Source organism: Macaca thibetana, chromosome 8 (assembly GCF_024542745.1).
Source record: "Macaca thibetana thibetana isolate TM-01 chromosome 8, ASM2454274v1, whole genome shotgun sequence".
Taxonomy (NCBI): domain Eukaryota; kingdom Metazoa; phylum Chordata; class Mammalia; order Primates; family Cercopithecidae; genus Macaca; species Macaca thibetana.
In genome coordinates, this window is record NC_065585.1 from 130,831,222 (window position 1) to 130,903,310 (window position 72,089).

Here is a 72,089-nt window from a genome sequence, read left to right on the forward strand (position 1 = left end):
TTCTGAAAGGAAAAAAAAAAAAGAAAAGTCCAAAATGTCAATAGTGCTGAGGGTGAGAAATCTTCCCCCAGAAGCACGATCAAAAATGTTCATCACAGCACTATTTGTCATAATAATAATAAAACAGAAACAGACATAATTCTTAAGATGGAGTATCATGCAAGATTCAGTTGAACAAATTACAAATTAAGTATCAACATAATACACCTCAAAATAAGATAGGATGGAGAAAAGACAAATTGCTAATGGATATGTACAAACATAATTTTTATAAATTTATAAGCCAATCAATGCCATAGGCAATTCTCACAACAACTTGGCCCATGATCGAATACAATCGGCCATAGACACCTGTCCTTCTCAACAGGCCCTCTTGGTTTCACTAACGTTATGGCAATAAGGCCTCATGTTTTATCCAGATTCATTTTGTTTTTGAGAAATAAAACATGACAAATAGAGTCAGAGAACAATCCATGTTTTTCCATTCCATCCCTCCCAGAAATAACCACACTACTGATGTTGAAGCATATCATTTCCATGTATTTTTCTTTTTTACTCTTATCATATATGTATGTAACAAAAACCAAACCTTGTTTTTTCTTATATTTTTTCATATATTTCTCTGTACTTTAAATTTTTCTCCCACAGTCTTATTTATAGCATTACTCTTTATAATGATAATTTTTTTTCAATTATAAGAAAATGAACGTAGCTTGAAAGATTTTGTTGAATAGTGACTTTTGGGTATTCCAGAGGTGAGAGATAAGATGCCCTGACCTTCTCACTCCATCCCTTCCCTAGCTTCTGGCCCCTGAGTGATCATTCTTTGGCAGCAAAAGCTTTGAGTGAGCTGACAGATAAATAAGCAGTGTCACACACGATGATTCCATCTGTAAATCAAAGAACCATTTTTCAATCCTAACTACTAGGGAGGCTGAGGCAGGAGACTGTCTTGAGTCCAGGAACTGGAAATCAGTCTGGGCAACACAGTGAAAACTCCATCTCAAAAAACATTTCTTTAAAAAATTCTTATTAGTTTTTAAAAGAATCATCTTCCCACTGAACACAAATTTCAAAAAAGAAGTAGTTAAATAGAGGCCATGTCAGCCACATCCACAGAAATAAGTACAAAAGGCCTAACACTAGCAGGACAGCCTGGAGCCCAGGTTACAGGATGGCTGTCCTGCCTTGAGCCACTTACTGTAGGATGAGGTCCTTTTGCTCATGGTCTTCCTTGGATGGGCTCCAACCTAGAGCCCTGTTGGACTAAAGTTTTCACTTTGGGCCTAGTGTGTCTTCAGAGAGGCAGTCATGAGAGAGATCATTTAAAATCCCAGGCACAAGTCTGCATTTTAAAGAATGACAAGGAATTTAATCTAAAATCATCTCTTTCTCTTTAAAGAGGGAAACACCCCTTTAAAAGTTTGGTAGGAAGAGGGGGTTGAGAACTGGAGAATGTCTAAAGGCTAAATCATCCAGTTACCCCTGTTCATCGACAAAAAGAATAAATGAAGAGTCAGCACCACCACGTAGCAGCACAGCTCAATCAAAAACTGTTTTAAGAGTTTATGACGTATAAGATATCATACTAGGAGCTTTGAGACATATACAGAAGAACTAGCTGTGGCACCTGATCTCACAGAGTTTACTCTGTTAGAGAGAAAGACATGTGAAGGTAAAATACCAGTAGCATGCACTAGAGAGAATCAGAAATCGATTTCAACACTTTAAGAGACATCATAGAACAGCTACATACATGATCCATTCTTGACTAACTGGCAGTGATAATAGCTCGATAGTGACCTACTTATTATTTTGATCACTCTTCAATGCTTACTTTGTCCTAGGCATCATATGAAGTGTTTTTCTTCTTCTTTTTTTTTTTTTTTTTTTTTTCCTTCTTGAGATAGAGTCTCACTCTGTTGCCCAGGCTGGAGTGCAATGGCGTAGTCTCAGCCCACTGCAACCTCCACCTCCTGGATTCAAGCAATTCTCCTGCCTCAGCCTCCCGAGTAGCTGGGATTACAGGTACACATCACCACACCAGACTAACTTTTGTATTTTTAGTAGAGACAGGGTTTCACCATGTTGGCCAGGCTGGTCTCGAACTCCTGACCTCAGGTGATCCACCTGCCTCGGCCTCCCAAAGTGCTGGGATTACAAGCATGAGCCACTACACCTGGCTTGAAGCACTTTTCTAATGTAACCCAGGGGTGTCCAAGTCCTTCAGCTTGCTGTAGGTCTGTTTCCTTTAATATTGACATAAAATATCATGAGCCTCTATTCCTCATGACGTGCAAAGGCCAACATGTCCTACAGTATTTGGGGAGTTTTCTGTGTATGTGCATGAAGGGTTAAACATGGGAGGTGGGTGTTACACTCTCCCCATCTCCTCTCTCCTCTTAAAAAAATTAGTGTACCAAATTCATCTAGTTGGTAAATGACAAAGCTGGAATCCAGACCTATATATACTGACTCTAAAGTCTTATCCACTTGACCACCCTAATTATCTCTGGTACAGAAAGCAAGGGCTATAGGCATTCAAGAAAGGGAAGATGCTGAAAGGGTGGAGAGAAAAGATTTCAGTTGGAAGGAAATACACTTAAATGAAAACTAGTCCAGACAGGAAGAGATAAAGATTCATAATGAGGAGGTAGAGAACTGTGGCTATTTGGTGAGGTGTAAAGAGAATATTAAAAATGACTTCAAGGCTTCTTGTTTGGGTAGCAAGCCTTGTTCATTCAACCAACTGATAGTTATTGATATGTCAGGGACTGTATATGTCAGGTGTTGTGCCAAGTGCTTGCAATAGTAGCAGGAATAGAAAAGTCGGGGATGAGAAGATGGGGAGTCTACAGTCAGACTTAAAGGAGTTGCAGTTCGGAGATGCTTTCCAATGCAATGTCCAACAGGCAGCAGGAAATACCAAACTCATTTGCCTGAAAGAGGGAGGCACTCAGAGAACACCAGGGGGCAGCACGTGCCCAGCAACAAAAGTGAAGCAGGCCTAGCTAGTATCAATTAATATTTTGCATCTGAAACATATTAAAACAAAACATCATTTTCTTAGGCCAGTACTTTTAAAAATTGAGAAGTAATGTTAACTCACTAAATGCTTTTTTAAGCACAAACTTTCCCTTTTCTTGGTTTGTTTTGGTAGAAGATTAAATGTATTAATATTGCTTAGCTTTTACATAACATAATTTATTAAAATAGTGCAAAAATACGCATATGAGTTGGGCAACAGTCTTCCAACTGGACACATATTTCTAACATTATTAAATTTTACCAGCTGGGTGCGATGGCTCACGCCTGTAATCCCAACATTTTGGGAAGCCAAGTCCGGTGTATCACCTGAGGTCAGGAGTTCGAGACCAGCCTGGCCAACATAAAGAAACCCCATCTCTACTAAAAATACAAAAGTTAGCTGGGCGTGGTGGTGTATGCCTGTAGTCCCAGCTACTTGGGAGGCTGAAGCAAGAGAATACTTGAATTTGGGAGGCAGAGGCTGCAGTGAGCCAAGATCATGCCACTGAACTCCAGTCTGGGTGACAGATCAAGACTCCGTCTCAAAAAAAAAAAAAAAAAAAAAAAGGAAGGAGGAAGGAAGGAAGGGAAAAAAGAAGAAAGAGAAAGAAAGAAGAAAGAGAACGAGAGAGAGAGAGAGAAAGAAAGAAAGAGAAAGAAAGAAGAGAAAGAGAAAGAAAGAAGAAAGAAAAAGAAAGAAAGAAAGAAAGAAAGAAAGAAAGAAAGAAAGAAAGAAAGAAAGAAAGAAAGAAAGAAAGAAAGAAAGAAAGAAAGAAAGAAAGAAAGAAAGAAAAGGAAGGAAGGAAGGAAGAAAGAAGAAAAGAAAGAAAAATTGTACATTACCATGTTCAGTTTATAAGCTAACAGTTACCCATATGGGCAGGGACAAAAATAATGTAACTGAAAATCTTCAGGTTAGATTATTGTTCCATGAGGTGAATATTTTGTTACATAATTAGCACTTTATGTTCCTATGTGTTTCATTTAGATTTATTTCTATATTTAGCATAGCCCATATTTCTCTGCCATCTCACCCCACCTTCCCTGACACTAAGTGCTCTTAATAATCCCTTGCTTTCAGGTTGTTACATCTTTCTCTCACAATTAGTTCTCTACCTTCTCACTTCATGTACTCACAAGTCTCATTATAACACCACAGTGCTCTATTATTAGGGAAGGAATCAGTGAGAAAGCTCAACTTTGAACCAACACAATGAAAGAAGACCCACTTAGAACAGAAACAACACCCCCACGCCTCCAAGCTAAGAGTTTTATAGATGCTTTAGGAAGATGCAATTGGTAATTATTGTGAGACTCATACTATGTATATGAGTTTATATGTCTGTGATTTGTGTTTTGATGTATAGATTTGTCAGTGATAGTTAATTTCAAACTGTGAATTAGTTCTTCTCAATAAGTTGATTTATCTTTATATAATTCCAAATTATTGAAATTCTTCAGCTATTGATCCATAGGACATCCATCAAAGTTAATAAAAACAAAAATATTTAGAAGAAACTTATAAACAATCCATCCATCAAAACAGGTGTCTCTTTCTGGAATTTGGTTGAACTCAAGAAGGTAGAAAAAGAAGAGGTTTCTATAATATAAAGGAAAATTGGCAAATAAAAGGGGAAGAGATGAAAGAAAATAATTAGGGAAAACATGATCCTCGAGTGGAAGGACATTTTGTAAAACAACTGTCAATATCAGGAAAGACAAAGAAAGTCTGAGGAACAGTTTCTGTACCAGATTAAGGAGATATGACAAGGAAATGTGAGGTATGGTCCTGGATTGGATCCTGAAGTGGGAAAAAATTGCCATAAAAATTATTGTGATAATTGTGAAAATGTAAATATGGACTGTATATCAGATAAAGTATTATATCAATGTTACATTTCCCAGATTTGATACTTGTACTGTGGTTGTAGAAAAGAATATTCTTATTCTTTGGAGACAGAGATAGAGTATTTAAATGGAAAGGGGCATGATGTCTGCAATTTATTATCAAATAGTGTCAGAAAAAATATATACAGAAAGGGATAGGGTGAAAAATCAAACATAAAATGTTAATGAATGTTGAATCTAGGTGAAGTTTCGAGGTATATGGAAGTTCTTTGGACTATTCGTATGACTTTTCCATGTATTTATTGTTTTTCCATATATTTATATAGAATAAATATATATAGCATATATATTTATATGACTTATAAACCATCATATACATAGTGTGAGTCTCACAGTAATTACCAATTGCATCTTTTGAAAGCATCTGTAAAACTCTTAGCTTGGAGGCATTTATAGGTACTTTAAATTTAAAAGTAATAATGATAATAATAGCAGTAATAATTCAGAGCCACTTGACCAAGAGCTTCACACTAGCTACATTTTTCTGCTTCAAATTAGTCTCCTATGGTTGGACACCCTTGTCTCATCATCTATGATGCCTGTAGACATAAGCATGCCAGTGTCTGTGTACAGAGTTTACGTTAAATATCTTTCATTTTAATTGATTTACATATTTATGTATGTAATATATTATTAAATATTGTTTGCACAGAAAAGTTATCAGTACAGTATGAAGAACTTCTTTTTTGGAATCGTGGAATGTTAAGTTTCCAACCTTGATATCCCAGAACTAATGCAAGGCAGGTGAGCCCCACAGTGAGGCTCAGCCCACAAGGGTTCTTGGCTTTGCCTAGGAAAGAATTCACGGGCAAACCGGAAGTAGAAGGAAACAGCTTAGTTGAAGTGGCAGTGTCCCAGCTCTGGTGGTGTTACAGCTCCGTGACTGCTCCTGCAGAGCAGGGTAACCCCCTAGGAGAGAACAGCAGCTCAGGGCAGTTTTGCAGTCATATTTATACTCACTTGTAATTGCACGCCAATTAAGGGATTATGCAGAGATTATGGTTTATGCAGAAATTTTTAGGGAAAGAGTAATAACTTTTGGGTCATTGGGCCATTGCCGTGGAAAGGAGTGGTAACGCTGGGGTATTGCCATGGCAATGGTAAATTGACATGGCACACTGGTGGGTGTGTCTGATTGGAAAGCTTCTCCCCGCCCGCATCCTGTTTTAGCGAGTCCTCAATCTGGTCTGGCTTCTGAGCCCCACCTTTGAAGTTGAGTCATGCGTCCTACCTCAGAACCTCAGAATACTTTAGTGTGCATTTCCTACAAAACCACAATTCAACCACCAAAAATCAGAGAATTAACGTGGATAAATAATTGCCATCTAATCCTCAGATCCTGTCTCATGAGTTGTCCCAGTAATGCCCTTTACAGCAAATGGATCCACTTTGGAACCATAAGATGGATTTAATTGTAGGTCTGCTCATTCTACTTCGCTCTAGAACTGTCTCTTTGACTTTCTTGATTTTTATGACGTTGGCACTTGCGAAGATTACAAGAGGGTTATTTGGTAGAGTGTGTGCCTCAATTTGAGATTGTCTGTGGTTTCCTCATGATTGGATTTAGGCTGGTGTCTTTGGCAGGAGCGTTACAGATGTGAAACTGTGGTCTTCTTATCACCCACTATTGGTAGGACACTATTTTAACATGTCCTTTTACTGGGAATATTCGCCCTGGTCATTTGACTAAATCTAGTGTCTGCCAGACTTCTCCAAGATAAAGTTATTCTTTTATAATAAGTTTTTTGTGGAGGGGTACTTTGAAAAGAAATATCCCCTTCCTTATCACACTTACAATTTATTAATAACAGTATGGATTCATAGTTATTCAGTAGGTTATAATTCACTAATATTATTATTTATTTTGAAATGCAAATCTTTCCAGATCTGGCCAGTAGGAGCCCCCCTCAAGCTGGTCCTGAGTTCCTTTGACACGTCTTCATCATTCCGAGTACTTTCCTTTTTTTGTTTTGTCTTGTTTTGTTTTCTGAGACAGAGTCTCACTGTTGCCCAGGCTGGAGTACAGTGGTGCAATCTCAGCTCACTGCAACCTCTGCCTCCCGAATTGGAGTGATTCTCCTGCCTCAGCCTCCTGAGTAGCTGGGATTACAGGGACCTCCCCCACCACGCTTGGCTAATTTTTGTATTTTTAGTAGAGATGGTTTCGCCATGTTGGCCAGGCTGGTCTCGAACTCCTGACCTCCGGTGACCCACCCACCTCAGCCTCCCAAATAGCTGGGATTATAGGCATAAGCCACCATGCCTGGCACCCCTGAGCACTTTCTTAGTTTCTGACACACACAAGAAGTTTCTCTCTCATCTTATACTTTCTCCACCCAAGCCCTGAAATAAACCAGTTTTATCAGGAAACTGGTTCTTTTTTGGTGGACAATGGTATTGAGATGACCAGATCTGGGTGCTAGTGATATAGGAGGCGGAAGGAAGCTATTTAGGCAGATAGTGAGGGAAAAGAGTCTTTGGCAGAACTTCCATTTTAACAAAAAGCAGCCCAAGAAATCACTTATTTTCTAACAAAGAGCAGCCTAGAAGATCAGGCTGCAAACATAAATAAGGAAGCTGGAAGCTTGCACTGGGAGGACGCCAGCAGCTGTACAGATAGAAAGGGCTACCTGGGGCCAGGCACGTCCACCATGGGGGCTCCTCCTCCTCTTTTTTAGCACATGCACAGTAAGAAAGAAACAAGCAACATGGAGTAGCTCAACCTGGGTACCCACCTGCATAATAAAAGGTTGGGGTGGGGGCTGTCAGAGATTCATGCCCTAGGCAGATGGCACACCTGGTCCTAACAGGTTTCTGTGCCCTGTTTAGATTAGATACCACCTCCCCACTAACTCATCTATAAACACCCCTGCATTTCACTTCAGGCCAGCAGCCCTGCTTCCGGGACCACTCTCTGTAGCAGAAGGCTGCTCTCTTTATTTCTCCTGTTAAATTTCTGCTCTAAGCCTCACCCTTGGCCTGTCCCTGTCCTTGGTTTCCTTGGCTGTAAGAGCAAGAACTCGGGTGTCACCCCAGACAATGAGGCCGCTTCACTAGCAGTCTTGTCCACTGTCTTTGGAGCATCACTTCACCCAGACCCTGTCAGTGGACAGAGCCAGGAATATATGTAGATCTATTTATATGTCTTTATCTACCTCTATGTATATTAAAAATTCATGTGTGGCACACGCCTGTAATCCCGGCACTTTGGGAGACTGAGGTGGGCAGATCACAAGGTCAGGAGTTTGAGACCAGCCTGACCAACATGGTGAAACCCCATCTCTACTAAAAATACAAAAATTAACCAGGCGTGGTGGCGGACTCCTGTAATCCCAGCTACTCGGGAGGCTGAGGCAGGAGAATCACTTGAAACTGGAAGATGGAGGTTGCATAAGCCAAGATCACACCACTGCTCTCCAGCCTGGGTGAAAGAGCGAAATTCCATCTAAAAAATTTAAAAAAAAAATTAAAAATTAAAAAAAAAATTTCCATGTGTTCACACTTATACTGCCCATTCCAATCCAAGAGCACTGGGTTCATTTAGTTTTCTCCCCCTCCCTAACAGTAAGAAATCTGTCTCCTGTTACCCTCAGTCTATTTACTTATTTGATCAATTCCCTAGTATGTCAACGCTCTGACTGCTGCCACCACCCACTCCCCCGTAAGAATGTGTCGTTCCTCGCCATACTCGGGCTCCCATGCTCCAGGATTTGGCTGCCATCTCTGCCTCCCTCCATAGACTCCCCTGGATTTTCTTAGGGCTCTGACTCCCCAGGTGGCTAACCTCCTGCACAGATGCCTTCTCACCCAGCCTGGGTTCCAACACTCCCACATCAGGCCACCTGTCTCTGGAGACATTCTTCCCACACTCCTGAAGTTCTAACACCAGTCGGGACATGATCCATGAATGCACTTCCTCCTCCCACTGCCCAAGGGTGAGAGTTCATTCATCTTCCAGCAGGCTTGTTTATTTGTCACCGTTATAAAATCAGGTTAAAATAACAGGGAAACTGAAATGTACATGGAGGGAATTCTGCAACTGAAAACACATCAAGGTATTTACTTCAATGCAGCAGTCTTGACTTACTGAGTTATCAATATGATAACCCATGAAGCTTTCAATTCTCTGAGCTCTAATCCTATGACATTTGTTCAAGTAGCGGAGGTTTGGTAGACAGCATGGGATTCTGACGCCAAAAAGACAGAAGCTGCTCTTCCTCCCTTCCCAAGATTGTGGAATGATTTATCAGCGTCCCAGATGATATCAAGAATTCAGAATGTACCTCAAAGCCTCCTCCATGTTAGCAAAGTCATTTGCTGATTCTGTTTTTATTCTTAAACAAGTCTTCAGATGTGCCAGATCTTCTCTTATCACTGAGTGGCTCATGTATTGAGCAGTTCTTTGCCCAGTATTTACTTGAACGATTCGGATCACCCTGGCACAGCGATGATGGCACACTGCATTTGTCTCTGCTGTTTTCTCTGACTTTCAAGAATCTGTAGGCAATTTAAATGGTGTGGAGGATGCCATTGACATGGTGCCTTTCTGGCTTCCACTCTCAGCTCTTGATCCCCATCTCAACTTTCAGCTTTTCACCAAAGGCAGGATTGTATGCAGGGAAGAACGTGGGTTTTGGAGGCAGTCAGATATAGTTTGAAATCTGTTGAAGTGCAGCTTCATTAACTTATCTGTAGAATAGTGTCAAAAGTTATACGCATTTTGCTAAATTTCTGTGAGGATTTGGGACAACATCAATATAATGGGGAACATAATTTCACCATTTTGTATGTGCTTTTTTTTTTTTTTTTTTACTTCCCGCTTTCCAAGTTAATGGCCTTGATTCTAGTACATTCAAGGCATACATCAGCCTGAGAAAGGGGGATGATTTCTATAAAAGGAACACAAAACAAAATTAACAAAAAACAGTGCAACAGTTAATATTGAATTTCTGTCATTAAAACTATGATTTATGTTCTATCAAAAAGATACAGGCACTACCATGTTCATCACAGCACTATTCACAATAGCAAAGACATGGAATCAACCCAGGTGCCCATCAACGGTGGACTGGACAAAGAAAATGTGGTACATATACACCATGGAATACTATGCAGCCTTTAAAAAGAATGAAATCACGTCCTCTGCAGCAGCATGGATGCAGGTGGAAGCCATTATCCTAAGGGAATGAATCAACCCAGAAACAGAAAACCAAATACTGCATGTTCTCACTTATAAGTGGGAGCTCACGCCTGTAATCCCAGCACTTTGGGGGGCTGAGGCACGCAGATCACCTGAGGTCAGGACTTCGAGACAAGCCTGGCCAACATGGTGAAACCCCGTCTCTTCTAAAAGTACAAAAAACAAATTAGCCAAGTGTGGTGGCACTTGCCTGTAGTCCCAGCTACTCAGGAGGCTGAGACATGAGAATCACTTGAACCCAGGAGGTGGAGGTTGCAGTGAGCAGAGATCACGACACTGTACTTCCTCCTGGACAAGAGGCAACAGAGTGATACTCGGCCTCAAAAACTAAATAAATAAAGTAAGTGCAAGCTAAACATTGGGTCCTCATGGACATAAAGATGGCAACAATAGACATTGGGGATGATTAAAGGAGGCAGGGTTAAAAAAACTACCAGTTGGGTACTATACTCAGTACCTCACACCACAAACCTCAGCATCATACAATATACTCAGGTAACAAACCTGCACATGTACCCCATGAATCTTAAATAGCAATTGAAAAATTAAAAAAAAAACCTTAGTTGAAAAAGACAAAACATTTAGAAGTTTAAAAACAGAAGAAGTGTACTTTTAAATGGAGCAAAACAAAGGCCTATTGGGTGAGGATTTTGCCCTCAAAAAAGATTAGCTGAATTCATTTTTTTTTTTTTTTCGTTAGCATTGTGTGTTAAACTGTAGAGTTTTATGTAAGGCACAAACAGCAGAAAGAAGAGGAAAGCAACTTGCCCTTTTCCAGCCCTGAAACAGAAACGTAAAGGAATAGGGAGTAAGAAGGGAGAATTAGATGGAAGGAGAACCACGCCCGATTCTTCCCTGCAAAGTGTGTTGTGCATGCTGAGTTCATGGACTCTTGTCTTGTGGCTTATTGAGTCCCAGGAGGGAGGATACCTCCCAAGCAGCCTCATACCAAACAGAACATCGTCCACCACAGTCAGGCAGAGAAATGCCTGGGAGTTGAGCTCCTCAGCTTCTCTTCCTTTCTACTAGGTAAGGACACTGAGTCCAGGGCCAGTGGGGCTGCTGCAGGGCTGCTCGGATAAGGCAAAGTGATCCACAGCAGAGGCTGAGGATACATCATCTGGCCAGGTGACCACATGGAAGAGAAGGCAGGTTCAGGAGTCAGCAGGCAGTGAGACAGGAGGAGACCCCTGTTCAGCTTGTGGAGGTGACTGGTGCAGCCCAGAAGCATTGCCCAGAAAAATGGCCCACGTGTTCATGAGCCCAAAACAGCAGGGTTGGAAGCAGTTGATCAAGGGACATCACCCTGGTGGCCAGCAGATGTTGCCAGATCACACCCCAAATCCAGCACGAGATCAGGGTCCTCCTTTACCCCAAATCCAAGAGGCTATGTGGTCTCTCCTCAGCGCCTTCTCTGCCAACTGCACCATCTTAGAGAGGAGAGAGGAAGAGGGGGGTATTTGGAGAGATCCCTTTGCTCTCAGCTTATTTCTTCATTCTCTTACAATTTTTATCTAAATTAGATTTTTTTAGTCCAAAAAGTATTGTTTAATTTTCTTAGGTTGGGTTGTTTAAACCATGATAAAGATTTAACTTTTGCTTCATCCCCCAGAGAGTAGAGGAAAGGTACATCTGTGAAAGGTCTTCCAGTCTATGAAGACTAAAGTTGTTCATACCTGACTTGTTCCCATGACGCTTTTAGGTACAACTCAGTCCCAGTGACTTCCACCAAAATAAACAGCCAAGAAACTGAAAACAGGGCCTGAACACAGCCAAGTCATAGTCCAAGAATGGTTATTAACATCCCATCTGTCCCTGCATCTTTCAGCCAACCATGAGTATGCTACTAGTGGCCAAGGATAGGAGTCCGGGGAGGGCCAGTGAGTTCCATTTCCTTCTTTGTTGATCATACCCAGTGAATACACCTGTTTTCCATTTTTAAGGACGTGATGTTAACAGCCTTGAATTTCATTAAAACAAGAGAAAGTATTAGGGAAGTTTTGCATGTGCTAATCTAAGACTTTCTGCTACTCTGGTCATGGTAGGACAGCAATACCAGCCATTTCTCATTCCCATGTGTCCCAGGAGATGACAACAGGGAAAAGCCTATTATATACCATATCTGAGTAGACACTTAGCTTTTGATTTTTTTTATTTATGCATTTATTTTTATTTTATTTATTTTTTTTTTTTGTGGTGGGGGGAGCGGTATTACCCTGTTGCCCAGGCTGGAGTGAAGTGGTAGGTCTGGCTCATTGCAACCTCTGCCTCCCGGGCTCAAACCATCCTCCCACCTTAGCCTCCTGAGTATCTGGGACTGCCAGCACATGCTACCACACCCAGCTTATTTTAAAATTTTTTATAAAGATGGGTTTCACCACGTGGCCAGGCTGGTCTCAAACTCCTGGGCTCAAGCAATCCACCTGCCTCGGGCTCCCGAAGTATGGGGATTACAGGCATGATGAGGCACTGCACCCAGTCTACACTTACTTTTTTAAAAGAGCCTTGAGCTCAAGTTTGGATTAAAGGAAGAAAACAAATCATAAGGCAAAACAGGAGAGGAAAGTGCACCACCTGGAACTGTATGATAAAACATCAGTGATTCAGCCTGGGAAGGTGCCCTGCCAAAATAGCGTTTCCAATGTGCTTGGAACATAATTTGTGTTTAATTTTAAATGAAACTGATTAGAAGTGTATCTATATTTTATTTACCAACAAGGCCAAATGACTCACTAGTGTGAGCTGTGTGTCTGCCCAAGCTTTGCAGGTGCCAAAGTCTATATAAAAAGATTCCTAATTCGGAAGAGACAATGGGAATTTTCTGACTGGCAGCTCTCATCTTGGTTAATTAGATGGCATTAAGAAGAAAAAGGTTGGCCACGTTATCTTGAAGAAAGTATTATTAGAGATGGCAGTAGATCCTAAAACATTTAATACCCTGTGTTCTGGTCTCCAACGTGCCATCTGGAGTAGTTACTTAGGGAAAATTACAACAAATTGATAGAAATATTTTAAAAAACTGCCTCAACTAACAAAAATAAAAGCTCTCTTGATGAAAAATAGCATTTTAAGTGTAATTTGTGAATCATGATTTGACAGATGATGAATATAGGTTTTAAAGTGTCACAAGACTTGTGTCTCTCTTTAGAATCACCACCACATATGTACTATTAAAACACAAGGACCGGAAGTGTTGGCTCACGTCTGTAATCCCAACACTTGGGGAGGCTGAGACAGGTGGATCATCTGAGGTCAGGAGTTCGAGACCAGCCTGGCCAACATGGTGAAACCTCATCTCTACTAAAAGTGCAAAAATTAACTGGATATGGTGGCGCATACCTGTAATCCCAGCTACTTGGGAGGCTGAGTCAGGAGAATTGCTTGAACCCAGGAGGCGGAGGTTGTGGTGAGCCAAGATTGCTCCATTGCACTCCAGCCTGGGAGACAAGAGCAAGACTTTGTCTACAAAAAAAAAAAAAAAAAAAAAAAAGTCAAGTAACTTCTCCAAGACCCATTTAAAACACACACAACGTATTCGAATGGCCCACATCAAGAACATTGACAACACCAAGTGCTGGTGACAAAGTGGAGCACCAAGAACTCTCTTTGCTGGTGGGAATGCAACATGGTACAGACCCTCTGGAAGACAGTTTGGAGATTTCTTACAAAACTAACCATACTCATCATATGATCCAGCAATCATGTGCCTTGGTATTTACCCTAAGGAGTTGAAGAGTTGTGTTCACACAAAACCTGCACGCAGATATTTATAGCAGCTTTATTCCTAATTACCAAAATGAGGCAGCAAGCAAGATGTCCTTCAGTGGGTGAATGGATACATAAACTGGGTTACATCCAGACAATCGAATATTATTCAGTGCTAAAAAGAAATGAGCAATCAAGCCATGAAAAGAGATGGAGGAAACTTGCATGCCTATTACTAAATGAAAGCAATCAATCTGTAAAGGCTATATACTGTATAATTCCAACTATATGACATTCTGGACAAGGCAAAACTAGAGACAGGAAAAAGATCGGCAGTGTGGTTGCCAGGGTAAGGCAGGAAGGGAGGAATGAACAGGCTGAGCACATTTTTAGGACAGTGAAACTATTCTGTAGGATACTATAATGACAGATACATGTCACAGTCCACAGAATGAACAATACCAAGGGTGAACCATAATGTGAACTACGGACTTTGAGTGATAATGTTGGGTCAATGTGGATTCATCACTTACAAGAATTGTACTACTCTTGTGGGGGATGCAGATGCTAGGAGAGGTTATGTGGGTCCTAGGGCTGGGAGTCTACAGTTTATCTCTGTACATTTCCCTCTGTTTTACTGTAAGCCTAAAACTGCCCCAAAAAAGTTGTCTTTAAAAAAAAAAAACAGCTATCAACTCACAAATCTCGTACATATTTTTCTTTATTTTCTGGCTTAAACAAGGAAGGAATATTCTGATGATTACTTACTTTGGTTTTAAAGTCCCAGATAAAGAAAATTATATTATGACAACCTTGTTTCAGAAAGCTTCTCATGCTCTCTACCAATTAGATTAGGATAAGCAGAAAGACTGAAAGGCGTAAGACATGTTTCTCAGAAATAATAAACAACAGTGAACACACCTGCTATTTACTTACTTCTTGCCGGGTGCTACAAAACACCTGATGGAAAATGAGGGAAAAGTGCTGGTCTCACAAAGGTCATTTCAGCTTCATCTGGGCCCACTGGCAAGTAAATACCAGCAGAATCCTTTTGGACCAAGGACAGAAATATGGTAACTTTATAGTGAAAGCTTTCCATTTTTCCCTTCAGAAATGTCTCTTTTTTTTTTTTAATAAGTGGGGCAAAATAGAGGTTAGGAGATAAAACTTTCTTGTAACATGATTCATTTCTGGTTTTGCTAACAGAATTGCTCATCATTTTCTGTTTCAGAAAAAGCATTTTATCATTCTGAAGTCTAGAGCGTGCTTGGAAAAGAGGAATAGTTCTAACCTCAGACTCATAATTTTAAGCATAGATTCTTAGTCGTATCTAGTTATGTTTTGAAATTCAGTTCTCTTAGGAGTAAATAAATAGGGTTTGGAATGTTTTGTTGACAAAAAGAAATGGTAATACAGGATCACAGTGTCTTTTAAAGTTAATGATCATGTGACAGCACACTGCAAAGGAAAAAACCCAGATAAAACACAAGAAATAAAGACAATGGAATATATTTTGGCATAGCCAAATTATCTGCTACAAAGAAGAGTTGCTATGCTTTAGGTGGAAAATAAATGAGGAACATTCTGTCCAAAACAAAACTTTTTGAAGAGAATATATTTCATTGAAAAGTTTTTCAAGGGTGGTTGAAGGTATTACCTAACTTTATGGATCCATTTAAAAATGCCTGCGAGAGAACCCTGTGGACTCCCTTGCCTTTTCTGTACCATATTTAGGATCATAGATCATTCATTCTGAAGGGGGGAAAAACCCATACCTAGCTGGTGCAGGATAATCCTTTGATCAGGAAGGTAATTAAGCAGCTTCGAGCTGGATTCCATAGTGCCAGTGACGTAGCCCCTAGTGTTTACCCTAACACACCTCCTGGCTCCATTACAGTAGTCATATGCAGAGTCCCCAGGCCTCCGTACTCCCACCTTTGGGCAACTCAGGCACTGTGACACAAATGTTACTCCATAGCCAAAAGCACTCCATAGTTAGTGAGGGTTCTTTTTAGGGCATGGGATGCCATTTAATGCAAAATGTACTTTGATATCTTCAAAGATTAAATGCTCTTTTATCACTGATGTCAAAGTTTGAAGACATTTAAGAGCGCTTATGATCTGGTCTTATCATCTCTTTCCAGCTTTTCTACAACTCCCTCTCCCATTATCCCACACTGTTACACAGCTGGAATACTAGGGTGTGTTTTTGTTTTTTGTTTTTTGTTTTTTCTTGTTTGTGTGTTTGCTTAATGCTTCCACATAATTTGTTTCATTTGCAAAAATCTGCTTCTCCTCTAATTCTGACTACTTATGTCTCATCCACCCTTCCTCCAAACAGCATTTAAATGGCATTTCCTCTGTGAAGTCTTCCCTGGATCTCTGTCAGCTCCTGGCTACACATAATCTCTTCTTTCCTTTTGCATTCTTATAGCAGTTAGCTAGTACTTCTCTTATAGACAGATGATCATATTCTAGTTCACATTTGTTATCTGAATGCAACTCTTATTTTCTCTAATAATAATAACAACAATAATAGCATCTACCATTGTTTTGAGGGCTCACTATTGGGCCAGCACTACCTAACTGGTGCTTTATTCCTCACAGTAACTCTATCAAGCAAGTATTACAATATCTGTTTTACAGATGCACAAACTGAGGCTTAGAGAGCTTAAAGCAGTGTCCAAGGCCACAGAGCCACCATGTGCTGGGATTCAATAAGTCCCCAGTCTAACTCTAGAGCCTATTATCTCAGCCACTGCTATATTGCTAGATCCTGAAGTTCTTTAAAGGAAAAGGGAGGAAACTCACATTTACTGAACACCTAATTTCTGCCTGGCACTGCAGCAGGAACTTTCATGCATATTATCTGATTTATCTGTGAGTGAGGTGGTATACTCCACATTTCGCAACTGAGAAAACCAAGCTTCACCATAAATACATATGTTTTAAAGGGAGCTGACTGGATTAAGATATTTGTGGTGCATATAACTGGTGAAAGATTGATAATCAGAATATATAAACATGTCCTACAAGTTAATGAGGAAAATAATAGCTACCCTGTAGGGAAGTGAGCAAAAGAGATGAACGGGCAATTCATCAAAGAAGGAGGCAGAATGAGCCAAAATCTATGAAATGGTGCTTAGCTTTACTAGAATTAAGGAGAATACAAATTTAAACAATGAGATATAATTTCTTTTTCTTTTTTTTTTTGAGACGGAGTCTTGCTCTGTCGCCCAGGCTGGAGGCAGTGGCGCGATCTCGGCTCACTGCAAGCTCCCCCTCCCGGGTTCACACCATTCTCCTGCCTCAGCCTCCCAAGTAGCTGGGACTTCAGGCGCCCACCACCACACTCGGCTAATATTTTGTATTTTTAGTAGAGATGGGGTTTCACTGTGTTAGCCAAGATGGTCTCGATCTCCTGACCTCGTGTTCCACCCGCCTTGGCCTCCCAAAGTGCTGGGATCACAGGCGTGAGCCACTGCGCCTGGCCAAAATACAATTTTATACTCATCAAAATGACAAAAATTTAAGTATCTAACGGTCCCCAAATGTTAAGGTAATGAGAATTTTCACACACTGGAAGTGGGAATACAAATTGATAAAGCCATTTTTGAGACCAATTTCACTTCCACATACGGAAGAAGTGAAACTGGAGGTTTGAATTGTCCCAGGATAAGTACAAGTGTGTTCGCTCCAGTATTGTTTAGAAAATGGAAAACTATGATATTATAGTATAATGGAATGTTACTAAGACAAAAGAATAACCCATATGCATCAAAAATAGAGAAATCTTGATAGCATAATGTGATGACCCAACTAGAAGGCACTTTCTGTGAACCAGAAAGTGGACTGTCACCAGAAATCAAATCTGCTGGTGGTGTGACCCTGGACTTTCCAGGCTCCAGAACTATGAGAAATAAATTTCTGTTGTTGTTTTTTTTTTAAGTTGCGAAAGTGTTAACCAACCTGGCCAACATGGCAAAACCCTGCGAAAAATACAAAAGAATAGCCAGACATGGTGGCGCATGCCTGTAATCTCAGTCACTCCAGAGGCTGAGGCATGAGAATTGCTTGAACCCAAGAGTCAGAGGTTGCAGTGAACCAAGATGGCGCCACTGCACTCCAGCCTGGGCAACAGAGGGCCACTTTGTCTCAAAAAAAAAAAAAAAGAAAGAAAAAATCCACCACAACCCACAACAAAAACCCACTTATGGAAGCAGAAGAGGAGAAAGCAGGGAGAAGCCAGTCCTGAAGACATCATCGCTCTGTATTTACACCTGGTTCTCAGAGTCCCAGAGAAACATCCTGATTATTTGGGGGCCTATTTTTAAAACAAATGAACTCATGGATTCAATGTCTGTTCTTCATGCCCACTTAACAAAATGCATCTGTGTTATGTTTTCATTTGATGAAACAGGAGATGAGTTCCCTTGGCTCCCAACTGTTGATGTTTGTAACTGGATGGCATCTGGCTTAGTCTCACCATTGCCATCTAAGAGCTACTGCAAATCCAAGAACCTGGTGCCCAGAATTGTGAAGCAAATTTTCAGTCCACATTCCTTTAAAAAGAAAATTTGCCCCACCTCCCATCACTTGACTAAGTGACAGAAATTGATGGTATCAGGCAAACATCTAGTGAAATGCAGTTTAAGTCTATGGCCTAAACTACAAAACTGCACTGACTTTGTATTAGGAGTTAGCAAAGCACAACAAGTTTTAACAAGATCTGAACAGACTGGAGGTTTGAATTGTATAAACATATTTTGGTGCCAAAAGAAAACACTGTCAAGTGGTTTGAGCACCTCAAAGAATAGACGGTTTGAGTATATATTTAAGCGGGAAAAGAGAACCTAGTACCTCTCCTGAGGGGTAGGGTTGGGGAAGGTAGTAATACCTGGTTTAACATTTTCAAACTCTTTTAAATTCGTTTGCCATTTTATTTGTATTTGATTTAAATTTATGTTTGTTTGTTCTACCTCTTTCAGTACAATTCAGTACAAATAAACATAGAGAAAAATTGGAAGGTCCTTCTGGAAAGTACTTATTTCAACCCTCTCTCAGCCCATCCCTGTGAAGGTTCAGGGGATTAAAGTCTTCCATCTCTAGCCAAGAAGAGGACCCATCAAAAATTATACTATGTAAGCCTCTCTACTGATTTCTGTATGATATAGACTTAATTTGAACAAGGACTGGATTAATTGAAAAAAAAAGTTGCATTCTGGTGGCAGGGAAAAGACTATATATGGAAGCTGCAATCTGATCTGATCTGCTCAAAGTTAGTAAGAGTTAAATGGATTTTACATTAACTGTGTATCTATGAGCCTCAGTGCTTTACCCAAAATGGCAGAGATACTTTCTCTTCTCATATTCCTATCTTTGCTGAATTATTACCCTAATACCACTGTATGTTGTCTATTACTCTGAAAAAAAAAAAAAAAAAAAAAAAAAAAAAAAAAAAAAAAAAACCTCAAAATTTAGCAGTATAAAACCACAGACCTTTATTACACATAGTTTCAAAGGGTCAGGAATCCATGAGTAGCTTAATTGAGTGGCTCTGGCTCAAAGACTCTCATGAGGCTGTCATCAAGGTATAGTCCATGGCTGCAGTCTCATCTGAAGACTTGACTGGGGATGTAGGTTCTGCTTTCAAGATGGCACACTCACATGGCTATTGGAAGAAAGCTTTAGCTCCTTGCTGACAGGTGGCAGAAAGCCTCAGTTCCTTGCTCCATTAGGCACTCTATGGGCTGCTTGAGTATCTTCATGATATGATAGCTGGCTTCCCATAGAGGGAGTGAACTGAGGGAGAAAGCAAGGCTGAACCACAATATCTTTTACAATCTAGCCTAAGGAGTCACATGGCATCACTTCTGCAGTGTTCCACTGATCATTCAGACCAATCCTGATATCGTCTGGGAGGGGATTACACGGAGTGTGACAGACAGGAGGCAGAGATCATTGCAAGCCATCTTAAAGGCAGGCTACCACAACTATACCTCCAGGTAATGAACTATTAATATTTGCTTTAAAACTCTGAATCCCTGTTTCAAGTAACCTCTTTTCCCTAATGCATTCAAGTTTATATTACCCTTGGGAATTACAAAAATTAAAAATGTATAAATATTAGTGCTGGACTTTGTGTTGCCCCTCCAGAAGTATGTTCAAAAGGATAGTTTCTTTTGGAGGGCAGGGGAGATACTCTGGAATCAGACTGTGATGATACTTGCATAACATTGTGAATATATAATACTAAAACCATTGAACTGTGTGCCTTAAAATGCTTAAAATATGTTATGTGAATTTTATATCAAAAAAATGACTTAAAAGAGAGGGCATGAATAGTATTATTAATAAATTGGCTGGTTTAGAAAGACTTAGGGTTGCTTTTAGCTCTTTCTGTCCTGTTTGTTCTGTTAGCTCAAAATTTTAAGTATGATTAACCGACACTATTAGGTCCTGGGAAAATGGATTCATGGAAATAAAGCTCATGGTAGGTTGGAATGTGCTGGTGCAGCGTAATGACAAGGGTTTTCAGAGCACATTGGCCTACATTCTTGTGATCTGACTCCCATGATCCTTCCACTAAAACAATAATTATAGCATATTTTATTCTGACCTAACAAGTGTTGAAAATGTTATTAACGGACTTATGTATTGTTTGAGCAGTTCTCCCAAATGCCTTTTGTCAGGGCATTTTTCACGATTTGTGATTTCAGTTGGCAATTGTTTTGCATTGTGTTGTAGTGTGTTGTCAATTATTCAGAGAGACACCACAATTTTTTGTCTTACATTTAATACTACTTATGGCTATGAGACCTGGGTCTGCCAAAGCTCCTTGAGCAGTTTTAGCTGCAATATAAGCATCATCCTTATCAGTAATCAGGAAACAAAGTCAATATCAACTGGCACTGATTGGCTCCATATGCCAGGAATCATGTATATTGCATCATTTAATATTAAGCAACTGTCCTGAATAGTTGTTAGTCTTGCCATTGAGCTTCAGATTCATTGCATGACTTTCCCAGAGGTCATATAACCATTTAAAAATATATCACCAAAACTACAATGCTCAAACACAAGGTATCTATCCACTTTGAAGCAATTCAATGTATCATAATCAAATTGAACTGAAACTAATAACATTGAATTAATTCAACTAGAAATGTACAAAGATTGTGTGTTAGCTGGACCTCTCCAAGAAGCCATTGTAGGATAAGCTGAAATGGCACAACTACTTAGAAAACGGAGAGAAATAAACAAACAATTTTAGGTGCCCTAAATCACATTTCAAAATCATTTAGCTTAGTAAGAGGAGCTCTTTGAAACAGCAACTATAGATATATTACTTTGGAATATTGCTAACCAGAAAACATCAATTATGGAGAATCACCTCACAGGAATACTGAAGTTTCATAGTAGTTAAAAAAGATTTAATCTTGAAAAGTAATCAGGGGAATTGTAAATATAAGCTTATTTTATCTTTTTTCTTTTTTCTTTTTTTTTTTTTGAGATGGAGTCTCGCTCTGTCGCCCAGGCTGGAGTGCAGTGGCTTGATCTCCGCTCACTGCAAGCTCCGCCTCTTGGGTTCACGCCATTCTCCTGCCTCAGCCTCCCGAGTAGCTGGGACTACAGGCAGCCGCCACCATGCCCAGCTAATTTTTTGTATTTTTAGTAGAGACAGGGTTTCATGGTGTTAGCCGGGATGGTCTTGATCTCCTGACCTCGTGATCTGCCTGCCTCGGCCTCCCAAAGTGCTGGGATTACAGGCGTGAGCCACCGTGCCCAGCCTATTTTATCTTATATTTAATAAAATGTTGGTTTTTGTTGCATCTATATGTTAATACTTTAAAATGAACAAAGAATAAATGAAATGTTTATGTACAGAGTTTTGGGGGACATTGTCTTTCTAAAAATGTAGGCTGGCCCTTTTACACACCTTTCCTTTATGCGCCTCACTGATGCAGTGTAATTGTACAGAGGATTATTTTACTTAAAAATTCTAGGATTTGACCCGTTTCCCAGGGGCCAGTCTTAATTCTCTGATACTGAAATCACACCATGCAATCATTGGCTGTCTCTTCCTCAGTTGTAAACTGCTGTTACTTTGTCAGGTCCTCATTATCAACAGATTTGTGTATGATTCGAGCAGTTTCCCAAAAATCTCTTTTTTCAAGGCAACTTTTGCATGACTGCTGATTTCACTTGTCAATGGTTTTCCATTATGCAGCATTGTGATAACAATTTTATTTCCAAAATCAAAAAAGAAAATCAGCGACAATCCACCTAAGTGGATAGACAGTTCATTCGTGAGTGCTTTTGTTCAGTTGACATTTGCTTCCCTCTACAACCTTGTAACTCAAATAATAAATACTGTGATATTGAGGCCATCCTCTTGGTAAAAGATGATGTGGCTTCCTGGCTTCTCACAACCCCGGTGGTATCCACCTCAACCATGGTACTCAGCTCTTTTTAAGGGAATTATTCCTTACCACCCCCATTCCATTGCTGATGTAGTTTATAAAACAGCTGCCTTACCTGTCTGGCCTCAATGATTTGTTTACCTGCAGACACCTTTCTCAGCATGGCCCATCATAATATCGTATCTTCCCAGCCGTTTTGATTTTGCAGGGAAGTGGTCTTATATCCAAGGTCATGACAATCAAAATTTCCCTTAGAGATTGTTTTTAGAGAAGAGCATGAAAGAGAATCCCTTTCCTCTCAGAGTTGATGAGCTGTCACCCATGGTGTCTGCTGCAGCTTGGAGAAAGGAGAGGTGAAGTAAGAGACAAGCTACCATGCCCAGCAAAGCAGAGGCAGTAAATGAAGAGGAAAGTGGATGACATTTGAGTCCCCTGTCATAATCATTACCAACGCCATCTCCACTCTGATACGGAAGTGCTGAGAAGGGAAGGGTGTGGTCCCTTTGAATAATATGGAAAGGGGGAAGGGAAGTGCTGGGCAGAGGAGGGCATGGTCCCTGGCTAGCGCTCCACCCCCATGGACCTAGGTGAGGACAGGCACCTCTGCCTTCCCACCCAAATGTTGCATTTCCCAAGACCACCCTGGCCCACCATGCCCCCATCCTGGGCCTGTAAAAACCCCAGACCCTAGCAAGGCGGAGACACAGGCGGCCAGACACGGAGAGAAGCACATCAGAAGACAGGCAAGCAGCAGGCAGGCAGAAGAGCACACCAACAGACGGCGGCATGCCGCAGGCCATCGACTGGTGGGACAAGGCAGAGTTTGGCCAGGGCGGTCAGAGGAGAGCTGGGGCACCCAGTGGCCCAACTCCAAGGGAAAACCATCTCCCTTATGGCTCTCCCATTGGCAGAGAGCTATTTCCACTCAAAACTTTGCACTCATTCTCCAAGCCCACTAGTTCTCCAAGCCCACTAATAATTCTTCCAGTACACCAAGGCAAGAACCGGGAATACAAAAAGCCCTCTGTCCTTGCAACCAGGTAGACGGTCTAATTGAGCTGGTTAACAAAAGCCGCCTATTCACGCAAACTCAGAGCACCTGTAACACACGCCCACTGGGGCTTCAGAAGCTGTAAACATTCACCCCTAGAGAGTGTGTGGAGGCGTCGGAGCCCCACAGCTTGCCTGTCTGCATGCTTCCCGAGAGGTGTGAGCCGCGGGGCACTGAAGAAGCTAGCCACTCCCCCTGTCTCATGCCCTGCGAAGGGGACAAGGGAACTTTTCCCGTTTCAACTCCATCCAATAAATTTCACTCCTTGTCTCCCGCTACTCAATCTAGTGTGAGTTGAATTCTCTGCCTCTTATAATCTAAAATTAATTATGGGTCCAAGTGTTAAGGCCCGTTGGTTGCATTGCAGTCAACAGAATAAACAGAATAAGGGAAACTCCCAACTTCACTGGGGTGTCTTCTGGTATCTAGTATCACTAGTATCACTACTAATAATAAAATAGCCACCAGGAGTGATAGAGTAAAGAGGACTTGCCTGGGAGTTAAGAATTTGTTTCTGGATCCAGGTAACTCTTCTACTAACTCACTTGGGCTCTTAAGAAGGTCACTTTTGCCGGGCGCGGTGGCTCAAGCCTGTAATCCCAGCACTTTGGGAGGCCGAGATGGGCGGATCACGAGGTCAGGAGATCGAGACCATCCTGGCTAACACGGTGAAACCCCATCTCTACTAAAAAATACAAAAAACTAGCTGGGCGAGGTGGCGGGCACCTGTAGTCCCAGCTACACGGGAGGCTGAGGCAGGAGAATGGCGTAAACCTGGGAGGCGGAGCTTGCAGTGAGCTGAGATCCGGCCACTGCACTCCAGCCCGGGCGACAGAGCAAGACTCCGTCCCAAAAAAAAAAAAAAAAAAAGAAAAAAGAAGGTCACTTTTTCCCTCCAAGGTTCATGTTCTTGATATGTAAAATTAAGCCAATGCCTTCTTACCTTATTAAAGATCAATGCACCTCAAAGTGTCATGAACACTATTCTAATATGTGCCGCAGTGATTAAATGCCGACTCAATAATTTGAACAGATTGTAACCTAAGAGATTATTTTTTCAAGCCACGTCATTATACTGATCAGGTCATTAGAGACACAACAACCACCCTTCCCTTTTACCAAATTCTCCCTTATCATTCTGTGATCCACTGCTCACTTTGGCAGCACATGTATCATTCTATGGTCCAGACAAAGAAGGAAGTGAGGAAAGATTCACAGTAAATGGGAGTGAGGAAGCATGCAACTTTCAGACAGGTCCTGATCATCTCATCTCGTCTGTGCCTCTGCCCACTGTTTTTCCTTTTCTTCGCTCTTACCAAGTGCTGTGGTCGAACATGTCCCCTAAAATTCATGTGTTGGAAATTTAATCCCCAATGCAACAGTTCTGGGAGGTGGGGGCTTTTGGGAGGTGTTTAGATCATAAGAGCTCCATCCTCATGAACAGATTAATGCCATTTAAAAAAAAAAAAAAAAAGCTTGATGGAGGGAAAAACTTGACCCCCTTTTGCCCTCCTGTTCCTCCTGCCATGTGAAGACCCAGCATTCCTCCCTTGGGAGGATGCAGCATCAAGCTGCCATCTTTGAAGCAGAGACCACACCCTCATCAGACATGGAATCTACTGGCACCTTGATTTTGGACTTCCCAGATTCCAGAACTGTAATAGAATAAATCTCTACTGTTTATAAATTACCCAACCTCAGGTGTTTTGCTATAGCAGCCCAAACAGACTAAGACATTACATCCCGAGCAGAATTGTTGGTATGAGATCAAAGCATGACTCCACTTGTACATATTGCTCAAAACTGGAGTGTCAGCACAGCAGATCTTCTCAATCCTCCTGAAGCCTGGTTAGTAATTTCAGTCTCTTGAAGACCTCTCAGATGCCTCTTACAGGCTCTGTTTTTCAGGTTTTCTGTGGTGACTGGTTAAAATAAGGAAGGCATTGACTGTTGAGATTGGACGTCTCTACCATAAATTAGATTAAATGCTTTTGTTGTTTTTGTTCTGTATTAATATCTTCTATTTGTCAGAATCCTGAAGTATCAGGCTGCGTGTGGTGGCTCATGCCTGTAATCCCAACATGCTAGGGTATCGAGGTGGGCAGATTGCTTGAGTCCAGGAGTTCAAGACCAGCCTGGGCAACATGGCGAAGCCCCATCTCTACTAAAAATACAAAAAATTAGCTGGGTATGGTAGCACATGCCTGTAGTCCCAGTTGTTTGGGAGGCTGAGGTGGGAGAGTCACCTGAGCCCGGGGGGTCAAGGCTGCAGTAAGCCAAGACAGAGCCACTGCACTTCAGCCTGGGCAACCAGAATGAGACTGTCTCAAAAAAAATAAAAGTAAATAAAAATAAAATATCTTAGGTAGAATCATAAATTAAGCAGCAATAATAAAATGTTCATTAATCAAACAGATGTTAGTCAAATGTAGTAAAATAGGAAACAACTAGTTTTGAGTATTATTGTTTAAAAATTATTTTACTTAATGGTAAGTTTACATGACTTAATTTTCAGTTGTGGCTATATTTAACAATTGGATTGCAAAAACTGGGCTGTCATGAGCCAGTACAAGCCTGCATAGGCACACGACTATTTGTGACCCAGATATTACACGTCTAGGTATATATCCACAGAAATAGGTACATGTGCTCTCAGAAGACGTGCACAATTCTTATTGCAGCATTTTTCATTATGGGCAAATATTAGAATCTGAAGGCCCATCAGTAGTAGAATGGAAAAATAAATTGTTACATTTTCATAGCACAGAATATGAGTCAGCAATAAAATTGAAGAAATGACTGCTTCAGCAGACTCAAGGAACAGGCTATTGAGCCAGGTACCAAAGAGTGTGTACTGTCCGATTCCATTTACGGAAGTTCAGAATAGCGGCAAATTAATCTACAGTGATAGAAGTCAGAAAATGAACTTGTTATGTTCTGGGGTGGGGTAGGGGAGGGGAGTGACTGCAAGGTGGCTTATAGGAGCTTCTGGGGTGCTGGCAAAATCCTATTTCCTGTTCTAGTTGTGGTTCCATGAGTGAGTGTCTGCATAAAATTACATGGAGTTGCACCCTTTATGTTGGCACGTGTGTATGTTATGCTTCCTAACAAAGTTTACATTAAAAAAATCGCTTCGGGAGTTACCATTCTTTGTTCTCACTTCATATCCCACCCCCCACCCCTGACTAGAGAATGTAATGTGATCTCCGGTCCTGCAAAAAAATACACTGATTTTAAGAAAATTGTTGGGAAAAGTGAAGATGAGAGGCTGCTTATGGTGGAATCACTGGATGGAAGGGAAAACACGGCCTGGCCCTTATGTGGAAACCTCTTTCCCAGAGGGTGAAAAACGCTTCGTTACAATGACCTACTCTCTAAGAGAAATGCCTAAGTAAGATCATATTAAATTAAAGCTTAGGGAAGATAACACCACATAAACCACCACTTCCCTAAAGTTTAGGGAAGAAACCACCAACAAAAGTCGGGGGATGCAGTTTTTATTGACGTTCCGGGAAGGCCGGAGAGCTTGGTAAAACCATGTGGGATTACGAGACTACAAGGGAGAGGAGGCTGCTTTAGCAAATGTCCTCAAACGCTGTTGTCTCCTGTAGTACACTCTGATTTCCAGCTTGAGATTTTTCAGGGTCGCTGATTCTGTCCTTCGAGGCTTCGTCTGATTTTAATGTACTGCATTATGGAAGCATTCTGCCCTGTCTGAGGTTTTCTTGAATGCATAAACGTATTCTCCAGTGTTTTGGCTTCGTTACTCATTGTGCTGAGAACAAAGTCACACACCACAGTCATTAAAATGATACAGGACATTCTGAAATGGTAAAGAAATCAATCAGGCAACTTCATTTTAAACAGTGGAAGATTGTACAGGAAATTCTAGAAGGTCAGAGTTAAAAGGCATTTAAGTCAAGTAATGAGTTGAAGTACAAATAGAACAGAGTGTTTGGAAGCCTGCCTTGTTTTTCCAATGTTCATTAAAGCGGAATCATGTGATCAGTATTCACCCTCAACTTCACTCTTTTCTCAATATTTTAACCATCAAGAATCCCTGTTTAACATCTCAACTCCCTTTATCCCCATGCTTTATAAGATTTTGCACATCAAAAAATTGCTCATTATAAGTAACTTTTTTTTTATTTATTCGGATTGATATATGATTGCCAAAGAGAACATTTACCCAACATGAGATAACCAGTATTATTACTGATAAACGATGTAATAAATTCTATCCAAAGAAAAAGGATGAACATTTGAGTTACCCTGCACTAAGTAAATGAAAATATGATCTGGGAAACTTCTGCAAAACTCAACTAGCCTGCAAATTCCCATTACTATCACCAGTGCTTCTAGAGACGAAGACACTAGTTTATGAACCATGGCCCTACTGTTCCCTTATTATCATGTTAAAGGCACATACAACTGAAGCTGAGTAATTTTAGATTAATTAATAGGTAGTTGCTTTTTTTGTTTAGAAAAAGACTTCTGCTGGCATTTTTCAGTCTCTTACCCCAAGTTGAAACTCCATTAAAGAATTATTATTAAAGCAATGTGGACATTTTCCCATTACTGGATGCTTCAGATTCAATTTGAGAATTGGCTGCACCAACAAGGACTTTCCTCATCATCTAACATCCCTTAGTAGAGAGTGCAAGGGCAGCAATATAAACAAAATTATGTCCTTGTCTAGTACAGAGATGAATGAGGTAAGGTCGAAATGATTGTCTAAAGTAAGGTGTGAGATCATATGCCAAATTTCAATTACCCACATTAGCCATGTTTCTCTTTGAAGACAATAACACTTCTATCATCATTGAAAGGCTACAGAGCACTTTTCTATATCTTTGTTACAACCCTTACAGCAAAGTCAAGGAGTGTATTGTTATCCTTGTTTATGTATATAGATATGTAGCCTAGAGATTTGCTAAGGGCCCACTCAGGCCTTCGGACTCCTAATTCAGAGCTCTGTCCATCATGACATTATGCTGCCCTACAGAAAATTAAGGAGTCTTTCGTATTACTATGGATTGAATTGTGCCCCCTCCAAAAAGTATGTTGCATTCCTAACACCTGTAAAGAGGAAAATGCCATGTGAGGAAAGAGGCAGAGACTGAAGTGGTGCAGTTGCAAGCCAAGAAATGCCAAGAATCAATGGCCACCTCCGGAAGGTAGGAGGAGGCAAGGACTGCTGACACCTTGGCTTTGAACTTCCAGTCGCCAGCGCTGTGAAAAAATAGATTTCTGCCAGAATTAGTCACACGGCCTTCCTTAGCTGCTGGGGAACTTGAGAAAGGTAGGGTACATGCAGCCATGCAGTTTATGATACTTTCTTACAGAAACCCTGGAAGATGAATACAGGTGTAAATGCTTAAATTTCAGTTAAAGACAAGAAGCCTGGTGTCAATTATTTTCCTGTAATGAAAATGTGGCTCACATAAATGAGCCTGGAGGTTTCTTCAAGCACTGATATCAGCACAGAAATGGGTCCTTTCTGCAGAACTATGTCTGCATTGTGGTTGTAGCTTTCTGTAGCCCACCATCAAAGATCTTCCTCATGGGAGATGAAACCTCAGTGTGACTCCAACTCCCTTGAACTCACACCCTTCCCCCCACGGGTGATCTAACATGTTGTACATGTCACTCTTAGCTTTTGTTGGAGACCTGAGAGATGCACCAGTGTCAATGCAGAAATGACAATATTGCTGGAATCAATGCTTACTGAACAGCAAACTCCAGACAGGGAGCAATTTTAAACAATTAAATCAGGAAGAAAAATCACCTTCTTCCACTAATGCTACAAAAACAAAAAACGTAGTTTCCCCCAAGAGATAGTCAATAAATATTTACTGCTGATATCATGAAAGTGCTTTCAAATCATGCTTCACAAAAGTATAACCCACAAACTACTTAAAAAGGGGGTTTGGTGGTCCAATACTTTTAGGAAATACAGCTTTCTCTTGTGATGGGATATTCACTAGGCACATTCTCACATTGCTTTCTCTGAGAAATACTGTAGTTAAAAACATAGACAAAAATATATTAGCTAATATTATATTTTTCTGTTACTCTTTCTTCTTATAACAATTATTAATATCTAGGAAAGTACTTTGAGAAACAATGGGCTGTGCTATTCCTAAATGTCACCAAGTAGATGATCTGAAGCAGGAGAAACTGTGAACTATTGACTGTGCTCCATGCCCCACGCAAGAGGCACACGTGAAAAGACTTACTGGCTTATCGTGGATGAGGTGTGAGGTTTATGCAATTGAGGAACCCTTTAAAGAGAAGAGTATAAGATGACCATGTGACCCCAATGTCAGGGTTCCTCCTCAGGCTTTGGAGTCATCCTGGAAAGCGAGGGTTTCTTTTTTTGGTTTTTGTTGTTTTTTTAAGATGGAGTTTTGCTCTTGTTGCCCAGGCTGGAGTGCAATGGTGCGGTCTTGTCTCACTACAACCTCTGCCTCCCATGTTCAAGCAGTTCTCCTGCCTCAGCCTCCCCAGTACCTGGGATTACAGGCACACACCAACACACCCACGCCCATCCAATTTTTGTATTTTTGTAGAGATGGGGTTTCACCCTGTTGGCCAGGCTGATCTCGAACTCCTGACCTCAGGTGATCCATCCGCCTCAGCCGCCCAGAGTGCTAGGATTACAGGCATGAGCCACCACACCTGACACAACTGAGGGTTTCTAAAGTTCTGCTCCATTAGCTTTGTGGAAAATCCACCTTGGCTTAAAGTATGACTGGGTTCATGAAATAAAATTGAAACTCAAATTAACAGTGGTATAAACAAGATAGAAATGTATTGCTCTTTTACCCCAGAGTCCAGAGATAGGGTCTCCAGGGCTGATATTGTCACTGTGTTGCATGAGGTTTCTTCTGAGACATTGCCTTTGACACCAAGTCCCTGGTCCAGACAGCAGGGTTGAGGAAAGGCTGGAAGAATGGGTGTGTTCCTAACTTGCTCTGTGAAATGCACTTTGAATTTCTTACATCCCATTCGCCAGAATTAGTCACATGGCCTTCCTTAGCTGCTGGGGAACTTGAGAAGGGTAGGGTACGTTAGTTAAATATCAAGGGCTTGTAGAAGAGGAAAATCAGTATTCAGGCAGCTAGCGTTTTTCTGCTGTCTCTCTCCCCTCACTCCTCACTCTTTGGACTTTTAAATGTACGAACTCAGGGCTTTATTATCTAGCATTAATATCTTTTCATTGAGGAATAGATGTTCCTAAAGTCATCAGAATGGGCTTATGTTGTATGTGCTTTTAGAAAATAAAAGGCTTTTGAGAAGAAAGTAAAATAGAAATAAAAATTCATGGACTGCAGGGATTCCCACATTCTTCGTAAGCGAACAGTATTCATTTCCCTGTATGGTCCTGGAAGACCTGATTGAGCGTGAGGCCAGGGAGATACCAAGTGAGAGGAGATAGGGAGGGGGTGGCTGCCAACTGCTGGCCCTCCCTGCCCACCCCTTGGAATCAGCAGAACTTGAGGGCTGAGGGGAGGGGAAGTGACTCCATTTGCCTTAAAGCACCTTAAGCCTTTTATTTTGTCACCCCCAAGGGGAAGCAGGAACGCAGACATTTTCTGGGAGGAAGGTTTTTAAAAGAAAATCTGTACTTGGATAGTTAAAAAGAGAGAAACGAAGGAGAGAATGGTCTGAGAAATTTGAGTAGGTTGATTTCTGACTATCTGAGCTATATATTCCTATCAACAGCCTGAGCTCTCAGCTCAGGAGCCTGTCAACACTTCAGCGGCAGCAGAAGATTCCCGGGAAGCATCTCTGGGTATTTGGCAGGCTCCCCCGGGGCCAACTGCCTGGCCCTTCACACTGATGGGCTTGGAACTGCTCTTTAAGGAGTGCACTCCTGGAACAAAGGGGCCTTGTTTGTCTCCTCTGTTCTAGAATAATCGCTGCCTTTAAAGACGTTGTAGAGTGAATGTGATGCAAACTTCCTATACTCACAGGAATTTTTTTAAAAATTTTATTTTTTTAAAGGGAGCTTAAGAGGCATGTGGTTGAAACAAATACACACTTACAAAAGGGGTCTGTCTGCTCCACGGGGGTGTTAGATGCCATTCCTAACCCTCCTGGGGCATAAACTTGCCCCAGTAAAACAGAAGGCATGAGATATGGCCTATAAAGAACTGTTGTTACCTTTTGTTATGAATGATACTTCGACAACCTCTTACTGGTTTGTTGAGTCTATTCAACTACGTTGATTAGATGTGATCTACAATAGAAAAACCCAGATTAAATCCAAAGAAAACCGTTCTTAACCAGGTGGAGGAAAAAAATGTGGAGAGAACTGAACTTCCAGTAAAGGCTAAGCACAAGTTAAGATGAATGATTAATAGTTTATAATACTTTACTAAAGTGAAGCATTAATTTTAAAAATACATGTGACATATACATAAAGTTAGGTTATCTGGTATTTTGACTAAATACATGTAGTGTCCTACAATACTAATTATATGGTTCTCGTTTTTTAGATAAGTAGGAATTAATAATTTAGCATTAGGGTTGGTGCAAAAGTTATTGCGGTTTTTGCCATCTATGAGCTGAAGCAGCATCGTTGGTCTGTAATACCCGAGGTTTGTGGCCTCACACCAAGGAAATTAAGGACGCAGACACACAAACAGTGAGGTTAAGAGTGGAGGTTTGGCCGGGCGCGGTGGCTCAAGCCTGTAATCCCAGCACTTTGGGAGGCCGAGACGGGCGTATCACGAGGTCACGAGATCGAAACCATCCTGGCTAACACGGTGAAACCCCGTCTCTATTAAGAAATACAAAAAACTAGCCGGGCGAGGTGGCGGGCGCCTGTAGTCCCAGCTACTCGGGAGGCTGAGGCCGGAGAATGGCGTGAACCCGGGAGGCGGAGCTTGCAGTGAGCTGAGATCCGGCCACTGCACTCCAGCCTGGGCGACAGAGCAAGACTCCGTCTCAAAAAAAAAAAAAAAAAAAAAAAAAAAAAAGAGTGGAGGTTTAATTGGCAAAAGAAAAGGAAGAGTTCTCTCTCCTGCAAAGTGAGAGGGCCTCCCCAGCAGGTGTTCTGGTCCACAGCCAAGTGTATAAGATTTTATAGATGAGATAGAGGAGGTGGTATCTGATTTACATAGGGCATGAGAGATTGGTGAGACCAGGTGAGCCATTTGCATAGCTGGCCACCCCACCCTAATCTTTTATTATGCAGATGACTCTCTACCTGGCCAGCTCCATGTTGCCTGTTCCTTTACTGCACACATGGTGACAAAGAAAAGAGAAGATGGAGCCTCCATGTTGAACATGCCTGGCCGCCAGGTAGGCTTCTCCTATTGCAATGCACAGCCGCTGTCATTCACCCATGCAAGCTTCCAGCTTGCTTATCTGTGTTTACAGCTAGATTTTACAGGCTGCTCTTTGTTAGAAAAGAAATCATTTGGGGGCTGCTTTTTGTTAGAAGGGAAGCCTTGCCAAGGACTCCCTAACTCTCACTCTCTGCCTAAATAATTTCTTTTTAGCTCCTGTATCATTGATAGAGAGTCAAGTCTGTTTTGGCACATTAAGTCCACTCCGTTGATCAGACATGTATTGACTGTATATATTGTGCAAGACAGCTGGGTGGGGATGGAAGAGATAAAAAATGGGCAGCTATTGTTGCAGCATCAGCAAGTGAATAATCAATGGGAATGGATAACTTAGGTCTACAAATAGATATAATTTACCATATTTTGTCATCAGTGCTAAAATATAGCTAAAGGCAGTAATAGTAGGCTCACTTTTTGGTGACCAATGGATACTTGCCATTATCCTATTTAATTTATATTATGTCCATTAATACAACATGACAACTCCCTGTATGATATTTTAGGAAACTGAGTGACAACAACAAAAAAGTAATTTGCTCAAGGTCAGAGCTAAGAAGCCAAGGAGCCAGGTTTCAAATGCAGATTGCCAGATCCTTGCTCTGGGGCACATTTTGGACACACAAATGAAAGCTTAACTGTTTCTGGCACAGAAACAGAGTGTCTCATAGAAATGGCATCTGAGCTGGGTCTTGAGGGGTACATATGTTAATGATGGAGTGAGGAAAGGGAATAAAGTCATCAAAGACACAGAGATGGAAAAGTACAGAGATTGTTTAAGGACCTGAAAAGAAGTCTGATTTGGTAGCAGCAGAGTGAGAGTAGAGGGAGATCAAACGGAGAGGCTGAAGCCGGCTGGGAGTCAGGTGACCGTGCAGTGATGACAAGTCATGGGTTTCTAGAATTGTGGGAAGGCCCAGGGCAAATCACAACTCTGTGGACTGGTTTCCTCTGTAAAATAGAAATAGAATAAGATCATAAACTCACATTCCAATTCTGGATCTATGCTTTCCTGTCCAGGAACATTTAGTCTCCCCTTCCCACTTCCTCCCTCTGTCCATCAGGGAAGCAAAATGTGTCCATTTTTCTGCCCACGCCCAGTCCTCCACTAACTCCTCCCCAAAGCAGAGCAAGTGGTTTCCTGGTTGGTGAGAACATAAGAGTGTCACCGCACTGGGTTTTACCCATGGTCGGAATTCCTGAAATTCCTGAGTGGTTAAGGACAAACCCACACTAGTCACTCTACTGCTGTTTCCTGTGTCCACATGGTAAACTCTCTGCTTCTGGCCAAAGACCTTGGTGGACCCTGCTGACTTGCTGTAAGATCTTTTTTTTTTTTTTTTTTTTTTTTTTTTGAGGCGGAGTTTCACTGCCTTGTCCAGGCCAGTGTGCAGTGGCACAATCTCGGCTCACTGCAACCTCCGCCTTCTGGGGTCAAGCAATTCTCAGGCCTTAGTCTCCTGAGTAGCTGGGATTACAGGCGTGCACCACCACATCCGGCTACTTTTTGTATTTTTAGTAGAGACGGGATTTCACCGTGTTGGCCAGGCTGGTCTCAAACTCCTGACCTCAAGTGATCTGCGCACCTCAACCTCCCAAAGTACTGGGATTACAGGCATGAGCCACCATGCCCGGCCTTCTTATATCCTTTTTGATGTGTTTTGGAGCATAGGTGGACTCCCTGATAATCTTAGAGTCAGGCACAGGGACTTAGGCTTCCTTACTTCAACTTTATTCTCCAAATTCCTCTTGCTAGATAAACTCAATCATTGGGATGATTGAGTCCTTGCCTAGCTCTTAATAAAGTGATATCTTGTTTTCCCATTGGCAGTTGTTCTTTGTGTATATAGATTTCTTGGTTAGAAACTTCTAGGTTAGGGAAGAGGAGAAAGGGAAGGAACAGGAGCGGATAGGGGAGAAAGAGGAGGTAGGAGCAGGAAGAGCAAAGGAAGAAGAAGCAAGGGGAGGGAAGACAGGATACTCACTCCCCAGCCCAGTAAAGGCAGATGCTTGAGAGGCTGATGTCTGTGGGTGTTTGTGGGGAAGACTGGTAAAACTTCCTGGCTTCATATTTTTTTAGCTTCATTTTCAAAAGAAGGAAAAAAATTCCCAAATTCGATTTAATTCTACAATTGTGGGGCACTCACTACATACAAGAAACTGTTCTAGAAGTTGGGAGTAGGTTGGACATAGATAGGAAAGAGATAAAATAGGTTCCCTCAATTTAGTTTCTTAAGAAACTAAAGTACAAAATAGTTTGTCATTGAAGTTAAGTAGAGGAATTCACGTCTTCCAATTTACTGCAAACTCTACAAAATATCAAATGACAAACTGACTCATGAGAGCTCTTAGAAGTGAGAACTGGGTGTCTTCCAGGGGGTTATATAAGACAATAGCATTTATAAAAATGAGCTTCTTTTGTAGTTTTTCTTGATTCTGGAAACTTCAGTTACCCTTCTCACTTCTGCTAACTTTTAAAAATCATGCAGAGGTGTTACCCAACAAATGCCTGTTTAAGCCAAGGGAGGTCACCCCTGAAGCCACCGTCCAACAGACCTGCTCTTTTCAAATCTCTTCACAGATAACAGAAAGCAAATGTTCAAAATAATTATAAACAAAGGAACAAGTATGAGATTTCCAGAAGTGAACACTTTTTAAATTAGATCTGAGAAAACACTATTTCAATAGTTAAGATTTATCTCCATCTAGGAACATTAATCCTTAAAACAGCCTGCCTCTGATAAAGCTTTTCTTTCCCACTGAAAAAGAGAACATGCAATGTTCTTTCTCACGGTTCAACAGCATTTTGGCCTCCTTCTGGGTATACTATGCTGTAGGATATAAACGTCATTCTTTTTATTACAGAAAATTTTTCTAAACTTCTACAGGCATATTCTTAATATTTTTTTTCTGGTTTTAATGTTTTCTATGGTAATTAAGAGATTAATTTGTTGTTTTCCAAGTAGCTCTGGTGTTCTGTTGACTCTAGCCCAAATTAATTATCCCAAGAAGAAACTAAAACCGAAGCATTTTGATAAGATAACTTTGAGAGAGAGTCACACATATGCAAGACTGCGGACAATAAAGTTTGGAGAAGGCAAAGGCAGATTTGCAGATTTCACTGCTGAGTTTAGTTTTTGGTTTTTGTTTTGTTTTGAGACAGGGTCTCACTCCTGTCACCAAGGCTGGAGCACAATGGCATAGTCACGGCTCCCTGCAGCCTCAACCTCCTGGGCTTAAGCAGTCCTCCCACCTCAGCCTCCTGAGTAGCTGGGTCCACAGGAGTGCACCATCATGCCCGGCTCATTTTTTATGGTTTTAGTAGAGGTGGGTTTTTGCCATGTTACCTGGGATGGTCTCAAACTCCTGAGCTCAAGCAAACCTCCTGCCTTGGCCTACCAAAGTCCTGGGATTACAGGCATGAGCCAGCACAGCTGGCATACTGCTAAGTTTTTGACAGTGGACTTCAAGATACACCCATCCACACTTTTTTTCTCCATTTTTTAACTCCTCTCAGAAGCCAAATCTCCTAGCAAATAAGAAAAAACAAGGTAAACACTTAAGTGCAACTGCCACAACTTCTGTACCCTGTGTGGGGAAACACAGTAGACACAGAAAGGGAGCAAATGGATTCTAGTGGAAGAGCATCGAGATATGTGAGTTTTTCCAAATCATGCCTTTACTGGTTTGCATGGTGGAGATAATCAGTGACATTGTACCCTGTGCTGCCGGAAGAAAATGGCCTTTTGTACTCACAACCCCCTCCCTCATCAGAGGAGCAAATACAGAGGGACTCTTGCAGTTTTCCTGGGTGCAAATGATGGCACCAATGACGTAGTAGGATCTGGTTCTTACAGGGGTGAAAGAAAACGCTGAAGTGGAAAAGAGGGCCTGGCGTGGTGGCTCACACTTGTTCTCACAGCACTTTGGAAGGCTGAGACAGGAGGACCACTTGAGGCCAGGAGTTTGACACCAGCCTGGGCAACATAGTGAGACCCCATTGTCATGCACGTCCGTGTGAAGAGACCACCAAACAGGCTTTGTGTGACCAATGAAGTTTTTAATCACCTGGGTGCAGGTGGGCTGAGTCCGAAAAGAGAGTCAGCAAAGGGAGATAAGGGTGGGGCCATTTTATAGGATTTGGGTAGGTAAAGGAAAATTACAAAGGGGGGTTGTTCTCTGGCGGGCAGGGGTGGGGGTCACGAGGTGCTCAGTGGGGGAGCTTTTTGAGCCAGGATGAGCCAGGAAAAGGAATTTCACAAGATAATGCCATCTGCTTAAGGCAAGGACCGGCCATTTTCACTTCTTTTGTGGTGGAATGTCATCAGTTAAGGCAGGGCAGGGCATTTGCACTTCTTTTGTGATTCTTCAGTTACTTCAGGCCATCTGGGCTTATATGTGCAAGTCACAGGGTGTGCGATGGCTTGGCTTGGGCTCAGAGGCCTGACATTCCTGCCTTCTTACATTAATAAGAAAAATAAAACAAAATAGTGTTGAAGTGTTGGGGCAGCGAGAATTTTTTTGGGGGGTGGTATGGAGAGAGAATGGGCGATGTTTCTCAGGGCTGCTTCAAGCGGGATTAGGGGCGGTGTGGGAACCTAAAAGTGGAAGAGATTAAGCTGAAGGAAGATTTTGTGGTAAGGGGTGATATCGTGGGGTCATTAGAAGGAACATTTGTTGTACAGAACGATTGGTGATGGCCTGGATATGGTTTTGTATGAATTGAAAAACTAAATGGAAGACACAAGGTCTGAATAAGAAAAGGAGAGAAAACAGGTATTAAAGGACTAAGAATTGGGAGGACCTAGGACATCTAATTAGGGAGTGCTTAAGGAGGCTCAGCACAGCCTTGCTAGCAAAGATTATTTATTTACTTTAAGAGGGAATTTAGAGTGGCGGTTTGGGATAGCACTAGGAGATACCAGCTGTGATGGCTTGGAGAAACAGTGTAAACTAGCAGTGTAAACACGAGCAGGGCATTTACGAGTAGTTGAGAAAGCTGAATAGGAGTATGACTAGACAGAAGACAGTAGGGATGAAAGTTTTTTGGGGTGCAGTCTAAGTTGATCTGGTGTCTGGAATGAGACTGGGACCTGATAAAAAGGAGTGTCCGCACAGGATCTCAAATGGACTGGAACCTGTAGCATTCCGAGGACAGGCCTGAATTCTGAGAAGGGAAAGTGGTAAAAGTATTGTCTAGTCCTTTTTAAGTTGGTGACTGAGCTTGGTGAGGTGTGTTTTTAAAAGACCATTAGTCCGTTCTACCTTTCCTGAAGATTGAGGACGGTAAAGGATATAAAGGTTTCACTGAATACCAAGAGCCTGAGAAACTGCTCGGGTCATTTGACTATTAAAGGCTGGTTCGTTATCAGACTGTATAGAGGTGGGAAGGCCAAACCGAGGAATTATGTCTGACAGAAGGGAAGAAATGACTGCGATGGCCTTCTCAGACCCTGTGGGAAAGGCCTCTACTTATCTAGTGAAAGTGTCTACCTAGACCAAGAGGTATTTTAGTTTTCTGACATGTGAGTAAAGTCAATTTGCTAGTCCTGGGCAGGGGCAAATCCCCGAGCTTGATATGTAGGGAAGGGAGGGGGCCTGAACAATCCCTGAGGGGTAGTAGAATAGCAGATGGAACACTGAGAAGTGATCTCCTTGAGGACAGATTTCCATGATGGACAGGAAATGAGAGGTTCTAAGAGATGGGCTAGCGGCTTGTAACCTACATGAAAGAGGTTATGAAATGACGACAGAATAGAATGGGCCTGTGAGACTGGAAGGAGATATTTTCCTTGGGCTAGAACTGTTTACCTTGTGTGGGAAGAGATTGATAGGTGGAAGTTTCAGCTGGGGAGTAGGTGGGAGTGGCCGAAGTGAAGGAGGAAAACTGCCGTGAGGGATGGAAATTGGAATGCTAGCTGCTTTTTTAGCTAACTTATCAGCATAAGCATTGTCCCGAGAGACGGGATCTGATGCCTTTTGATGGCTGCTTTTTTAGATAAGTTAACAGCGTAAGCATTGTCCTGAGCGATGGTTGGGGGGAGAAAATAGATTTTGGAAGTTATGAGAACTGTAGAGAGTTGAGCATAGTTTGTGATTTTTAGGGCCCCTAACAGTATTAAAGCAGTGGCAGCCACTGCGTGCAGATGTGAGGGCTAGGCTGAAACAGTAAGGTTAAGTTGTTCAGACAGAAAGGCTACAGGACGCGGTCCTGCCCTTGTATAAGAATTCTGACCGTACTAACCATGCCTAGGAAGGAAAGGAGTTGTTGTTTTGTACAAGAGATTGGGGTTTGGGAGCTTAGCTGGACACGATCAGCAGGGAGAGCACGTGTGTTTTTATACGAGAATTATGCCGAGATATAGGTAACAGATGAGGAAGAAATTTGGGCTTGACTGAAGTAATGGGGGCTGTCTGTGAAGCCTTGTGGCTGTACAGCCCAGATAATTTGCTGAGCGTGATGGGTGTCAGGGTCAGTCTAAGTGAAAGCGAGGAGAGGCTGGGATGAAGGGTGCAAAGGAATAGTAAAGAAAGCATGTTTGAGATCCAGAACAGAATAATGGGTTGTGGAGGGAGGTATTGAGGATAGGAGAGTATATGGGTGTGGCACCACGGGGTGGATAGGCAAGACAATTTGGTTGATAAGGTGCAGATCCTGAACTAACCTGTAAGACTTGTCCGGTTTTGGGACAGGTGAAATGGAGGAATTGTAAGGGGAGTTTATAGGTTTTAGAAGCCCATGCCGTAGCAGGTGAGTAGTAACAGGCTTTAATCATTTTAAAGCGTGCTGCAGGATGGATATTGGCGTTGAGTGGGGTAAGGGTGATTAGGTTTTAATGAGATGGTAAGGGGTGCATGATCAGTCACCAAGGAGGGAGTAGAGGTATCCCATACTTGTGGGTTAAGGTTGGGGGATACGAGGGGAGGATGTGAAGGAGGCTTTGAACTGGGGGAAAAGGCGGCAATGAGGTGTGGTTGTAGCCTAGGAATAGTCAGGGAAGCAGATAATTTAGTTAAAATGTCTTGGCCTAATAAGGGAACTGGACAGGTGGGGATAACCAAAAAGGAGTGCATAAAAGAATGTTTCCCAAGTTGGCACCAGAGTTGGGGAGTTTTAAGAGGTTTAGAAGCCTGGCTGTCAATACCCACAACAGTTATGGAGGCAAGGGAAATGGGCCCTTGAACAGCAGGTAATGTGGAGTGGGTAGCCTCTGTATTGATTAAGAAGGGACGGACTTACCCTGCCTGTAAGAGTTACCCAAAGCATCTGTGATGGTCCAGGAGGCTTCTGAGGTGTGGCAGCATCAATCTTCAGCCGCTAAGCTGAGGAGGTCTGGAAAGGAGTCAGTCAGAGAGCCTCGGGCCAGAGCTCCAGCCAGGGGCTCTGGGAGTGGCTGCCGGGCGAGTTGGACAGTCCGATTTCTAGTGGGGTCCCACACAGATGGGACACGGCTTAGGAGCCGGGCTGCGGGCATTCTTTGGCCCAGTGGCCAGATTTCCGGCACTTGTAGCAAGCTCCTGGGGGAGGAGGTTCTGGAGGAACATCTGGCAGCTGCGGTTCAGGCGTTTGGAGTTCTTGTGTGCTGGAGATGTGGCTGGGGTTTGTCTCACGGTGGAGGCAAGGAATTTGCAACTCAGAAATAAGTTACTACTTGGCTGCCTCTACTCTATTATTGCACACCTTGAAGGCGAGGTTCATTAAGTCCTGTTGTGGGGTTTGAGGGCTGGAATTTAATTTTTGGAGCTTTATTTAATGTCAGGAGCAGACTGGGTAATAAAATGTATATTGAGAATAAGATGGCCTTATGACCTTTTAGGGTCTAGGGCTGAAAAGCATCTCAGGGTTGCTGCCAAACGGGCCATGAACTGAGCTAAGTTTTTTATATTTGATGAAAAAGAGCTTAAACGCTAACTGATTTGGGAGAGGTCAGATAAAGAAAAAGGAACATTAATCTTGACTATGCCTTTAGCTCTAGCCACTTTTTTAAGAGGAAATTTCTGGACAGGTGGGGGAGGGCTAGTCGGCGAACGAAACTATAAGCCAGACTGGGTGTGATGAGGGGAGGTGATAAAAGGATTATAGGGTGGGGGAGCGGAGACTGAGAAAAAATTGGGACCTAGCTCAGCCTGGCGAGGAGGGAAGAGAGGTCAGATGGGTCTGTAGAAAAGGAAGACTGGAAAGACTCAGCGACGCTTGGGGTTGGGACTGAGGGAACAGGTGGGAGGGAAAGAAGGAAGATTTGGGATGAGTTGTGTTGGGAACAGAGACTAGGGAGGGACCAATGTGTAAAAGAATGCCTGGACGTCAGGCATCTCAGACCAGTTGCCCATTTTACGACAAGAATTATTTAGATCTTGTAGGATGGAAAAATCGAAAGTGCCGTTTTCTGTCTATTTGGAACTACTGTCAAGTTTGTATTGGGGTTAAGCGCCATTGTAGAAGAAAATAAGGCATTTAGATTTTAGGTCAGGTGTAAGTTGAAGAGGTTTTAAGTTCTTGAGAACACAGGCTAAGGGAGAAGGAGGAGGAATGGAGGGTGGAATGTTGCCCATAGTGAAGGAGGCAAGCCCAGATAAAAGAGAGAGTAGAGCCACAGAGAGAAGGATTTCGGGGGTTCTTGCCCTCCAGAAAAGCGGGAAAGGGATCAGGGCGTGGAAGTAAGGAATTGGGGCGCAAAAATAAGAGCTTGGGGCACAAAAATAAGAGGTCAGGGTTCTTGCCCTTCCCCCAGAAAAGCAGAGAAGGGGCAGAGACAGGGAGAGAAGGGGTCGGGGTGCTTGCCCCTCCCCCAGAAATGCGGGACTTACCGCTTAGGGTGAAGGACCAAGGCAGACGTCCCCGCAGCGTGGTCAGACACCCCTGAAACGTGGGTGAGTAATCAGAGGCGTCCCTGCCATGATTAAACACCACAGGAAGGCTGCCTTCCCCAGTCCGTGACCGGCGCCGGCGTTTTGGGTCCACAGATAAAACGTGTCTCCTTTGTCTCTACCAGAAAATGAAAGGAATTGAAATTAAGAGAAGGGAGATTGAAGGGTGGTGCCAAGATTGAAAGGAGAAAGAGGTTGAGGGATAGTGAGAGAGGTTGGAGAAGAGAGTAAAAAAGGGGCCGCTTACCCGATTTAACATTGGTGAGATGTTCCTTGTGCTGGTGGGTCTGAGGACTAGAGGTCATAGGTGGATCTTTCTTACGGAGCAAAGAGCAGGAGGACAGGGGATTGATCTCCCAAGGCAGGTCCCCCGATCCGAGTCACGGCACCAAAATGTCATGCGTGTCCATGTGAAGAGACCACCAAACAGGCTTTGTGTGACCAATAAAGCTTTTTAATCACCTGGGTGCAGGCGGGGAGTCTGAAAAGAGAGTCAGCGAAGGGAGATAAGGGTGGGGCCATTTTATAGGATTTGGGTAGGTAAAGGAAAATTACAGTCAGAGGGGGGTTGTTCTCTGGTGGGCAGGAGTGGGGGTCACAAGGTGCTCAGTGGGGGAGCTTTCTGAGCCAGGATGAGCCAGGAAAAGGAATTTCACAAGATAATGTCATCGCTTAAGGCAAGGACCAGCCATTTTCACTACTTTTGTAGTAGAATGTCATCAGTTAAGGCAGGCCATCTGGGTGTACACGTGCAAGTCACAGGGGATGCGATGGCTTGGCTTGGGCTCAGAGGCCTGATACCCATCTCTACAAAAAAAGTTCTCAAAAAGCTAGCTGGGAGTGCACACAGTGGCTCAAGCCTGTAATCCCAGCACTTTGAGAGGCCAAGGTGGGCATATCACTTGAGGTCAGGAGTTTGAGACCAGCCTGAGCAACATGTTGAAACCCCGTCTCTACTAAAAATAAAAAAATTAGCCAGGTGTGGTGGCACACACCTGTAGTCCCAGCTACTCAGGAGGCTGAGACGGGAGAATTGCTTGAACCTGAGAAGTGGAGGTTGCAGTGAGCTGAGACAGCACCACCGCACTCCAGCCTGGGTGACATACTGAGACACCATCTCAAAAAAAAAAAGAAAAAGCCGGACATGGTGGTATATGCCTGTAGTCCTAATTATGGGAGGATTGCTTGAGCCCAGGAGTTCGAGATTACAGTGAGCTATGATTGCATCAGTGTACTTTAGCCTGGGTGACAGAGCGAGACTCTGTCTCTAAAAAATACATAAATAAAAATGAATAAAATGAGAATAATAAAAAATATTAAATGGAAAAGAGAATCATCTTCCACTGCTATCAGAGAACACCTGTGGTTCAGAGTGTGTCTGTGCCAATTGGGGTGATGAAAATCTCTGGTTAACTCTGATTATGCCTTTAGGTAGAGAAAGAGAAGCTTGAGAGAATAAGGTTACTATCCTTGCTACCTTCCAAGGTACCACGGCCCTAGTCCATGTCTATCCATGGCAAGTAAGGGCTCTGGCACCCTGATCTTTTTCAGCAGCCCCCAGGGAGAGATATGATTCATGTTGATTCCCGCAGGGCCACTCTTTCTACTAAGATTGCACACCAAGTGGCCTCACCCTCTTTAAAGACTGAACTGAGCTTTTTCTTGCTCCGAGTCCTCACGCCTACCAGCTGGCACCTCATTGTTCCTTAAGGGAACTCTAAGGACTCTGAGGGAGCTGCTCTCTTGCTCAGCAATGAGTCGGTCATGCACTGAGCTCACGTGCCGCTGCATACTGAGCCCATCCTTGACTTTCTTCTTGACGCCCTAGCTCTTCAGTGGCCTGGCTCCTATATTGTCCTCCCAGAGACTTTCTTGTTCTGCGCTGCAGTCTCCTTCGTGGCTGGATGGTTCTGTTGATGACCTCTTTCCTTGCAGTGACCCCTATCCTGTTAGTGCCCAACTGCCCACCTATAAGGGCTCTTTATGAATGTCTGGCCCACTTTTAGTTTGCCAAATACTGTGAACTTTTACTTTGTATATTGCCTGGTTTTCTTCTGAGGGCTAACTCTTCATTTCTAAGCACTCCCTTTAAACTGATATCTCTGGGTACCAATTGTTCCTAAAATAGCTGGCCCTTGACCCTACTTGCTTGTTCAGAAGCATAGCCTTCTATAGTGCTGTGGGTCTAATTGGATACTTAGTCTTTTCTTGTTTCACTTTGGCTCATTTTACAGCCTCTAAAGTCTGGTTCGAGAAGACTAAATCCAATAACTGAAACGAGCACTTAAAACTGATTAATTGGGGATCTGTCTACAACTGTGTTGTCACGTGTATCATACTCTTCTGCTTTCTCTAAAATTAACATTGCTTCTCATGAATTTATTCAAATACATAAACATTTGTTTATGTTTGATTTTAGTAAGTCTTACATTTTCAAGCAGTTGGTATTTTTTTAATAATGACACCGGCAGATAAAGCTTGAGACCATCCTTGAACTAATAAGTTAGTTATTAGCTTACAACTGAGCTCTCCGTAGGATTCTTATTCTTTAATTTGCTAATGGCCTATCATAAGAACATAGGATTTGAACTGAGTCATACCGGGATTAATCCATATCAGTGTTCAGCTATGAATAGTTACCTCAAATAACATGCAGTGAGAAGATGCAACTGTTCTTCCTAATATACTTTAAAAATAATTATATCTCAGAATGCTAGTAGCAATTGATGTCTCTATTAGTCATAAGTTAGTCCTTACCTTTTATTATTCTATTTGTGTTTCCTAAAAGAACTACTTCTGCTGTAGACAATAGTCACTCTCTTCTGTTGTATCAAATAAAGAGAAATAGGTACAGAGAATGACGGAGAAAAAATTGTATTCTTTATGCTAATAAAATGTAATAAATGTATGGCTTAATCTAGAAAAGCAGACATAGATAAAATTTTTAAGCATTTTTATCTGTTTGGTAGTTTTGGTGTGATGTAGTGGAAAAAATATAGACTTCAAAGTCAGACTGGTCTAGGTTTAAATTCCAGCTCTATCCTGTACTATCTTCATGACCTCTCTGAACTTCAACTTCATTGTGTAAAAAAAATTCATATTTATCTTGAAGGTCTGTTGTTAGAATTAAAAGTAATAATAAGACCAGGCGCAGTGACTCATACCTGTAATCCCAGCACTTTAGGAGGCCAAAGCAGTGGATTACTTGAGCCCTGAGCCCAGGAGTTCAAGACCAGGCTGGACAACACAGGGAGACTCTTGTCTCTTAAAAAAAAAAAAAAAAAAAAAAATAGAGTTTTGTTTGGTTTTGGCAATATGTAGACAAAACTATCATAGGGAACATGGTCCCGACCTGTACTCTCTGGTGGCCACTAGCCACCTGGGGTTATTTATATTTACACATTTACATTAAAAAACTCAGCTCCTCACTTGTACTAGCCACAGTTTATACGCTCAATAGCCACATGTGGCCAGTGGTTACCATGTTGGGTAGAGTGGATGGAAGTCATTTCCATCATTGCAGACCATTCTGCTGGGCAGTGCAGTTCTAGACCTGGAGATTCTTTATAGGCTTTACTGGTAATGTCACAAAGGTCATAAAATGTCTAGGATCAGGCAGCCCTTCCGCGTGCTGGGAATGAGACAGTGTCTATTTCTGGGTCCCTTTCCCCACCAAGTCAATTGTCTTCCCAGTCCCTGCCCCTTTACCTCATTTTACAAAACACCAAGGTAAATTTTCCATTCCTAAGCCATCTGGCAGTAACCTGTCTTGTTTCAAGGTATCTGTTCATTAAGCCCATTTGAGATAGCCTTTGGGGGCATAATATAAAACTCTTTATGGGAATAACCGAGTTTCAAATTCAAAGTAATGACTGGGATGCCTCTCCTTATGGAATTTCAGGGGGAAAACTGGGGGTGAGGATTGCTATGTACTGAATGTTTGTGTCCTTCTAAAATTCGTATGTTGAAACCTGAACTCCAAGGAGATAGTTTTAAGAAGTAGAGCCTTTGGGGGTGATTCAGTCATGAGGGCTCTGCCCTCATGAACGGGATTAGTGTCCTTATAAAAGAGGCCCGAGGGAGCTTTTCTGCCCCCTCTGCCATGTGAGGACACACAGAAGGCACCGTCCATGTGGAATGGGCCCTCACTGAACAGTGAATCTACTGGTGCCTTGACCGTGGACTTCCCAGTCTCCAGACCTGTGAGCAATAAAATTCTGTTGTTTATAAATTACCCAGTCTAAGGTGTTTTGTGGGGTTTTTTTTGTTTTGTTTTGTTTTGTTTTTGAGATGGAGTCTCACTCTGTCACCCAGGCTGGAGTGCAATGGCATGATCTCAGCTCACTGCAACCTCCGCCTCCTGGGTTTAAGCGATTCTCCTGCCTCAGCCTCCAGAGTAACTGAGATTACAGGCATCTCCTACCATGCCCGGCTAATTTTGTATTTTTAGTAGAGACAGGGTTTCACTGTGTTGGTCAGGCTGGTCTTGAACCCTTGACCTCAGGTGATCCACCCACCTCGGCCTCCCAAAGTGCTGGGATTGCAGGCGTGAGCTACCATGCCTGGCCAAGTGTTTTGTTATAGCAGCCTTAACAAACTAAGACAGGGATCTGCCTAGTATTGGGGTGGCTATCCAGTTCCCTTAATGTCTGTGGCTAGTTCTGTTCTGGCTGACTGATTGGCTAGGTTAAAACAAAATATTTCTTAGAAGGATCATATTTTTGGAGATAGAAAAACATGGCAGTTATATTAAAGTAGTATATTGTTTGGGGAGTTTTTGTTTATTTATTCAGCTTGTACAATACTAGTTCAGTCCTCATACTAGTAGTGAATGATTAAACAATGAAACCTTGAGGTTCTGCTGCTTGGTAAAGCATTTAATGATGTTTGACTTGAGTGTCGGTCAAACATCAAGTGTTAATTGACTTACAGAAGTTAAAGGGTCATAATCTGCTCAGATCCCATCAGGAAATTACTCTTTCTGACTGAAGTTGCTAAGTTTAAATGCTTCTATTGCCATAATAGGGCAGAAGTTTGAGTCAGAGAGAGAAATCCAAGGTCACCTAATAGAAGAGACTTTCCCATTGTGTGGCATGCATTTCAGAGGGATCCTCTGAGGAAATCAACCCCTATAAATACCCCTGGCAAAGACTGTATCTAAAACCAGCACCTTGAACATTTATAACACAACAGACAGTTTTCTGCACTTAATACATAAGAGTGACAATCTTGGTATAAAACAGCCTGAGACCAGAATTGCACAGAAGACACATAAAAAAGATCAATAGAACTTGGATATGAGAGTTCTGATCAGACTAGAACAGAAACAATTCTATTTGTCACACCAAAGGGAGAAAGTTAACAAGTCAACATTTATTAGAAAGGAAGGATTATAAATTGGTGATGATGCCAGTGATACTGCATAGGGATGGACCCTTCAACCAAGGACATCAAGAGAGCCAGAGCTCTAGATCAGCAATCTTGGTTCTTGTGACAGTGAGCAAAGAATTGCAAAATAACACCAAAATGCAAGCTCAAAGCAAAGTTCATTGAAGCACAATAATGCACTGTCAGAGGGAGAGTGGGCTGATCCCTGCAAAGTGAAATCAGCCCCATATTTTTTTTATTTTTTTAATTTACTTTTATTTTTACTTATTTTTTATTTTTTATTATTTTGTGTGTGTGTGTGTGTGTGTGAGACAGAGTCTCGCTCTGTTGCCCAGGCTGGAGTGCAGTGGCGCGATCTTGGCTCGCTGCAAGCTCCGCCTCCCGGGTTCACGCCATTCTCCTGCCTCAGCCTCCCGAGTAGCTGGGACTACAGGCGCCCCCCACCACGCCCGGCTAATTTTTTTATTCTTTTAGTAGAGACGGGGTTTCACTGTGTTAGCCAGGATGGTCTCCATCTCCTGACTTCGTGATCCGCCCGCATCAGCCTCCCAAAGTGCTGGGATTACAGGCCTGAGCCACCGCGAATCAGCCCCTTTTACAGAGCTCAGCTGCTTTTTCGGGTTTATGGGGAGGAGTCGAGGCTTGGGCTGTGTTTGACTGACAGGATGGTGTCATTTAATTGGCAGTTTGTGGTTATATCACTGAAGTTAACCTGTGCATTTTTTTTTTTTTTTACCCATAATTCATTTAGGAACTCTCACTCTGGGGCAAACACACATGTAAATTTTATTGTAATGACTGTATAGTCAGGATGAAGTTACCTGGGTTACAGCCTAGATGGACTGGGCATTCATGACTTTAAGGGATCTTTATCTGTGCCCAGTTCTTCTTCCTCCAGGATGTGCTGGCCACAGACTTTACCACAGACTCCATCCATTCGGGTAGAGTTAGGGTGGTCTTGGGAGCTGAACATAGGTGGATCAGGGCCTGTCTTAGTGACAGCCCTTCTGCTGTCCTCTCTCACCCCTTCCCAGCTGCACCTAACAATATCTAACCACCTAACAATATTAGAATTCTTCCTGCATATTAAAGATTGCTCAATTAAATTATTTAATTGAATTTTATGATTAAAGGTACATAGCTCATGATCTATAGTGTGAATTAGTCTTTTTTCAATTAATTATTTGTTTATTTATTTATTTTTTTGAGACGGAGTCTCACTCTGTCACTCAGGCTGGAGTGCAGTGGCCTGATCTGGGCTCACTGCAACCTCCATCTCCCAGGTTCACGCCATTCTCCTGCCTCAGCCTCCCGTGTAGCTGGGACTACAGGCGCCTGCCACCACGCCTGGCTAATTTTTTGTATTTTTAGTAGAGACGGGGTTTTACCGTGTTAGCCAGGATGGTCTCGATCTCCTGACCTCATGATCTGCCCGCCTCAGCCTCCCAAAGTGTTGGGATTACAGGCGTGAGCCACCGCGCCCGGCCTTATTTGTTTCTTTAAATCCTAGTTAACAGTTACATCATATTCAAAGATAAATAGATCTCCTATTCATCATTTCTATTTATAGACAGATATTTGGATTGGCTAGACTGAAGTGATACTTGGATTTGAGATTGTGTGCCCTAAATTGCAATGGAAATGGGCACTGTCCCAAATGTATCTTAGTGGGGCTCATTGCTGTTTCACCAGCAAATACAACGAATAAGCTGTTGGAGAGAATACAGAGATGTGATACACTTCCAGAAGTTAGCAGTCTAGAGAAGGGGACTTACATAGAAAGACTTGCCTACAATAAAATTATTCCAACTTTCTATAAGGACAGTAGCTGCTATTCTAAAGCAAATCTATTTTGTTAAGCAGCGAATTCACAAAAAGCCATTTCAGCAAAAATCAATTCACTGTGATCCACTGTTACATTACTGAGGGTTTTTCCTTTTATTTTAGTTTCTCAGCATCACAGAGTCATCTCATCATGAATTTCTAAGCTCAGCTCAGTTGGATGTGAATTTCAAGTGGTTCAGTTGGTTTTAAATTTCAGACCCTAGAAAACGTCTCTTAAGGTACAATGGTGATGGGAGCAGCAGCCCATCTAGAGTGGCCACTGCCATGACACCGACTGTAGTGGGGAGGCACTGCCAGGGCAGGGCTGCACACTCCAGGGAGCCAGCGGGAGCCTCCTGGGCACAGCTGCGGCTGCCCAAGCTCTGGCTGTAAACCTGGGCATCTCTGCACTCTTGGGGGCCTGGGAAGGCCCACCAAGCCCTGTGGTCAGGGGTGTCTGCTCCCGCAGCCTGGCCTTTCCCTGCTCCTGGCACCCACTCCAATTTTGAAGCAAGGTTGGGGCCAAGCTTGGGTGCTGTTGCAGCCTGGCCAGGTGTGTGCATACTTAGGGCAGCGCTGACATGCCAGCCCCCTGCCACCTCGGCCCCCTCTGGACTTTGGGCACCAACAAGCACAGGAGGGAGGCCAAGGGAGGCTGAGGGCAGTTTGGGGCTGGCCTGCAGATGCCCCTTGACATGAGCAGCCTGGGCATCATGAATGGTAGCAGGAGGCAGAGAAGCTTCTGGGCAGAAGGAGGTGGGTCGCCAGTGAAGCCCCACCTTCAAGCTGGGGAGGACCTGAAGCCTGGGGGCCAGGCTGCCGGTCCCATGGACCGGAGTGGGAACTTGTGGTGCTTTTTCCGGACCCTCCTGTGGCTGCCCATAGACCAATCAACATGCACTTCCTGCCCTCTAAAGACCATAAAAACCCCAGACTCAGCCAGACTTGGGAAGATGATAGGACAACCAGCTGCAGAAAGGAGCTACCCAATGTTGGTCTCCTTGAGTTGTTCTGTCACTCAATAAAGCTCTTCTCCACCTTTCTCACCCTCCACTTGTTCACGTACCTCATTTTTCCTGGATGCAAGACAAGAACTTGGAACCCTCCAAATGGCAAGGCTAAAAGAGCGGTAACACAAACAGGGCTAAAACACGCCCCTTGCTCATTGCGGGCGACAGAGAAGAGAGAAGGAGAGAAGAGCTGTGGCCCTTCAGGGAGTCCGGACCTAAGAGCTCCCCACACCAGGACTGTGACACCTCTTTTGGGGCTCTGGAGTTCCTACTGTCTCCAAGCTTCTGGGTGCCACCATGTTCCCCAGTGTCAGCTGTGGAAGCTGCTTGTGGTACACCTGGTCCAGCTATAGCCTTGCAGGGAGCCAGTGCCCATGCTAGCACCTGGAGCTGCCTGCCCCACTGCAGCTGGTGTGCCTGGCTGTGCGCAGTGGCCAGACCCCTTGCTTGCTCACACACCCCTTGCCGCTGCATGCCTGACTCGCCCTTGCTAGGCCTGGGGGATCCAGGCTGGTACCACGAGCCGAATGCAGCCTGTCAGGCCAAGTGGTGGAATGAGCCCAGAGGGCCCCAAGCAAAACTCAGACACAGGCACCACTGGCCACAGAGGTTTCCAGCTGGCAAAGCGACACCTCAAGGATCCTGTAACGGTGGGACAAGATGAGCCCAACTTCACTGCAACTTACTCTCTTCTTTATTTTTGAGAATTTATGTCCTTTCCTGTGCATTTTCTTCCACTTCTCAAAGCAAAACACTAAAAGATCTGTTTTAAGATATCTGTCTGTCAGTATTCTTTGGGTCGATTGGTTAGTCAGTTATTCAGTGAACTGGCTTTTAGCAAATGGGTGATCCAGTGAGATGGCCATTGGTAAAATGATGACTTAGTGAATCGACTTAGAGTCAGTTTCACTTGTTTCTCGTCTTGAAAGTGATGTATGGGCCATCACCAAGAATAATATAGATCAACCATGACTTGTTCACGCCAGCACATTGATTTCCCCATGTCCTGTTTCCTAAGTGTCAATCTCATGCCAACTTCATGATTTTTGCAGTATCCTCATAGTACCTATACTATTACGTATTTAATATTTTTCTTGAATCTGACACACCTGTAAGTTTTCATTCATTATTTTAAAGGGAACTTTCATACTGAAAACTGCCAGACTACGCCACTCCAAAATGTGCCAGTGTGACATGAGGATTATTTTGAGCTGTAGACACTTGAAAAAATAGTAGGTATGAGAAGGACCATCTGATCTTTGCTTTTTCTTCCTAAAGGAAGGCATAAATCCCCATATGGAAGATGTCCTTCGTATACCACAAAGAAAGTAACACTCTTATCACTAGAAATGGGGAGTCAAAATTCAGACCAATCTGCAGAAACTTTGTTAAACTAATCCTTATCTTCCTAGTTACTTTTCCACCATAACTGACCCAGCCCAAGCCCCTTCCATTTGTCACACTTTAATAATTTACTCCTCTTTGTCCAATTCAATATATGTGTTCTACCCCAACTGCCTGTTTGGGTCTTATGAGGGCTTCTGTGTCATGGAAAATTTATATTAAATAAATGTGTATGCATTTCTCCTGTTAATCTGTCTTTGGTCAATTAAATCCTCAAGCCTAGCCAAAAACCCTGAAGGCAGAGATACAATTTCGCCTCTCCTTCAGTATTGAGCAAAATATTTGTGCATTCATAAGTTTGACATGCCAGTTATATATAATGTGTATATATAATATACAATTTTTATTTATTTATTTATTTATTTATTTATTTATTTATTTGAGACGGAGTCTCGCTCTGTCACCCAGGCTGGAATGCAGTGGCACCATCTCGGCTCGCTGCAAGCTCCGCCTCCTAGGTTCATGCCATTCTCCTGCCTTGGCCTCCCGAGTAGCTGGGGGGCGCCTGCCACCACACCCAGCTAATTTTTTGTATTTTTAGTAGAGACAGGGTTTCACCGTGTTAGCCAGGATGGTCTCGATCTCTTGACCTTGTGATCTGCCTGCCTCAGCCTCCCAAAGTGCTGGGATTACAGGCGTGACCCACCACGCCCGGCTGCCAGTTACATATTTTTAAGTGCACATAAAAAATATTTAACTATTTGGATAAAAAATGTTCATCTTTGAACTACATGAACTCATCTCCCATGTGAATATACACTGGGAAAACAGCTGGAATAAAGAAATAAAGAATATGATCACATAACACCTTGCATAGCAGCTGTCTGCCCCACAGTAATATTTCTCGGACCAGTAGTTCTTGACCACAGCTGCACCCTGCCTCCTCCCCAGGCCAAGTGAATAAGGATCCCTGGGAGAGTGGGACCCAGACATGAGATTTATAAAAGCTTCCAGTTGATTCTAATTGCGGCCAGAGTTGAGAATCACTGTGCTAAACCATATCATTCTGGTAAGTTCCATCAAGGCATGAACCCAGACAGCTTAATACTCTATCCCCTGCCTTTAGAACAATAGCTGCCCAAGTCAGTGTTAAGCTAGTTTATATTATAGACAGGCAAAAAGGAGCCAATATCTCCATCTGGAGAGCAAAATGATCACTTATAGTTCTGCATTAAGGTGGGGATACACTGCTAAGACAAAGAATAAGAGGGCTGTCCGAGAAGGCTGTGCTCTGAATGAAGGGGTTAGGAGTTTCCTTCAATTGTATCTTTTGATTTTTTTTTATGTTTCCTCTTTGCTACTCTTCACTTTTGTGGTCCAAACAGGATCTTTGAGACCTAACCTCTGTTTCGAACTTTCTCTTTGTCCTGAAGCATAGTGGCTTAACTTTTCGCTGCCTCAATTCCCTCATTAAAAAAAAGAAAAATCAAATCACTGAGCCAGTTAGTAGATGTGTTAGCTATGCTGGAGTTATGGTCTACAGAAGGCCTGGTGAATAATAGCTTACTTTAAAAGCGTATCCAGGGCCGGGCGCAGTGGCTCACGCCTGTAATCCCAGCACTTTGGGAGGCCGAAGCGGGTGGATCACGAGGTCAGGAGATCCAGACCATCCTGGCTAACACGGTGAAATCCTGTCTCACAAAAAATTTAGCTGGGCGCGGTGGCGGGCGCCTGTACTCCCAGCTACTCGGGAGGCTAAGGCAGGAGAATGGCGTGAACTCAGGAGTCGGAGCTTGCAGTGAGCCGAGATCGTGCCACTGCACTCCAGCCTGGGCAACAGAGCGAGACTCCGTCTCAAAAAAAGTGCATGTATATGTTTTCAGGAAAGATTCAGAAAATAGTGTTCATGATAGAGAAACTCTCCCTCCCTTTCCCCTACACAACCCAGGCTAAGCATACTTGGAGGAACACAATGTGAGCTTTCACTGTGTTGGCAAGGATGTTTATAAATGTAAATGTGTGTGTGTTTACCCAAGTAATTTAAAAATAACCGAAGTGAACTAAGTAAGTACATGCCATGCTTACCAAGAATATTAGGAAGCAAAGGTCCTTAAATATCTGAATTAGCTCTGACACTGATTCAGGAAAGAACTGGCTCACAAGTCTTGCATAAGACTTATGTAAGAGCTTAGATGTGGTGCCGGAACTATTCCAGTTATCTACAGCATGAGGAAAAAAGCAAAGTATGCTACATTGTTGATACTTGCTCAGTTCTTTCCATTTCAACAGCTTCCTTGCTTAGAGAAGTAAAGCATCTCTGTTTCTTTTTTAAAAAAATGCTTAAGTATTCTAGTGTTTGCTACACACAGGTAGAAGTAAACTAAAAGAACAAAGCTATGGTATAGGTAGTAAGTAATTTCGAAATTAGGTAGAGATTTAAATTTGTTCATATATAGGCAGTAACAAGAGTTGTCATTGTGATAAAACTTGAAATTCCAAGGCCACATTCTGCACGTAGGTATTACAGATTTTCCCACATCTTAGAAAATAGCTTCTCAACATTTAGATCACAATTCATCATCTTAATCATTATATTCTGAAAGTGATTTTTGTCAAATCTGATTTCCAGATATTTTGACCAAAATAGTAATGATGATCATACATGACTCAGATAGCCTGGTCTCTACCATAAGCTTCTGCTTGGTTCTCATTTAAAATACACACACACGCGTGCGCGCGCACACACACACACGCGCGCACACACACACACGCGCGCACGCACACCCACACGCGCGCGCGCACACACACACACACAGATGTAGAGATATATAGATATTCCTCATGGGGCTATTTGATATAGAGAAAAGAAGAATTTTAGAGTCAAACCATTTAATATAAGTACAAATACCAGTACCATCACTTACTTGCTGTAAGACCGAAGAAAATTAATTACTCTGAGCTTATTTTCTCTATTGTAAGATGGGAATACTAATATGTACCTCTTAGGGCGGTTGTGAGGATTTAGATTTAAATAATCAGCGTGTGTTACGTGCTTACTATGTAACAAGCATGTTCTCAGCACTTTAAAAAATTATTGAATCCTTATATCAAGAAGTAGGTATTATTGTTACCGGGGATTCTGAGTTGGGATGGGCCCTTCAACCAAGGAGATCAACAGAGCCAGAGCTCTAGGTCAGCAGTCTCGGTTCTTGTGATAGTGAGCAAAGAAATGCAAACTAACACCAAAATGCAAGCTGGAAACAAAGCTTACTGAAACACAGTTACACACTCTCAAAGGGAGGGCGGGCTGATCTCTGTGAAGTGAAATCGGCTCCTCTTTACAGAGCTCAGGGCTTTTCTGGGGTTTGTGGGGAGGAGTTGAGCCTGGGCTGTGTTTGAGTGACAAGATGATGTTATTCGATTGGCATTTATAGTTATATCATTGAAATTAAACTATGCATGTTTTTACCCATAATTCGTAATTCATTAAGGAAAGCCCACTCCGGGGGGCAAAATCACATGTAAATTTTATTATAATGACTGCATAATGAGGCTGGGGTTACCCGGGTTTATGGCCTAGATGGACTGGGCATGCTCCTCGTTAGGGGATTTTTATCTGTGCCCAGTTCTTTCTCCAGGGTGTGCTGGCCACAGACTTTACCACAAGCTCCGTTCATCAGGGTGGAGTTACGGTGGTCTCGGGGGCTGAACGTGGGTGAGTCAAGGACCCATCTTAGTGACAGCACTTCTGCTGTCTTTTCTCACCCCCTGACGGAGCCTGGGAGTCACACTGTCAGCTGCCCTGGTTCTCAGGGCTTTGTCTTCAGACTGAATTACACCACCAGATTTCCTGTTCTCCAGCTTGCAGACAGCAGATCATGAGACTTCTCAGCCTCTGTAATTATGTGAACCGATTCTCATAATACATCTCCTCTTATAGATCTCTATATATCTTATTGTTTATGTCTCTCTGGAGAACTCTGACTAAAACAGATGACACCAGTGTCAACCTGTCCGTTAAGTATATGTAAAGCTTTCTTCCCATCTTGTTTTTAGATGAAAAATAAACATAAATCAATGTTCTCCAGTGAATCTTCTCATGTACACCCAGAGGAGCATGTACTCCACTTTGGACACAACCACCCTAAGGCAAAATTAAAGTTAGAGAACGTTAAAACTAAAGCTCCTCCAAACCCATTATTTTAAGAATTAGCATGGATAAAGTCAGCATCCTTGAATGTTTTTTACAGAATTGTTTATTCTTCCTCCTCAACAAACTCTTTCTGGAAATTAGAATTTAATACAATATTTGTTCAGCTATTGTTCTCTTCCGATGCTGTCAGATAGTTTTGTAGCACCGATTACAGAGCTATTACGTGTGTGCAAAACTAATTGCAGTTTTTGCCATTACATTTGCACCCACCTAATAGCTTATCCCATCCTGGAGTTTGTGGCAGGCTCATGATGGATGGACCTCTTCTAGCATAAAATAGCAATACATTTCAGTTTGTTAAGCAGCATCACTGAGGCAGACCTGTGGTCCCCAGGGAGATTAGGATGTGCATCCACAAAGGTGGTACAGTTAGGCTGGGCGCGGTGGCTCACGCCTGTAATCCTAGCTCTTTGAGAGGCGGAGGGGGAGGGCAGATCACGAGGTCAAGAGATCGAGACCATCCTGGTCAACATGGTGAAACCCCGTCTCTACTAAAAATACAAAAATTAGCTGGGCGTAGTGGCGCATGCCTATAGTCCCAGCTATTTGGGAGGCTGAGGCAGGAGAATCACTTGAACCCGGGAGGCGGAGGTTGCAGTGAGCCAAGATTGTGCCATTGCACTCCAGCTTGGTGACAGGGCGAGACTCATCTCCAAAACAAAACAAAAAAAAGGAGGTACAGTTATAGGTCAGATCTGGTTTCATAGACAAAGACCAGTTAGCTCATTTCATATTTAGAAATCATGTGATTAAGATACTTAGATATGATTAAGATTAGTTTAAATATAGTTTGCAATAAGAATAGAAACATTGAAAATCACTGTCATGCTTATGCAAAAGTTACTAACTGTACGAGCATTTTATTTTATGGCTTTAGAAACAGTGGATTTAAAAAAAATGAGATAAGAGAGGATGTCAATTTGAGGACTGCACTAAAGTTATGCTAGAAATAATGAGCCCCTTCTTTTCCCCTTGCCACCGTGGATACAGTTCATAGCTGAAGAGAATATCAGAGCAGCTATCTATGAATACAAGACACAATCTAATGTTAGCCATTTACTCTGATTTTTCTTGAGACATGTGTGTATTAATAAAAATAGAGAATAGAGAGGGATTCAATGATCCTTTAATATATGAATGATGGCAATTCTAAGACTTTAAGTTGTAACTGTAGCTGGATATTTAATTTTTGATTTTAGAATATCAGTCAACCTGGTTCCTTACTTTGTGCCAAGTAGTGCCTGTCACCTGGGGAACGTGAGTGTGGAAACACCAATGCCACTTTTCATTAGTTCTTTAAAACTTTTCTGCACACATGCAAAGCAAATCATCTTGCAGCTCTTGGGAATTAAGCCCTTTGTTAAATTCATCAGCTAGCAACATATTCCCTCCATTATGTAAATTTTGTGGTTGAGAAGGGTAGGAAAATAATAAACATGCTAAGTCCTCTTAGTAACTGAAGGGATGGATTATCTCCTGGTTAGGGCTGGGTTTCTATTCTCCAGTCAAACATGGAATGGCACTGGTATTGAAAACATACAAAGAAGTTGAAGGAATGATACAGAGAATACCTGTATATCCATGTTACAGATTAAATGCCATCTTTGCTTTATCTTTCTATGTATAATGCTACACACACACACACACACACACACACGCACACACACACTTTTTTCAGTATACATTGATGCTCCTTGCAAAACTGATTATTTCACTGATGGTAGCTAAACCCTGATTTAAAAAATTCTGTCATTTTTCAATACATATTAACCGTCATTCTTCTGAAAAGAAAATATTTATTTTGCTCAGTGATATGGTTTGGCTCTATGTCCCCACCCAAATCTCACACTGAAATGTAATCCCCAATGTTGGAGGTGGGGCCTGGTGGAAGATGATTAGATAAGGGGCTTAGCAGTATTCCTTCAGTGCTGTTCTTGTGATAGTGAGTGAGAGAGTTATTAATATCATGAGGATGCAGTGGCTCACACCTGTAATCCCAGCACTTTGGGAGGCCAAGGTGGGCAGATCATCTGAAGTCAGGAGTTCAAGACCAGCCTGGCCAACATGGTGAAACCCCAACTCTACTAAAAATACAAAAATTAGCCGGGTGTGGTAGTGTATGTCTGTAGTCCCAGCTACTCAGGAGGCTGAGACAGGAGAATTGCTTGAACCCGGGAAACAGAGGTTTCAGTGACCTGAGATTCCGCCACTGCCTTCCAGCCTGAGTGACAAAGCGAGACTCCATCTTAAAAAGAAAAGAAAAGAAAAGAAAAAGCACTAAAATTTATATTCGGCCAGGTGCCATGGCCCATACCTATAATCCCAGCACTTTGGGAGACCAAGGCAGCAGATCACATGAGGTCAGGAGTTCAAGACCAGCCTGATCAACATGGTGAAACACTGCCTCTACTAAAAATACAAAAATTAGCCAGGTGTAGTGGTGGCCACCTGTAGTCCCAGCTACTCAGGAGTCTGAGGCATGAGAATCACTTGAACCTGGGAGGTGGAGGTTACAGTGAGCTGAGATTATACCACTGCATTCCAGCCTGGGCGACATAGCAGGACTCTGACTCCAAACAAACAAACAAACAAACAAACCTGATATCTAGTTGTTTAATAGCCCGTCCCACCTCTCTCTCTTCCTTCTGCTCCAGCAGCATAAGATGAGCCAGCTTCTTTTTCACCTTCTGCCATGATTGTAAGTTTTCTGAGGTCTCCCCAGAAACTGATGTCACCATGATTCCTGTACAGCCTGCAGAACCATGAGTCAATTAAGCCTCTTTTCTTTACAAATTACCCAGTCTCAGGTATTTCTTTATAGCAGTGTGAGAACAAACTAATACAGAAAATTGGTACTTAGAAGTGGGGCATTGGTATAAAGATACCTGAAAATGTGGAAGCAGCTTTGGAACTGGGTAATGGGCAGAGGTTGGAAGAATGTGGAGGGCTCAGAAGAAGACAAAAAGATGAGGGAAAGTTCGAAACTTCCTAGAGACTTGTTAAATTGTTGTGACCCAAATGCTGATGGTGATATGGACAGAGATGGACAGACTGATGAGGTCTCAGATGGAGATGAGGAACTTATTGGGAACTGGAGCAAAGGTCACTTTTGTTATGTCTAAACAAAGGACTTGGAGGCATTGTGCTCCTGCTCTAGGGATCTGTGGAACATTGAACTTGAGAGTTATGATTTAGGGTATGTGGCAGAAGAAATAAAACTGGAAACTGGAACTTATATTTAAAAGGGAAGCAGAGTGTAAAAGTTTGGAAAATTTGCAGCCTGGTCATGTGGTAGAAAAGAAAAGCCTATTTTCTGGGGAGGAATTCAAGCAGGCTGCAGAAATTTGCATAACTTGCGTGGGCATGGTGGCTCATGCCTGAAACCCAGCACTTTGGGAGGCTGAGGTGAGCAGATCACTTGAGGTCAGGAGTTCAAGATCAGCCTGGCCAAACACAGTGAAACCATGTCTCTACAAAAATGCAAAAATTGGCCAAGTGTGGTGGTGTGTGCCTGTAATCCCAGCTACTCGGGTGGCTGAGGCACAAGAATTGCTTGAACCTGGGAGACAGAGGTTGCAGTGATCCGAGATCCTGCCCCTGCACTCTAGCCTTAGCAAGAGAGTGAGACTCTGTCTCAAAAAAACAAAAAAGAAATTTGCATAAATAAAATGTATGCCTATAGCCAAGACAACAGGGAAAAGGCCTCAAAGGTGTTTCGGTGACCTTCATGGTAGCCCCTTCCATTACATTCCTGGAGACCCAGGAAGGAATAAATGGTTTCATGTGCCAGGCCCAGAGCCTCATGCTGTGGAGTCTTGGAACACTGCTACCTGCATTCCACCTACTCCAGCTCCAGCCGTGGCTACAAGGAGCCCAGGTACAGCTTGGACAGCTGCTTCAGAGGCTGCAAGCTGGAAGCCTTGGCAGCTTCCATGTGGTGTTATGCCTGCAGGTTCACAGAATGCAGGAGTTGAGGCATAGGAGCCTCTGCCTAGATTTTGGAAGATGTATGGAAAAGCTTGGATGTCCAGGCAGAAGCCTGCTACGGGGGTGGAGCCTTCAGCCTAGAGAACCTCTACTAGGGCAGTGCAGATGGAAAATGTGGGGCTGGAGCCCCTACACAGAGTCCACATTGGGGCACTGCCTAGTGGAGCTGTGAGAAGAGGGCCACTGTCCTCCAGACCCCAGAATGGTGGACCCCCAGCAGCTTGCACCCTCAGCCTGAAAAATGTGCAGGGACTCAACACCAGTCTGTGAGAGCAGCTGCTGGGGATGATTTCAGGAAAGCCACAGCGGTGAAGCTGCCCAAGGTTTTGGGAGCCCACCCCTTGCACCAGTGTGCCGCAGATGTGGGACATGGAGTCAAAGGAGATTATTTTGGAACTTTAAGATTTAATGAATACTCTGCTGGGTTTCCAACTTGCATGGGGCTTATAACCACTTTATTTTGGCCCATTTCTCCCTTTTGGAATGAGAATGTTCACCCAATGCCAATACCCCCATTGTGTCTTGGAAGTAACTTGTTTTTTTTTATTTTGTAGGCTCATAGGGAGAAGGGATGTGCCTTGTCTCAGATGAGACTTTGAAGTGGATTTTTGAGTGAATGCTGGCATGAGTTAAGACTTTAGAGAACTGTTTGAAGGGCATAATTGTATTTTGAAATGTGAGAAGGACATGAGATTTGGGAGGGGCCAGAGGCAGAATAATATGGTTTGAATCTGTATTCCCACCCAAATCTCATGCTGAAATGTAATCCACAATGTTGGAGGGGGGGCCTTGTGGGAGGCGACTGGATCATGGGGTTGGATCCTTCCTGAATGGATTAGCACCATTCCCTCGGTGCTCTTCTCATGATAGTGAGTTAATGTGAGATCTGGTTGCTTAAAAGTGTGTAGCCCTTTCCCTATCTCTCTCTTCCTCCTGCTCTGGCCATGTGAAGTGCCTACTTCTTCTTCCACCTTCACCATGACTATAAGTTTCCTGAGGTCACCCCAGAAGCTGATGCCACCGTGCTTTCTATACAGCCTGCAGAACCATGAGCCAATTAAACCTCCTTTCTTTATAAATTACCTAGTCTCAGGTATTTCTTTATAGCAGTGTGAGAACAGACTAATATACAACTGGAAATGAGTATCATTATTCTCAAAAAGACAGGATAAGTGCTTACTTTTTTCACTAAAACATTTCAGAGTAAGTTGTTGGCATAATAGTGGCCTCTGGCTACTATTCTTTTTCTTTCTTGTTTTTGTAGTATCATGTGGACTCATGAATTCTTACTTATTCATTGGATTACAATCAATTACAGTCATTATTGTTTTGAATAGTCACAAATTTGGCCAGTTGGAGGCCCTTCAAACTCACTGTGTCCTTTTTAATTTGTTCTACTTTTATTTTGAAAAAATTTCAAACTCACAGCAATGTTGTGAAAATAATACAAGACTCCTCATTTCCTCACCCAGTGGTTAACATTTTATGACATTGATTTATCATTCTCTCTCTTTCTTTGTTGCTTTTTTTCCTTGAACCATTTGAGTAAATTGTAGTTATGATACTTTATTAACTCTAAATACTTCAGCCTTTCCCAAAACCACAGTATTCTTTTATATAACCATAAAACAGTCACCAAATCTGATAATCAATAATATAATATTATCATCACCTCCTATCTGCTTCATTGGATTCTTCACTCAGAAAAAAACTTAGTGCTCAGATCTTGATGGACAGAAGGCAGCCTGAAATGTTACGATATACATGCTAAAACTGAAATATCTGTTTCCTATGACATGTTTGTATTTCTAGCAACTTTCTCTAGAACTGGGACATTATTTCACCAAATATTCATAAATTAAGGTCTTATTGAGGAAGATAGTTGAGAGAAATCAGTCATAAATCTAGACCATTATTTTTGTTTTTCTCCAGCAAAATGCATTCTTTTTCCATGTAAGGATATGGAGAACCACAAATAGTTATCAAGATTTACTTAAGAGCAAGAGTTAAAAAAGAAGACGTCTAAGCAAATGCAGGGCCTTGCTGACTTTAAAACAGCTTTTAGTGTACTTTTTTATTTTTAGAGCTGAAAGTTTAATAATACTTACATTAAGTTTTCAGCTATCAGAAATGGTGCCACATCTTGGACTGTGCACAGAGTAGCTGACTTGCAAACACTGGAAGTCTGGATGTTGCGAGTCTTCAAAAAAGTCTTTAGCTCTCTGAGGTCTAAAAAAAATCTGAATATTGGGCTTGTTTTTATCCTTTGACCTTAATGACAATTTTATTTTGTTTTATACCGACAAATGCTGTTTCAGAAAAGGTTATTTTATTTAGTTTTTAAACCTATATTTTAAAATTTGAACTATGAGGTGGTTTGATTACTCATTAACATATTCTTTCGAAATTCTTAAATTACAACTCATGCATATGTTACATTATTGTGAAATATTATGGTGATTGCTTCCTAATTCAAATACTTCATTTGTAAATACAACAGTTACATGCCACAGATTCTACGGCTATTCCATGTAAAACCTGTCACATGATTTTAAGTACTAGACACGCAGTTAGAACTTACGATTTAGGGATTTGTTCTTTTTGTTGCTAGAAAGCATTTTGCCTTCTGTTTTGAGTTGCCATAATAGGAGTAATATGGTTTGGCTCTGTGTCCCAACCCAAATCTCATCTTGTAGCTCCCATAATTTCCACGTGTTGTGGAAGGGACCCAGTGGGAGATGATTGAATTGTGGGGTTGGGTATTTCCCGTGCTATTCTCATGATTGTGAATGGGTCTCGAGATCTGATGGTTTTAAAAACAGGAGTTTCACTGCACGTGCTCTCTCTCTTTGCCTGCTGCTATCCACCTAAGAAGTGACTTGCTTCTCCTTGTCTTCTTCCATGATTGTGAGGCCTCCCCAGTCATGTGGAACTGTAAGCCCACTAAAATCCTTCCTTTTGTAAATTTCCCAGTTTGGGGTATGTCTTGATCAGCAGCATGAAAACAGACTAATACAAAGAGCATACCAAAATATTGACCTATCCCATCTTCCCTTGCACCTCTCTTTGCTCCATGTCCTTACCCAAATATCATAAACATAATTGCATCCACCACAATTCTTGACACGCAAGAAGAAACTGCCCTGCTGGCTTCTTTTCAGGAGCCTTTCTCTTGAGCAGCATGAGCTCAAGTGAGTTTACCCTTCCATGCATAATTAGTCCCCTAAATCTCCAGTCCCCTACACTCATGGCGAGAGGGGAGAGACACGGCTGTCTTCTGATGATGTGCTGGCTGCAGTACTTTTAATGTAAGTTTGCTCTTAGATTTTTTTTTCTTCTGGTTTATAGGTCATTAAACATTGTATGATCATGCCCAGTCTCAGGACTGCCAGCTAATTTTTCTGTCTGAGGTGGAAGATGAGCCAAATTATTTTTCCTTTATCAATATTTTAAAATATATTTGAATTCACACAAAGACATAGCAAACAGTATCTTTAATATAGAGTACAAATATTTCTTCAACATATATTACATACATATGACTTAGCGATATAATTTATTTGGACTTCAGGAATGAGGAAACCAGTTAAAGTCTCTGTTTAAAAAGACTTGTTGGGCCGGTGTGGTGGTTCATGCCTATAATCCTAGCACTTTGAGTGGCAGAGCAGGGAGGATCACTTGAGTTCAGGAGTTTGAGACCAGCCTGGGCAACAAGGGGAGAACATAGGGCAATGCAGCTCAGGAGGCTGGGATTGCTCAGGGGGCTGAGGTAGGAGGATCACTTGAGCTCAGGAGGTTGAGGCTGCAGTCAGCTGTGATCATGCCACTGCATTCCAGCCTAGGCAACAGACATCCTATCTCAAATAAATAAATAAATAAAAAGTCTTATTATGTGTTTCTCTGTGAGTCCTGTTTTTTTGCAAAAGACGCTGGCCCATTAAGAAAACATTTCAGCCAGGCGCGGTGGCTCATGCCTGTAATCCCAACATTTTGGGAGGCCAAGGTAGGCAGATCACGAGGTCAGGAGATCGAGACCATCCTGGCCAACATGGGGAAACCCCGTCTCTACTAAAAATACAAAAAATTAGCCGGGCATGGTGGCGGGCGCCTGTAGTCCCAGCTACTCGGGAGGCTGAGGCAGGATAATCACTTGAACCCGGGAGGTGGAGCTTGCAGTGAGCTGAGATCGCACCACTGCACTCCAGCTGGGGCAACAGAGCGAGACTCCATCTCAAAAAAACGAAAACATTCCATATAAACCCTAAGTAATAATCTCAAGTCATTGCTCAAGTTAAATGATGCTTCACATCTCTTTAAATGTGTTTGTTTTGATAGCAGACCCATGGATCACATGCTGTTTATAACGCTTGGTAGACTGCAGAAGAGGGTGATATACAGGCAATATGACCCATGTAACGGCAGAGAAGAATTGGTCTTTTCCCATCTGCACACATATAACCCAACCACGCTGTCTTGCATGTATTCTAGTGTGCACTTCTTTACTTCCTGGATGAAACAATGATTACTTTTACTTATTTATGACATCCTATCTCTAAAAAGAATCTAAAGCAGCTTGCAAAGTTGATTAATAGCCATTGGAAAAATAGAGCCCAGGGCCAAAATTGGGTTTTATCGGGAAGAAAGTTACACCACACTAAGCATAACAGTCGATCAATGCCAGGAGTGAGCTAAAAATTGCATAGGAAGACTTATTGATGCTCATTATGTAATGTTTGAGCTGTGCAAATACAAACACACTGTAAAATCTGCAAAATAGAGCAGGTTACATCAACCTAGACCCTCATTTGCAATTATGAAAATGTCGTTGACAGCTTCAAAAATAAAGGACATTTGTGTAACAAAATACACAAAGCATGTCTTTGAATAAGAGTCACTCCTTACCCGAATAGAAATTAGGTCCAGCTACAAACAAAATTTTCCCATAAAGGAAAATGTGAGATTTGCTGATTTGTTTTTTTCTGCCGGCCTAAAGAATGATGATGCTGGGAAGAATTTTTTTGGAACATGTATACAAACAGGCAAAGATCCCCCTGAAATAAGGCCTAGAACTTTGGCATCATACTGTATTTCCCAAGGTAGAATCTTTTATTATAAGGGCATTGCACTGTTTTGAATTTTTTTTTTCAGAAGGCATATTTTAAAATATATCCCAAATCTGAACATCCTCGTCCAGTCTCCACCATTTCTTACTTGGACTATTGCAGTAGTTTTTCAATTGTTCTTTTTTCTTCCATGCTTATGGCATTACTGGCAAGCAAAGTGTTCACTGATGAATGAACAATTACATTTACCTGCAAGCTGAAATATGATGTTTATTTTGTTTTGACTGAAATTCCAACTCAGTGTGAGAATACTGGTAAGCTCATATAAATCAAAAGTTCTAATTGGAAGTCATTCATATGATTGTATCATTACCTTTTTCCCCTAAGAACTCTTTTAGACTTTTTTAAATGACTCCCTTGAAATTTTAGTACAATAGATGCACTGTGCTTTATATATAAAAGAGTAAGATGGGCCTGGCACAGTGGCTCACGTGTGTAATCCCAGCACTTTGGAAGGCCGAGGCGGGTGGATCGCCTGAGGTCAGGAGTTCGGAGTTCGAGACCAGCCTGGCCAACATAATGAAACCCCATCTCTACTAAAAATCCAAAAACTCAGCTGGGCATGGTGGTGGGCACCTGTAATTCCAGCTACTAGGGAGGCCGAGGTGGGAGAATGGCTTGAACCTGGGAGGCGGAGGTTGCAGTGAGCCGAGATCGTGCCTTTGTACTCCAGCCTGGGCAATAAGAGCAAAACTCAGTCTCGGGAAAAAAAAAAAAAAAAGAGTAAGATGTGTTCATTCGTACCCCAAGAACCAATTTTTGCTTCCATTGAGAATGTATGATCTATTGAGTAAAATGGGGAAAACTAATGTATTACTTAGTATACTATAGTTAGTCTCATGGAGAAGATCTTCCTAAATATGGGGTCCACAGGAGAAAAATAGTGGTCCTAACTGAATTTTTATTAAAGTTAAGAACCAGATAAATAGCTGTTAACTCTGTCATCTTGCTGGGCTATGTCTTCTTAATGCCAGTTGTATTCCTTCTTCCATGCAGTTGAGAAACTATGGAAAATACAGGAAATATACTGCTCACAGAACCCCTGCCTGTAGTTCCTGTCCAGCTTGCTGGCTATATTGGTTGATTATATGCCTGCTGTCTGTGCCTCTTTACAATTCATAAGACATTCAATGCTTTATGGCTGTTTCTCCTGTCTCCTACATGAAGGGGCTCAGACCACAAGCATGCAAAAAGTAAGCAATCAAAGGCAATAATAAAACAACACAGATGAAACTACAAGAAGATATAAGGCCAAGGCAGTATATAATCCAGGGTCAGGTGACTAGTCCAAGAGTTAATGATTTTCAAAGTGTATCTTGCGGAACCTCCAGAGAGGCATCCCAGAGGCTGTCACAGACAAAGAAGCGTCCGAATTTAGGTCCCGGAGTAGGGTTTGCCAAGATGTAAGACTTACGGTCTCCCACCATCACTCAACCGGAACTCTTCACTTTCATACATTTCTTGTGTTGGCATTTTGCATGTTTTCTTTAAAGAACAGTGTAATGATTTAGTCTGTTCTGTGAAGTTTTTTCAATGTTTGAACTGATTGAATTTAGAAAATTGTTTTACAGAGGTATGATTTTTTTAAATATTGGCACACTTAATATTAAAACTATTTGATCAGAAGATACTTACATGTCAGGATCAACCACTGTTGTGACAATCCAAACATAATCCCAGTGCTCTGAGGATACTCATTGTGCTAGTCTTTATGGCAGTGGTTTTCAAATGTTAGTATTTATCGGAATCACCTGGAGGGCTTGTTGAAACAAGCGTTCTGATTCAGTAGGCCTGGGTGGGGCACTTTGCTTTTTACTAGGTAGTAAGACTTGGCACCAACGTAAATAAAAATGGTTTAAAATCACTACAAAAGAAGCCCCAAAGAATTTTTTTCTAAATACTCAAGATTTATCTTCTACACCTGAGGATCCCTCCTGCTCACTTTCATTTTAGTTATTGTATTAAAATTAAAATACAGGTGTCATATAACCATCAATAACTATATTGAGTTTGTAGGTTCTGTCATATGGTCAATTCCTATTAAGAATCAAAAGACTATGAATGCCTAATAGAGCTGCAAATGTTCTGTTTCCTATACCACTTTTTTTTGAGACAGTCTTGCTGTGTTGCCCAGGCTGGAGTGCCGTGTCACAATTTCAGCTCACTGCAACCTCTACCTCCTGGGCTCAAGCTGTCCTCCCACCTTACCCTCCCAAGTAGCTGGGCTGCAGGGGCATGCCACCTCTACCTGGCTAATTTTTGTATTTTTTGTAGAGACAGGGTTTCCCTATGTTTCCCAGGCAGGACTTGAACTCCTGTGCTCAAGCAATTCTCCCACCTTGGCCCTGCAAATTGCTAGGATTACAAGTGTGAGCCACTCAGCCCAGCATCATATACCACTTTCTGCAAGAATATAAAAGGCAGAACAATACCACGCTATGTGATTAAGACAGTTGACTGGAGGTGTCCAGCACTAATCTCCTCTTCAAAGAAGAACCAAAATGGTGAGTAGAGTATGTTGAATAGTATGTAAGGGAGAACACTAGAATTTAGCAGGGAAGTGACAGGGACCCTCTGAGGAGGGAAACTCAAGATGATAGCCTAGAGAGGGCAGCAAAGCAGCCGGCCAGAGCCAGGAGGGGTTCCCCATTGTGAGGATCCCCATTGCAAGAGATCTCCAACATTCCACATTCCCATAGCACACACCTGCAATCGTAGTGACAGGAAAGCCACTCAGGCCTCAAAAGCACTGTGCTTAGTAAAGGGAACTGCTCTGAGTCCCTGTGATTACATTGTCCTGAAGAGGGAATTCACATTGGCTTCCACTCACCCTCCAGAGCCCAGGCTGCTGCTGCATGACACTGTTTTAATAATGTAATAAACACGAGGCTACATCCTGCCGGGGGACCCAAGAATCCCTGCATTTCCACGTCCCTGAGGCCCAGCCAACATTCCCCTCATATCCACTTAGAGGGCTGCAGCATCATGACACCAGCTGGACCCAGCAGTGTGGCTGCATGCCAGAGACCCAAGCCCACACAATGCCCTACACTCTGGGAAACAGGTGGTCCTGTATATTAGGAAGGCTGCCCCTAGGATTTATGGAGCTGAAGCTTGTACTCCTCAAAGCCTGAGAATCACCCGCCAGGAGCTGCCACCACCACCAATTACCTTGCCCCTCCAGCAGCAGGGCTGCCACAGACCCAAGTGTGCCCCTAAGAGACTCAAAAGCCAGTCCACCACTGGCACTTGCACGTGCTGCCAGTGGACCCTGGAACTGATCCTTACCAGGGCTCACTGCTGCCATAGTCTGTGCTCATATGCACAATCCAGGGGCCTGAGAACCAGCCCATCTAGCACCCCAGGCTCCAGAAAAGCCTCACCACAGCCTTCATAAACAACTGTAACCTAAGCTACTAAGAAATTCACAGACACCACTGACATTGATACAGTCAAAGAAATCATATAGGAACTACACTGTGACACCCACCACAACCAAACTTAATGTACTCAACCCAACTGACAGTATAGATATATCTGCAGGAAAAAGTCTTTCACTATGAAAACTACTCCATAAAGTTGGAAGAAGTGACTATGACACCAGATGTGTAGATATCAATGTATGTACACAAAAAACATGAACAAGTCAGGAACATGACACCACCAAAGGAACAAAATAATTATCCAGTGACAGATCCTAAAGAAAAAAAAAATCATAAAATTCTTAAAAAGGATTTTGAAATATTATTAATATAAGTTGATATTAATTGTATTAATAATAAAATAGTATTGGTATTAATGAAAATATAATTATTAATGAATTAATAATAATATTAATGATTAAAATATTAGCTATTAAGGAAACAGTGAGTTATAAGAGAATACAAACAATACAAAGAAGTTTTAAAAAACAATTCATGATGGGAATGGAAAAATTCAAAGAGATAGTGTATTAGTCCATTCTTGCACTGCTATAAAGAAATACCTGAGACTGGGTAATTAATAAATAAAAGAAATTCAATTGGCTCACAGTTTCACAGCTTGTGTAGGAAACAATGGTGGCATCTGCTTGGCTTTTGGGGAGGCCTCAGGAAACTTACAAATATGGCAAAAGGCAAAGGGGGAGCAAGCACTTCGCATGTCTGGAGCAGGAAGAAGAAAGAGAGGGGGAGATACTACACACTTTTAAACAACCAGATCTTGTGATAACTCACTCTCATCATGACAATACCAAAGGGGATCGTGTTAAACCATGAGAAACTGTCCCCATGATCCAATCACCTCCCACCAGGCCTACCTCCAGCATGGGGAATTACAATTTGACATGAGATGTGGGTAAGGACACAGATCCAAACCATATAAGATAGATATTATTTAAAAGAACCAAACAGAAATCCTACTACTGAAGAATTAGATGATAAAATAAAAATACAATTGAATGCTTCAACATTAAAGTAGATCAAGCAGAAGAAAGAATTTCTGTACTTGAAGACAAGTCTTTTAAAATAACCCAGTCAAACAAATAAACAAAAAGAATAAAAAGGAATAAAGAAAGCCTATGTGACATATAGGACAACATCAAGGGAACAAATATTCAAATTATGAATGCTTCAGAAGGAGAAAAGATGAGAAAAGGCATAAAAAGCCTATTTAATTAAAAAATAGCAGAAAACTTCCCAAATCTTGGAAAAGTTACAGAAATGCAGAGAGAGGAGGTTTAAACATTCCCAAATAGATTTAACCCAAAAATGTCATCTCCAAGGCACATTATTGTCAAATTGTCAAACATCAAAAATTAAAGAGAGAATTCTAAAAATAGCAAGAGAAAAGCATCAAGTCACACATAAGGGAATCCCCATCAGACTAATATCAGATTTCTCAGCAGAAACCTTACAGGCCAGAGAAAATGGAATGATAGACTCAAACTGCTGAAAAAAGAAAACTGCTAGTCAAGAACACTAAACTGAGGAAAGCTATAAATCAGGAATAAAGCTAAAAATGAAGTCTTTCCCAGAGAAGCAAAATGTGAGGGAATTTATCACCACTAGACTAGCCCTATAACAAATGCTTAAGGAAGTCCTATAACCAGAAGCTAAAAGATGATATCTACCGTCAAAAAAACACATGAAAATGCAAAACTTACTGGTAGAACAGATACACAAGTGAGAAGGAGAAAGAATAAAAGGTTATCACTGCAGAAAACCACCAAATTGCAAAGATAAACAAGAAAGGAAAAAGGTCACAAAGGATATATGAGACGATCAGAAATCAACTAACAAAATGACAGGAGTAAGTCCTCCTCACCTATCAATAACAATCATGAATGTAAACCATTTAAATCCCTTATTTAAGAGATATAGCCTTGCTGAATGGATTTAAAAACTGAAGACCCACCTATATACAAGAAATGCACTTCATCTGTAAAGACATACACAGACTGAAAGTAAAGGGTTATAAAAAGGTATTCCACGCAAACGGAAAGCGAAAGTGTGTGGGAGCAGCTATACTTATATCAGAATAAATACACTGTAAGTCAAAAAAACAAATACAGACAAAGAAGATCATTACATTATGATAAAGGAATCAATTCAGCAAGAGAATATAACAATTGTAAATGTATATGCACCCAACACCTACATATTAAAAGCAAACATTATTAGAGATAAAGAGAAATAGTTCCCAATACAATAATAGTTGGGGACTTTAACATCCCACTTTCATCATTGGACAGGTCACATAAACAGAAAATCAATAAAGAAATATAGAATTAAACTGCACTATAGGCTAAATGACCAAACAGACATCTACAGAACATTTTATCCAACAGTTACAGAATATGCATTCTTTTCATCAGCACATGAAACATGCTCTAGGATAGATCATATTTTATGCCACAAAACAAATCTCAACAAATATAAAAAATAGAAATCATATCAAATTTCAGAAACTTCAGAAAAAAAATTGATAAATTCTTGGACACACATAACCTACCAAGATTGAACTAGGAAGAAACAGAAAACCTGAACACACCAATAACAGACCAGAGTAACAAGACTGAATCAGTAGTAAAATGCCTCCTAACAAAGAAAAGCTCAGGACCAAATGGCTTTACTGCTAAATTCTACCAAACATTTAAAGAAGAATTAGCGACAATTCTTTTCAAACTATTTCAAAAAATTGAAAAACAGGGAATTCTTCCTAACTCATTTTATGAGGCCACCATTACCCTGATAACAAAACCAGACCAGGACACAACAAATAAAGAAAACGTACATGCAAAAATCCTCAACAAAATACTGACAATCTGAACCTAACAAGACAATGAGATTATACGTCATGATCCAGTAGGATTTATCCCAGTGATGCAAAGATGGTTCAACAAATGCAAATCAGTACTTGTAATTGTACACATCAACAGAATAAAGGACAAAAAAAAATGATAATCTCAATAGACGCAGGAAAATAATTTGATAAAATTCAACATCCTTCATGATAAAAAAACTCTACAAACATTTGTATAGAAGGAACATACCTCAATAAAATAAAGGCCGTATATGACAAACTCACAGCTACTATACTGAATACAGAAAGGCTGAAAGCCTTTCCTCTAAGAACTGGGGCAAGACAAAATTGCCTCTTTCGCTACTCTTATTCAACATGGTACTCTAAGTCCTACCCACAGCAATTAGGCAAAAAAAAAAAAAAAAAAAAAAAAAGTAAATAAAGGGCATCCACATTGAAAAAGAGGAAGTAAAATTGTCCTTCTTTGCAGACAACATGATCTTATATACAGGAAAACCTAAGATGCCACCAAAAAACTCTTAGAACTGATAGAAAAATCTAGTAAAGATGCAGGCCGCAAAGTCAGCATGCAAAGATTAGCAACAATTCTACACACTAATAATGAACTGGTTGAAAAGTAAATTAAGAAAGCAATCTCACTTGTGATAAGAAAAGTAAAATACCTAGGAATAAATGTGAAATATATCTACAATGAAAACTATAAAACACTGATAAAGAAATTGAAGAGGAGACACACACAAAAATGGAAAGACATCCCATAATCATGGATTGGAAGAGTTAGTACTGTTAAAATGACCATACTATCCAAAGCAATCTACAGATTCAATGGAATCCCAATCGAAACACAAATGACATTTTTTACCAAAATAGAAAGAAATCCTAAACTTTGTATGGAATCACACACACACACACACGCACACATAAAAACCCTAAATAGCCAAAGCAATCCTTTGCAAAAAGAACAAAGCTGAAGGTATCACACTGTCTGACTTCAAAATACATACAAAGCTATAGTAACCAAAACAGCATGGCATTGGTATAAAAAAACAGACACATAGACCAATGGAATAGAATAGAGAACATAAGAATAAATCTATGCAGTTACAGCCAACACATTTTCTTTTTTTTTTTTGAGACGGAGTCTTGCTCTGTCACCCAGGCTGGAGTGCAGTGGCCGGATCTCAGCTCACTGCAAGCTCCTCCTCTCGGGTTCACGCCATTCTCCTGCCTCAGCCTCCCGAGTAGCTGGGACTACAGGCGCCCGCCACTTCGCCCGGCTAGTTTTTTGTATTTTTTAGTAGAGACGGGGTTTCACCGTATTAGCCAGGATGGTCTCGATCTCCTGACCTCATGATCCGC

At 41.9% G+C, this 72,089-nt stretch overlaps 1 long non-coding RNA gene across 1 annotated transcript; it reads right to left on the bottom strand.

Moving 5' to 3' along the window:
* Positions 1-26,798: 26,798 nt before the first annotated feature.
* LOC126961131 (uncharacterized) lies at positions 26,799-54,413 on the bottom strand. The gene is made up of 2 exons (XR_007728200.1): positions 54,236-54,413; positions 26,799-27,137 (listed from the first exon to the last, which is right to left on the bottom strand). It is a non-coding gene; the product is annotated as an uncharacterized LOC126961131 (long non-coding RNA).
* Between the last annotated feature and the right edge of the window lie 17,676 nt (positions 54,414-72,089).